This window comes from Quercus lobata, chromosome 12, assembly GCF_001633185.2.
Source record: "Quercus lobata isolate SW786 chromosome 12, ValleyOak3.0 Primary Assembly, whole genome shotgun sequence".
NCBI lineage: Eukaryota > Viridiplantae > Streptophyta > Magnoliopsida > Fagales > Fagaceae > Quercus > Quercus lobata.
The window spans coordinates 42220266-42282541 of NC_044915.1; the positions used below are offsets into that span (position 1 = coordinate 42220266).

At 33.0% G+C, this 62276-nt stretch overlaps 5 protein-coding genes across 18 annotated transcripts in view; 3 read left to right on the forward strand and 2 right to left on the reverse strand.

Annotated features, from left to right (window-relative positions):
- The window catches only part of LOC115970915, a 12992-nt gene extending 6170 nt beyond the window's left edge, over nucleotides 1-6822 (forward strand). For both annotated transcript variants that reach the window (XM_031090538.1, XM_031090539.1), the window contains exons 4-9: nucleotides 623-706; nucleotides 936-1070; nucleotides 1221-1454; nucleotides 1683-1844; nucleotides 4647-4966; nucleotides 5961-6822. In XM_031090538.1, coding sequence (XP_030946398.1) covers nucleotides 623-706; nucleotides 936-1070; nucleotides 1221-1454; nucleotides 1683-1844; nucleotides 4647-4966; nucleotides 5961-6575 — 1550 coding nt within the window. In that variant the 3' untranslated portion in view covers nucleotides 6576-6822. The remainder of the gene's footprint in view (nucleotides 1-622; nucleotides 707-935; nucleotides 1071-1220; nucleotides 1455-1682; nucleotides 1845-4646; nucleotides 4967-5960) is intronic.
- Nucleotides 6823-13091: 6269 nt separating this feature from the next.
- On the forward strand, nucleotides 13092-17940 carry LOC115972103 (heat stress transcription factor A-6b-like). Of its 11 annotated transcripts, none has more exons than XM_031092262.1 (5): nucleotides 13096-13959; nucleotides 14830-15966; nucleotides 16085-16486; nucleotides 16688-16720; nucleotides 17315-17940. In XM_031092262.1, exons 1-2 carry the CDS (start codon nucleotides 13660-13662, stop codon nucleotides 15580-15582), a joined length of 1053 nt encoding a protein of 350 aa, XP_030948122.1. In that variant the 5' UTR covers nucleotides 13096-13659; the 3' UTR covers nucleotides 15583-15966; nucleotides 16085-16486; nucleotides 16688-16720; nucleotides 17315-17940. The 11 variants fall into 11 exon arrangements, with proteins under 11 accessions (XP_030948116.1, XP_030948122.1, XP_030948125.1 ...); XM_031092265.1 differs by having other exon boundaries at nucleotides 17567-17940; XM_031092261.1 differs by having other exon boundaries at nucleotides 16085-16360; nucleotides 16440-16486; nucleotides 16688-17940.
- A 14592-nt stretch (nucleotides 17941-32532) lies between these two features.
- Nucleotides 32533-37441, forward strand: LOC115971508 (zinc finger protein GAI-ASSOCIATED FACTOR 1-like). The gene is made up of 3 exons (XM_031091472.1): nucleotides 32533-33763; nucleotides 33880-34276; nucleotides 36242-37441. Exons 1-3 carry the CDS (start codon nucleotides 33598-33600, stop codon nucleotides 37218-37220), a joined length of 1542 nt encoding a protein of 513 aa, XP_030947332.1. The 5' UTR covers nucleotides 32533-33597; the 3' UTR covers nucleotides 37221-37441.
- Nucleotides 37442-42495: 5054 nt separating this feature from the next.
- On the reverse strand, nucleotides 42496-51052 carry LOC115971742 (jmjC domain-containing protein C-like). Of its 2 annotated transcripts, XM_031091768.1 has the most exons (15): nucleotides 50920-51052; nucleotides 50740-50817; nucleotides 49512-49595; nucleotides 49253-49408; nucleotides 49046-49114; nucleotides 48812-48938; nucleotides 48228-48300; nucleotides 47939-48055; nucleotides 46832-46951; nucleotides 46693-46711; nucleotides 45970-46054; nucleotides 45470-45798; nucleotides 44632-44747; nucleotides 44438-44531; nucleotides 42496-42938 (listed from the first exon to the last, which is right to left on the reverse strand). In XM_031091768.1, the coding sequence occupies exons 1-15, from the start codon at nucleotides 51040-51042 to the stop codon at nucleotides 42873-42875; spliced, it is 1656 nt and encodes a 551-aa protein (XP_030947628.1). In that variant the 5' UTR covers nucleotides 51043-51052; the 3' UTR covers nucleotides 42496-42872. The 2 variants fall into 2 exon arrangements, with proteins under 2 accessions (XP_030947628.1, XP_030947629.1); XM_031091769.1 differs by lacking the exon at nucleotides 49512-49595 and having other exon boundaries at nucleotides 50920-51041.
- A 1941-nt stretch (nucleotides 51053-52993) lies between these two features.
- Nucleotides 52994-54769, reverse strand: LOC115970791 (E3 ubiquitin-protein ligase CIP8-like). Of its 2 annotated transcripts, none has more exons than XM_031090403.1 (2): nucleotides 54201-54769; nucleotides 52994-53693 (listed from the first exon to the last, which is right to left on the reverse strand). In XM_031090403.1, exons 1-2 carry the CDS (start codon nucleotides 54246-54248, stop codon nucleotides 53163-53165), a joined length of 579 nt encoding a protein of 192 aa, XP_030946263.1. In that variant the 5' UTR covers nucleotides 54249-54769; the 3' UTR covers nucleotides 52994-53162. The 2 variants fall into 2 exon arrangements, with proteins under 2 accessions (XP_030946263.1, XP_030946264.1); XM_031090404.1 differs by having other exon boundaries at nucleotides 52994-53751.
- Nucleotides 54770-62276: the final 7507 nt, after the last annotated feature.

Genomic DNA, 62276 nt, shown 5'->3' on the forward strand with positions numbered 1-62276 from the left:
TTTATGTGTTGCTTTAATCTTCTCAAACATCCTGCTTTTGAATTTCAATCGTGACATACACACTGATCTTGTTTTACTAGCACTACTAAAAGCGAACCCATGTGATTCTTCACTACTTTTGTCACTTAAATCTCTACTAAACAAGCTCTAATATTTTGGATTACTTTTGAACTAATTTTAATGTTCTTAATGTTTCTGTTGAAGGCTTTGTTCATAACCCACCTCTTATTTTATTTCACTTACTAATTACATTATTTTTCTATTTAAAGGGAAGCAAAATAGTAGTGGTTAACGGGTGAGACATTTGCATGAGTTCTGTACTAAACAAACCTCCAAAAAATTGATTCTAACGTATCAAAGCACGACACATGTTCAAGCAACAAAAAAACCTCCAAACATATATTCTTTGACGATAGGTTGAAATTCATTATTAGATTTTTTTTTTTTTATAATTTACACATGATTGTTGCCCAAGAAAAATACGTTGTACAGAATGATTATAACTTCAACATACACAGCAGAACCCAAAAACCATCAAAAAGCAGTGTTGATTTTTTTTTTTTTTTTTTTTAACCCTGGTCTCCTCTTTCCTTAGTTTCTATAACGTTACTTTTCTTTCTAGTGACTATGAGATGCAGGGACTTAAAAATGAAGATTAAAAGAGGCGGGGATGAGGATGTAGAGAGTGCCAAATCAGAACAAGAAGGTGAGAAATGCATAATGTATAAAGCGAATGTGAGTTGTAATTGTTAGAGAATCCCAAATCAGTTGGTTTGGGATTTAAGATGGGTTTAGTTCTTAGTTGGTCCTGTCCATCTATTAAATTCTTGGGTTTAACGGTTTTCAAAGTACTGCTAATGCGAAAACTTGTATGCGCCACTTCCCTTGTTATTTGCTCATTATAATCTATAAAGAAATAATTGTGTTTTGTACAGGACCCCATGCTCGTAGTGAAGCTCAGGATTTTCAGAGATGGTTTTTCAAGTACTCTGGCTCTAACATTCTCTTTGATTTAGGCAACAAAATATTATTCATTTCGGGCTATAAGTTCATTCATGATCTTCTAAAAGGTATTCACATTGCCAATATATCAGATAATCAAACTACCTACTTTCGTTTTTTCCCCCCTCTAACCTTATATATATATATAAACTAACATAGGCATATAATATATTTTCCTTTTTTTTTAATATAATTGTTATTTTTATGATTATAATAAGGCATAATGACGATAAAACGGAAGCACGTATATTCTGTTAAAATAATGGAAATATTAATCAAACATACAAAAGCGCAAAAGAGGAACCCTGGGCAAACATCCGTGGTGTGGAAGCACCAACAGGAACTATCCGCAGTCCAGGATACGGACGTCAGTGCCACGGCTTCCAAAACTGAGCAACAGCATAAGAGCAATGGAACGGAAACTGATTCAGAAAAGAAAGAGAATGAAAAAGGTAATTTACTAATCCCCATCTCCTCCATACATAGTACATGAACTAGCTTATTTAAAGAGAGACATGTAGTAGATCTATCTGAGTTAGTTATATATATATATATAAACCGCTATTAAAAATTTTAATTGTAATTAGTACTTTTTAGGGCCGGATAATAGTTAATACATATAAATAATATATGATATGATATGTGTTCAACATTTGATTCTACCCTTGTGTTATTTGCAGGAAAGGAGGAAATGCCTAAAATGGAAAAGATAGAGACAGCCATATTGCTTGCGGCACAAAATGGTATCACAGACACGGTCAACAAAATACTCAAAGAGATTCCAATGGCCATTAATGTCAAGAGCGAAGGAACAACATTATGTTTTTGGCTGAGAAGAACAGGCAAGTCAACCGCTATTGGCTTTACAAAGCGTTAACTTAAATTTTAACATAATACTCACAAGAAAGAGGAGAATGAAAATTTTATTACAGTAATTCAAACTTACAAACAAATATATCAAGCTATTGCCTTGAGAGCTCACTACAACTTTTTCTCTCACACACTTTCACGTCATACATCTATCCCATTTTATAGGATGAAATTACAAGAGCTGTCATTATTGTCATGACTCTTTGTTTCATAACAAAAAATTCTAGAATGTGGAAGATTCAAAGACACAAATGTTAAGGAATGATAATAGAAATAAACAGTCATGAAAAAACAAAAGATACAAACAGTTATGGAAAAAAAAAAAAAAAAAAAAAAGACACGAACTGTTATGAAATATCAAGAGACACCTTTTGGTTTACCACTTCCAACACTCCCCTTTAAACCAAAAGCATCTTCACACCAAGCATTATTATCAATCTTCTGAATCTATCAACTGGTAAGGTTTTGGTAAAAATGTCTAGTACTTGCTCTTCTGTATTGCAATACTGGAGCTTCACAACTTTCTATTTCACATAATCTCTCAAGAAATGATACTTCATGTCAATATGTTTGCTCCTTCCATGTTGAACTAGATTCTTAGAAAGTTCTATGGCAAACTTGTTATCCACATAAATAATCATGGATTCTTCTTGTGGATGATCAAATTCTTTTAATAAATTCTTCAACCATATTTCGTCACTAATAGAAGAGGATGCTGTCACATATTCAGCTTCACGTGTTGACAAAGCTACAATACTCTGCTTTTTGAACATCCAAGTGAAAGCTATTGATCCAAGATAGAAAACATATCTAGTAGTGTTTTTCCTTTCATCTTGATCACCTCCCTAATCAATATCTAAATTTCCATATAATGTGGCATCATTATTATATGAATAAAAAAGACCAAAATTCATGGTACCTTTTATATATCTTAGGATCCTCTTCCACAACCTTTGCCATGGTTGCTATTGGTATATCCTCCATAGGAGCCATTAGGCTTCTCCTCTCTTAGAGTCAATTTTGACTCTAATGCTTGCTCAATGACAACAGAGCTAGAATTCTTTTCCTTACGTTGCTCATGCACTTCAAGAGATCCTATTAATTCCTCAATTGAGAGAGTCTCCAAATCTTTGGACTCTTCAATGGCCACCACAACATGCTCAAATTTATTTGCAAGAGATCCTAATATTTTCTCCACCACATGAACATCTTCATACTCTCTCCATTACTTTTCAAACAATTAACAATTACAAGTAATCGTGAAAAATAATCAAAAATAGTCTCACCATCTTTCACGTGAGCAACTTCAAACTTGACACAGAGAGTTTGCAAACGAACTCTTTTCACACAATCAACACCCTTGAAGAAAATGCCAAGAATCTCCCATGCTTTTTTGCTCGACTTTTCTTTGGCAGTTTTCTCAAAAGTTGACTCATCCACCCCTTGATAGAGTAGAAACAATGCCTTCTTGTCTTTCTTCCTCTAATCCTTGAGCAAATTTATTTGGTTTGCGTTGTAGGTGACTTCTTGCTCACTTGTGGGTTAAGCTCTCATAGCTCTTGTGATCCAAACAATGCTTTCATTTGAATCTGCTAGCTCTTATAATTTTCTTTCTTCAATCTAGGAATTTATGGTTGCACCATGTTAGAAGACATCCTCACTAATGGTGTAGACAAAGACTTTAGGCTGTAAGAACTTGGCTCTAATACCACTTTGTTGGCTTTACAAAGTCTTGACTTAAATTTTAACAAAATACTCACAAGAAAGAGGGGAATGAAAATTTTATTATAGTACTTCAAACTCACAAACAAAGATATCAAGCTACTACCTTGAGAGTATACTACAACGTTTTCTCTCATACACTTTCACATCATACATCTATCTCATTTTATAAGATGAAGTTACAAGAGTTGTCATTACTCTTTCTTTCCGGTGCCGACTCAATAGGTGAGCCAAATAGGCAATTGCCTAAGGCCCCTAAAAAAAAAAGGCTCCTAAATTTTTACCAATAGAGATATTCTTGTACCAATAAAAGTATTAATTAAGCCCTAAATACTCATTAATAAATAAAAAGTTGTTTTTTTATCAAAGAAAAACCGGTTAAAGAAAAATGTTTTCGTTGGACAGTTCAATCATTTAATCTCTCACACATAAATGTTAAAAGAACTCATCAATCTTAGACTAGTAAATAAATTTATACTCAAATTTTATTTAGAGATATCAAATATATAACTTTATTAAAATTTTCAATCATAATATTTTAGTATTTGGTTACTTCATTCAATAAATAGTATTTATTTTAGTTGTATAGTTATTGAATAATGCGATGGGTTCATTTTAATTTGTAATTTTTTCCTAAAAAATAGATTTTAAATGAAAAAAAATTAAAAGTTAAATAAATATTCTATTAATATTCAAAATATAATAATAGAACTCACTTGAAATAGACGCCTTAAGCCTCACAATACCTTGAGCCGACCATATTTGTTTCATAACAGAAAATTATAGAATGTAGAAGACTCAAAGATACAAATGTTATAGAATGACAATAAACACAAAAAGTTATGGAAAAAAAAAATACACAAATAGTTATAGAAAAACAAAAAAACATGAACTATTATGAAATATCAAGAGGCACATTTTGGTTTACCACTTCCAACAACCGCGTGCGCGCGCGCGCGCGCACACACACACACACACACATATATATATATATATATATATATAATATGATTTGTGGCTAACATTTAATTCTACCCTTTTGTTATTTGTAGGAAAGGAGGAAAAGACAGAGACACCCATATTGCTTGCGGCCAAAAATGGTATCAAAGAAATGGTCGTGAAAATACTTAAAGACATTCCAATGGCCATTAATGACGAGAGCAACAATATTGTGCTTTTGGCAGCGAAGAACAGACAAACACATGTTTTAAGGGTACTATTCAAGCAAGATCTTGTGAAACGTAAACTAATTTATCAAGTGGATGCGAACAGTAACAACGCATTACATCTAGCGGCAGAGCTAGGAGAACAAGAGCCCTGGGTAATTCCTGGGGCAGCATTGCAAATGCAGTGGGAAATCAAGTGGTATGAGGTATGAACTCAAAACCAACTTTGACCTTGATTTTTATTATTAAGCAACTTAATTACCGAAATACCTGACCACCTATTCACGGAAGCACCTGATTGTGTAATTATAGCACATCATAGCAAATGCCACCACATCTTACATGAATATTTTTTTTACTCAAATTATTACAATGGGCGAGAATTTAAACCTTTTGAACAAAGGCAAAGCCAAAGGAGCCAATTGTCCCCGTCCATCCAAGAAATTCTTAATTAAGTAATACTTATGAGTAATTAGGATTTGAAGCAGCCCTCCATACTTTTTAATTTAAAATTTTGAAACCTGGACCCCCCATACTTAACCTAGAATATAATTGGACTTTCTTTTTGTTTTTATTTTGTAAAATTTAACTGTTTGTGTGGAATTGCATGTGGAATATACTTCATAACCAACCATAATAGATTTTCTCTGTTATTACAATTTGAAGATTCGAACATTTTATGAGTCAACACTAGCCAAAATTTTATGAGTAAACATTAATATTTATCTAACTACTAAAATCATTCCATTTATAACTTAAATTTTGACTTTGAAAACTATATTAAAAAAAAAAAAAAAAGATTATTCATGTGATAAAAACCCTAATTATTAACAATATAGGAGTAATAAATATTGTTACCAAACAAAAAATCAATGAATATGCTATCATTATGTGAGTTTTTTTTTTTTTTTTTTTTTACATTTAATATAAATATATTAGTGTTCAAATAAATAGCTTTTCATTCAAATTGGTCTCAAATGCTCTAAATATATATATATATATATATATATATATAAATGCATGTGCATAATTGCGTGTGTCATTTATAAATTCACCCCGAAGTCAAATATTGAGTGCTAGTTTAGTTATGAGGCTGTTGACATATCCTACAAAATTTTTTTTTTTTTTTTTTTTTGACTGAATATATCCTACAAGTTGATATAGAATTTTTCACCTTGGACATATGATCAATTAATGCAGTTCGTAAAAAACAACATGCCGGAACACTTTCGTTATCAACTCAACAAGGACAAAATGACCCCTGATGAAATCTTCAACCGCACCCATGTGGATTTAGTCAAACAAGGAAGCGAATGGCTAAACAAAACCTCTGAATCCTGCTCAGTTGTGGCTGCACTCATTGTCACTGTTGCCTTTGCGGCATCGACCACTATCCCGGGTAATATCGACGAGAAAATAGGGAAGCCGAACCTTGAAGACCGATCGGGGCTCTCCATCTTTGCCTACTCCTCGCTGATTGCCTTGTTCTTCTCCACCACTGCTTTGTTCTCGTTTCTCTCCATCCTTACTGAACGATACAAACTGAAAGATTTCCACTTCAAGTTGCCAACGAGACTTCTGTTTGGCTTATCTACGCTTTTCATATCCATTGTGTCGATGTTGGTTTCTTTTTCTGCTGGACATTCCTTTATGCTTGAGAATAAACTGAAAGACAAAACCTTTAACATATATGCAGGACTGACATGCCTGCCGATAATCTGCTTTTTCTTACATCAGCTTCCGCTCTACCTTGATTATGCAATGGCTAACTTGCACGAGGTGCCTCCGTCGAGCTACAAGGCGATTACTCTCTAAGGGTTTCTTCTATATTCTACAACTGTTTGTTTGAACTTTTTTACTTTTTTTTCCTATCCTACGGGATTGATGGTTTGCTCTAAGTTTCAAATAAGGTGTTTGCCATTTTAAATTAATTTGGGATGTATTGTATTTTTCGGTGTTTTGTGTGTATCGTGCACCTGTTGCTGTGTGTGTCTTCGTTGGAATTGAAATTTTAAACTTCCAAAATGTTTGAGTTATGAATGAGTTCGATAATTGAATAATTTTAAGTAGAATGGTTGTGACATGCCATTCTTCTTTTGCAGAGTTACACTGCCTCTTTTTTTTTTTTTTTCTTTTTTTTAATTCAATAGTTACAATTGAGGAATAAGGTATTTGAATCATAGACATCTCCATTAAAAACATTAAGAGTTGTACTACTTTTCAAACACTTTAGTTAGTTTCAAAATGATTGTCGTTTACACATTATCAATAATACAATGGAACAACTGCCGTTCGCTATCCATTCTGCTTGATTGTCATTCTATGGGCTGTGTGTCGTTTCGCTAGTGGCTAGTAGCATGTCCTAACTCCTATGAAGTTACTGCCTATTGCACTGCCAATTTTGTAGCCCATAATTTGGGCCATTGGGCCTATTCTTGTAACAGGACAAAGTCCGTTGTCGATTGTGAAGATGGAGATGGGTAAAGTCCTTTCTTTGTTATTGCTTGCAAATTCAATAAAGTTATTATTTAAGAACAAAACTACAAGGAAAAACAAAATGATATCAAATAAATCGAAGTTAAAAACATATATTCTTTATTGTTGGATAAAGTTAATTACCATCGGAATAACTATTGCATGACAAATGCAATGCTTGGACCTTCGAACTAAACAGTTCACATAACAAAAAAGGTACACACACATAAGAATTTAGTATATTTTCTGATCTGTTAGTTTTTATTAAGATCCCCAAAATATCGATTAACCAATTTTAAGACCAAATAATTAATTAAATTAATTATGAACAACACATGGTTAACAAAGACAACACCAATATAATGCAAAAATAAATAATAGCATAAATAAATACCACACAATATGGCAACACATAGAAAACCAATGAAACAACGGTTTTAAAGTAAAAGCCACTAGGTGAAACCTTCCTCAAAGAAAAATCCACTATATTGAGAAAAGTCTACAATCTAATATAAAACCTTTCAACCTAGACTCAGCAACTTGTGGATAACTTACAACAAAAACTTTCTACTGCTTCAAAATCTCTAAATTCTTCAATATTTGGAAGTTTTCATGGATGACACTATTCACTATCAAAACCTTCGACCGTCTCTAAGAAACTCTTAAAGGATATTGTCTTCAAATCTACTTTTTGAATACTGGTATGATGGTGAAATAGAGATAAATAGGTTTTGGACTTGTTTTTACGACAAAATTACTCTCTCTTGTTTTGGTCATCCCTAATGTGGTTTTATGTAGTCCAACAAGTAGGCCACAAATTAAGAATGAAACAAACAACATATTAGACTTGATCTTACAAAATTCATGATTTTCAATCAATTCAAAATAATTCTCAATCTATCCAACAACTTTGATGCCTTTCAATTGAGATTGAAAAGCTATCGAACAATAGTCAACAGCTTATAACTCACCTTGGCTCTTTAACTTGGACTCACTACAAAAAACACGGGCTATAATCACGTTTTTTTTAGCCAAATTTACAAAAAAAACATGGCTATAGCTAACCTATAGCCGCATTTGCTATAAACTTAACCTATAACTGCATTTTAAAAACACGGTTATAGGTTAAGTCTATATCCGCATTTATAAGTGGTTTTAGTGAACTTTTTTTGGATAGGGCCTATTGCCGCTGTGGCACCCAAACCCAAGAGTAATGCTTTTAGGGACAAAGGACTTGGGCTCCCAATTTACTTGTTGGTGGGTTTCCTTGCACTCCTACATAGTCACCTCAAATGCTGCCTTAACAACCCAACCTCTTTTACTTTTGTGATTCTAAGCCTAGTTCTCACCTACCCTTTGGTTTTTCTTCTTCCTTTCTTACTACATGCCATCACCTTCCCTTTGTCTTCCTCATTTTTTCCTTTTTAGAACCCCCCTCACTATTCGTCCTCCCCACCCTTTTATAGTCTCTCCTTAGTGGGGGTTCAAATAATTACTTTTTCATCATTTCCCACGTAATCCCACTTCTGCCTAGAATCCTAAGGGAAAATCATTCCTTCTGGAGATTCTCTTGAAACTTCTTCTAGATGCTAAATAGCATTCGGCAGCAAACTTCCCAAAGGCACTAATAGCACTCGAGGACCAACTTGAATTTTACCGTCCCCTCATCAACCTCCCCCTGGCTTGTTAGTCGGTATTGGGTCTAACTTGTCTCGGACACAATAAGACTCCCCCTAACATCAATCTTTGAACCCTTGCACACTTGTCATTAGGCTGGGCATATCCCTACAGTATCGAGCCAGTTTCTGTTTCCTGGGATAGCCCTTGTTACTCGGGCCAACCCTGGGCCTTGGTTACATGGGCCATTCCCAGTTATTCATGCCCAAGCCCCTACAGCTACATTCAAAAAACGAGGTTATAGCTAACCTAAAAACACGGCTATAGGTTATAGCCGCATTCAAAAACATGGCTATAGGTTCAACCAAATTTTTTTTTTTTTTTTTTTTTAAGGAGGACCCTATAGCTGCATTTGAAAAACACGGCTAAAACTAACCTATAGTGGCATTTTAAAAACGCGGCTATAGGTTAAGTCTATAGCTGCATTTTTTAAGTACTTAAAAATACACCTTGTAGCTCAACGAAACTTACAATTTGTAAGCATGGTTTCCCAACACTAAACCTATTAAAACTTCATTATATCATGTAAAATTGTTCATTCTTAGTTTTCATAATGTAGGTATATCATGTAAAATAAAATTTTAAATAAATATTAAATATTTGAAAGATTCTCCAACATATATATGACTCTTCATTGGTGTAATAGCAGAGGTGGAGTGTCGTGGTGGATGTGAAAATCCGAGTGGTATATATAATACACATTGGCATGTTATTATTGACACCAAAAAGAAAAAAAGATGTATTAGAGCATTCTCATCAAAGGTTTCATATGCTAAATATGCTATTTTTTTACATCTGATTTTAAAAAAGCACACTACATTAAGGGTGCTATACTTAAAAGTTGACATCTTAGCTACAGTAGAATGTCATCTTTGACATCTTACTGTAGCTGAAATCTTTAAAAAATATATTTTATTATCACTTCAACTAAGAGAGAGAGAGAGAGAGAGAGAATAAAAATGAATAAAAAATAATAATAAAAAGAATATTTAAATGAAGTGGTAAAAAAATAGAAATTTTGATGTTAGATATATTGTAAAGTAATGTGTTAAATGTTATAAAGTTACTTTTTTAATTGCTAAATGCTAAAATATTTAAATGAAGTGGTAAAAAAATAGAAATTTTGATGTTAGATATATTGTAAAGTAATGTGTTAAATGTTATAAAGTTACTTTTTTAATTGCTAAATGCTAAAATATTAGCCACTTAGTAATTGGATAGAGGAATACCTACGGTTTTTATTCATCAACCTCGAGACAATATTTCTTTTTTTTTTTTTTTTTTTTAGAAACTCGAGACAATATTTCTAAGCCACCATGCGCGTCATTTTTTTTTAATTCATTTTAAGACCAATGAATGGAATTGGATGAATATATATATATACACACTTACATACATATACTTACTTCTGTTTTTTTTTTTTATACAAAATATAAATTTTACTTTAATCTAATCTAAGTGTATATGTGTATGAAGCTCACTTCTGGAGACTTGAACCTTAATTCTTGCCCCCCACACTCTACAAGCACTTATACTTATAGAGTGATCATTGCGCCAAGAGTGTGCGATGGTTATAGTATACTAGTTACATTTTGGCATTGGTCTTACCCAAAAAAAAAAAAAAAAATGCGCATATTCATGGGTATAAGGTTTAACATATGGAAATGGTGACTCTAGGGTCATTGTAAATGACCAAGTCTAGTACCTTCCGGAACAATGTAGAAGATTTGCTTGGATAAATCATAAACTATTGCTGTATTGCATATCTTTAGTGGGTTTATAATTTAAAAAATAGATGTGGTCCTCTTGCCTGGGAAGTAGTGAGACTTTTTTTTTTTTTTTTTTTTGGTGTTATTCACTTATTCTTATCATTTTCATAGTTTGATGCAATAATATAAATTTTTTTACCTAATATTGAATTAAATAATTGCAACTTGTCGGAAAGAGAGAGGAAAAGAGAGAGAAAGAGCGACGAGTGTGTCTTGATTCTATAACAACATGGGGTCTTCTTTGCCCTACTTCACACCAATCGAAATTACCTAGTTTCATCTCTTTAGCACAACTTCAAAAATTACCCACTTTTTCTCACTTTGCGAGGAACTTACTAACGTGTCACCCAGAGTTTTCATCACGTATATATTTTATAAAATACCTCTTATAAAGTATATAATTTTTTAGTGTCTATAAACCTAGCACAATTTATTTTATATAATTAAGAAACAAGAAAGAGTAACATACCTAACTGTTGCTAACATTCAACACGTTTGGAAAATCAAATTATTATAAATTTTAAAAAATTACATTTTTTTTTCCACTTAACAACTAATGTGTCACTTAAAGTTTTCACCGCGTATATCTCTTAGGAATTATATAATTTTAATTTAGTGTCCCTAAAAAGCAGGTACAATTTATTTTATATGACTAGGAAACAAGAAAGAGTAACATACCTAACGATTCAACACGCTTGGAAAATCAAATTAGTATACATATGTCGGCTTATATGAATGCCACGACCTAAGAGTACTCTTATGATATTCTTCAAGATATTTTGGCATTTTAGATAAAGGAAAAAGTGCATGGGAAAAAACAAGTAAAATTAAAGGTAAAAATACTTTTGCCGCTAAGTGCATACGTGTCATTTTAGTTGGTTGCCACATGTCGCCCTTAAGATATTTTGCTGCAATTGATTACGGTGCCTTATTTGATTAGGAATGTGTGAAATGAAGCAGTACACGTGTTTATGTTACATTTCCCTTGGCTTATCTAATTAGCCTAATACCAAGCACTTTGTAATTTGTATATGTGTCTTCCTTTACCTAGACCGTTCTTTTCTTTTCTATATTAACGTGCGTTTGGATACAGTTTATTTTGCTGAAAACTGAAAACAATAAAAAAATTAAAAAAAATTAAATTACTGTTTATTATTGTTTGGCACTGTTCATTGGCCTAAATTAACTGTTCATGGCCAATGAACAGTGCATAACACTGGTTAAAAAAAAAAAAAAAAAAAAAAAAAAAAGCCCCACACGCAAACGTGGACGTGAATCCAATTTAGTGTCCTATAATTTAGTTACCACCCACCAATCAATCAAAATGCTCTTCACAGCTCCAAAACCCTCTATTATATTTGTGATTTCTGCTCAATCTAGTAGTGGTTTCCAAATGAGGTAACCCATTACCTACCTCTCTCTCTCTCTCTCTTCCAAATGGGGTCTCATTCTTTCTGTCAAAGGTCACCTAATTAATTACAAACAAGGTCTATCTTATTCTCTTTTCAATCAAGTTCATCCAATCAACAAATAATGTTAGGAAGTTTACATTTTTTTTATAGTTTTTTTCATAAATTTTGGCATGGTATTTTGTAAATGGAATGATATCATTTTCACCCACTTCATTCTATACTAATCACAATTTACTATGTCAACAATTTTAATTTTATTAAAAAAATATTTTGTTCTTAGACTGAAGTAGTAATATCTTATATAATAGTTGTATACAACACCCATTTCACATAGAAGTAATCCCACACTTATAAGGTTTAAGTTCCATATATAAGAGTGATGTTGCGTAAATCAATAAGGGTCATTTGTTATCATTGTTTAAACAACAGTTTTTAGTGTTTAAACAACATTACTCGTATTTTCACACTCTTTCACCCACACATATTTCCAAAAAATATAAATAACGTTAACAGAAATTTCTTACCAATCGAATCCTAAGTCCCCCGAAAACTATTACAAATGGGGTTTATCTTATTCTCTTTACCTAACAACGTCGCCCAATTACAATTGGGGTCTATATCTCTATTCTTCTCACACCAATGAAAGGTCACCCAATTACAAATGGGGTCTATCTTTCTATTGTCCCACCAATCAATTTCAATGAATCAAGTGTGCCGATCAAATCCATTCTTTTAATTGTGCAAGTCCCACACCATTTCTCCACCATCACTATTTCCTGCCAATATCCTTACCCCCCCTTGAACTTCCAGAACTTTCCCATGAGGTATGGACCACTCTCTTCCTCTCACTCATTCTCTGTCCCCCCAACTTGCCAAATGAAGAAAGGCCTACCCAAAATATAAAAAAATTGCAAGTTGCTACTCCTAGAGGTCTAGAACTTTCTAATAAATATTAACTTTTTTATTTTTATAATTAGCCTCATTAGCTCTATTTAAAGCCTTAAACACTTAATTCTTTAGCTTCTGGGTGACAATTAAATCGACTTCATGTCAACAGACTAAACTACCTCCCCAAGAAGAAAACAGAGTAAGTGTCTCTGCTCAAGAAGAAAAATCTGAAGGTTCACTTTGTCCTCCTCTTTTTATTCTTTACCATCACTTACTCTTTCAGATTTTCCAATTTATATCACTGATTCTCACTTGGGTTCTGCTTCAAAATCCCTTTTTTTTTTCCATTTCTTTATAACTTTTCTGGATTTGAGGCTATAGTTTTTATAGCTCTGTTTCTTCTGTATCAGCAACTTAACATTTCCATTTTATCTCTTTCATTCTTCTTGCTTTTTAACACAAACCCGATTCAAATTTCCATCTTTGGACTCTTTCTGAGCTTCTTATTTGCAATTTTCAAACCTATTGATTAAGATCCTTCTGGGATTTCAGGAATTTGATAATAAAAAATAAATAAAAAATCAATCTTGCATTTGCATTGGACTCTGTTTTGATTTTGAAATTTAAAAAGCAACAAAATTGCTATAACAATCAAAGGCAATCAACTTTTTTTTAGCAATGAATCCATTGTATCCGGTAAAAGAAGAGTACCTGGGATCAAGTTCATCGCATCCGCCGAGGTCGCCGATGATGCCGCCACCACAGCCAATGGAGGGCCTTAATGATACAGGTCCACCACCATTCCTGACCAAGACCTATGATATGGTGGATGACCCAACTACCAATCACATAGTCTCTTGGAACAGAGGAGGTACCAGCTTTGTTGTGCGGGATCCTCATTCATTCTCCACAAATCTCCTCCCAAGACACTTCAAGCACAACAATTTCTCAAGCTTTGTTAGGCAGCTCAACACTTATGTAAGTATTCTCTTCTCTTCATCATCAAATTTTCAATACTCCTCTTTTTTTTTTCTTGGTTCTGAGTTTAAAATGTTTACAGGACACAAAGCACTTCAATTAGGTAAAAAAGATAAGAACATTTTGATTTAATTTCTTTGTGAATTATCATTTATCATCCATATAGGTTATTTGAATGAAAGCTATAGCAATGTCCTTTTGGGTAGAATGTCTATTGAACTTGTTTTCAATTATTCCACCCTTTGGTTCCCCACAGTTTCGGGCTTTTTTTTTTTTTTTTTTTTTTCCTCTCTTTACTTATTATAAATGCTTGGTTATTTTATCTTGGTTCTTGAAAGTCACTTATCTTTAAGCATTTATGCTCATTGAACAATGAGAACTTGAGAAGTCCTATTGGTTGGATGTTCATTATTTATTAGTATTACTGTTTTCGGTATAAAACCTTGTTCTTAAAGGTTATAGAATCTCGATTAGTTATACTTTCATTTACCATAAAACAAATGGTATATTTATTACCTAGAATGTTCATTTTTATGCCCTTTTTTTTTTAAATAATCTCCCATTATAAGCTGCAATTTTACTCCCACTACTACTCTCAAATTTTTAAATCTATGGTTTTCTCTGGATGTGGGACCTTTCTCAATTTCTTCTTGGTTCCAAAAGTCAGAAAAATTATGTTCGGCTCATTGTTTCTACTCTCTTAGCATGTGCAGCACATAAAAATTTGATCTTGGCGACCAATAGAAAGTAATAGTCTGACTCAAAAGTTTGATGGGCTGAATCAGCAAGGAAAAAGAAATTTTCAATCTGATTGGGGTTTAATTTTCATATGTTTAGGGAAATTCTAAATGTGGAATTTAATTATTGCAGGGATTTAGGAAGATTGATCCAGATAGATGGGAGTTTGCCAATGAAGGTTTTCTAAGGGGCCAGAGACATCTTCTAAGAAACATTAAGAGAAGAAAAGCACCTCCTCAACCTTTTCCTCCACAACAAGCTCTTGGTCCAGGTGTTGACCTAGGCAGGTTTGGACTAGATGGAGAAATTGATCATTTGAGGCGTGACAAGCAGGTTCTAGTGATGGAATTAGTGAAGCTTAGACAGCAGCAACAGACTACTAGAGCATACCTTCAATTAATGGAACAAAGGCTACAAGGGACAGAAAAGAAGCAACAACAAATGATGTCCTTCTTAGCTAGAGCAATGCAAAACCCAACCTTTCTCCAGCAGCTTGTCCAACAGAAGGAGAAGAGGAAGGAGCTAGAAGAAGCCATGACTAAGAAAAGGAGGAGGCCTATTGATCAAGGACCTAGTGGTGGTAGTGGTGTCGGCCAATCAAGCTGGGGTGGTGAAGGATCAAACCAAATTAAACTTGAACCTCTTGAGTTTGGGGACTATGTTTTTGAAGAATCAGAGCTTGAAGCACTTGCAATGGAAATGCAAGGATTAGGTAGGGCAAGAAAGGTGCAAGAGGAAGGAAATGAAGAGCTAATGCCACCAGAGAGTGGAGATAAAGAACTTGATGAGGGATTTTGGGAAGAGCTATTCAATGAGAATTTTGAAGAAGAATTAGGCATACTAGATGCTGAAGGAGGTGAAGATGAAGATGTTAATGTCTTATAGCTGATCGCATAGGTTACTTAAGTTCAAGCCCAAAGTAGAGTAGCAGAACCTTTTTGTGCATTGCTATTCATCCTCTTCAGTTCATCGCCATAATGACCTTTTCCTAGGTAGCTTTAGATAGTAGTTGGTTAGTGTCTCATTTGGTGTAGTTTGGGTCTCTACAAACGTCAATTGGCCATAACATTGATCTGCATTTCTTACTATCAACAGGACAGGAGAAGTAACAAGCAGTGTAGCCATGGAAATTATTGGCGTTTCTAAACTCTATTAATTCCTGTTGTCTTTTTTGTTCTTGTACATCCCTACCTCTTATTTTGCTCTATCTTGGTTAGGTTGCAGGCATTGCTTGGACAGATCTTTGGTTCCTATCATGTTTGTCTCAAGGTTCTTGTCCTTATTTTTTCACCTTCTTAAAAACCCATAATTCAATGGGTGATGCATCAAATTTCATTTATTGTATCTGCATCTTGTAATATATATTCTTGGCCTCAAATTAATGTAGATTGTTCAGAAGCTGTTGAAATTGGACAAGGTGTACCTGCAAGCTTCAAGAACCACAACTGAATATTGCTTTTGAATCCAAATGGCAGTTGGTAGTTATCTTTGTCGGTTTGATATTTCTGTGTCTTTGGGTTGCCCTTTTTGTTTTAGAAAGATAGAGAGATTTGGTCGGTGATGAATATCTTGATGTTACATTTGTAGTTCCTTGTAGATTTTTCCAAATCATGGCAATTTGGTTCTCATCAGTCTTTTTCCAACAGCTATGGGCTCTCAAGTGGTAACCTATTGCTCTCTTTATGCCATAACCAAACAAATTTGTTCTTCATGGTTTTATTTATTTTGTTAATGTCCTCCAGATGAATACAGGAGTGAGTGCTAAAAGTTAAATGTGGGCTCTCAAGGGGTAACCTATTGCACTCTTTATGCCATAACCAAAGAAATTTGTTCTCATGATTTTATTCATTTATTGATATACTCCACATGAATACAAGAGTGAGAGCTAAAAGTAATATGTGGGCTCTCAAATGTTAACTTATTGTTATATATGTCATAACCAAACAAATTTGTTCCTGATGATTTTATTCATTTTGTTGATGTCCTCCAGATGAATACAGGAAGTGAGAGCTAAAAGTAAAATGTAAGCTCTCGAAGGGTAACTTATTGTTATATATATCATAACCAAACAAATTTGTTCCTCATGGTTTTATGCATTTTGTCGATGTCCTCTAGATGAATATAAGAAGTAAGAGCTAAAAGTAAAATGAGGGCTCTCAAAGGGTAACCTATTGTTATATATGTCATAATTAAACAAATTTGTTCCTCATGATTTTATTCATTTTGTTGATATCCTCCAAATGATCATACAGGATGTGAGAGCTAAAAGTAAAATGTGGGCTCTTAAAGGGTAACCTATTGTTATATATGTCATAACCAAACAAATTTGTTCCTTGTGGTTTTATTCATTTTGTTAATATCCTCCAGATAAATTCAAGAAGTGAGAGCTAAAAGTAAAATATGAGCTCTCAAAGGGTAACCTATTGTAATATATGTCATAACCAAACAAATTTGTTCCTCATGGTTTTATTCATTTTGTTGATGTCCTCCAGATAAATACAAGAAGTAAGAGCTAAAAGTAACAAGTGGGCTATTAAAGGGTAACCTATTGTTATATATGTCATCACCAAACAAATTTGTTTCTCATGGTTTTATTCATTTTGTTGATGTCCTCCAGATAAATACAAGAAGTAAGAGCTAAAAGTAAAATGTGGGCTCTCAAATGGTAACCTATCATTATATATGCCATAACCAAACAAATTTGTTCTTCATGATTTTATTCATTTTGTTTATGTCCTCTAGATGAATACAAGTGAAAGCTAAAAATAAAATATGGGCTTTCAAAATGTAACCTATTGTTATATATGTCATAACTAAAAAAATTTGTTCCTTATGATTCATTTTGTTGATTTCCTTCATATGAATACAGGAAAGAGTACTAAGTGTAGAATGACTTCGTTGAAGTGCAGATTATGATTCTTTCTACAATGCTGTTGCTGCCTCTAATACAAAATGCAATATATTTATCTGCAATATAGATTTCTTTAAGTAATGAGTGAGACTTTATGCAGTAGGTATTATAAGTTGAGATTTGTAACAAAAAGTGGTCCCATATCCTTGGTTTTCTGTACCTAACTCTATATGTGCTGCACGTGCAATTGATTTCGGGGTAGCAGTGTGAGCTAATATTTATATACCCCATTTGTTCATCAGAGGGCTGAATAAGGTCTAGAACAAGATTATGTTCAGCCTAATCCTGAACATATGGATTAGAAATCTAGGTACAATCATGTTATCTTTTTTTGTTTTCCGTGTCACGGATTCCACCTGCCTTTCTCCTCTCCAAAAAAAAAAAAAAACTTTGACCAATCACTGTGTAGAGAGACACGTGACATAACAAACACGTGGAAACTGTAAAATGTTCAGAAAAGTTGCTTTTAGTTGGATTCTATCCTTTGTGATGCAAGGTGAGATAATCATCATTAATCCAGAATAATATTGTTTTGAGACCAATATGCAGTATACATAACTGCTCCAGTATAAACCTGCATTTTTTTAGTAATATTTATTGGTCTCACAGTACTATTTTAATTAACTTTTACTTTTATCATATTTTTAATAAAATATTTTTAATTTTAATAAAATAAGCGAATTTCAAACAGACTAATAGAAATTTTTTTTAAAATTTAATTTAAATTATTATAAAGTGAAAATGGAAATGAGTGAATCCAGCTTAGTGGTCTTATTACCAACTTCCAAGCTTTACCTCAAAAGCAAATATAGTTTCTATGCATGTATGATAGGCAATAAGATTATAAGACTGACTACGAACAAATACAAATTTAGAGGGGTAGAGTTTCCTATAGAATTGTGTAGGAGCTGATTATTGTGTAAATTCATGGTAATTTGGCCCCTTCCCTATTAAAAGCTTGAGAAATAATGACTTTCGTCTCAGCTTGAGAATACAAAAGATCAAAAACTTGCAATTCACTCCAATAATCAGCCATTCTACAACTAACAAATCGTATACCAGCTTAAAATTGATAACTTTTTTTCTTTCTTTTTTTTGAGGAAAAAATTGATGACTTTTACAAGGATGAAAATTGTTATTTTTACATTGCCTGTTTCACATTATCCGTACACACCACACGTAATCTCACACTATCCGTGTGACTTTTCATAAAGTTTTCCTTCTCATAATTATATATATTTTTTCCTATAAAATTCCATAATCATGAAGATGTTCATTTCACAGACTCATTAAAAGTGCCCCAAACAGACAAGTTTATGGTGGTTCAAAATTTTGTTATATGAACCATTTTTTGACAAAACTTTATTTTCTTTTTTATTAGAAACAAACACACATGAGAGAGAGATAGAGAGAGAGGGGTTATATCGACCTTTTTTTGACACCACAACATACAACTTGCGCATTATAGATTTTTTTTTTAGGAGAAAGTTTAGTTACCAAATTGATTATAGTCTAAGACTAAAACCTTACTCAATATCTTTTTATTGGAGATAAATTTTAACAAATCCACTATTGGATTACATCTTCTTCTTATATCTTACATGCTTGTAAAATTTCTAGAAAATTAAAGATCAATAGCTATATCATCAATAAATTGTTTAAATTGTAAGTTTTTGTAGTTTAAAATTATGCATAAAATATAAGCTTGTAGATGATACAGTAAATGATATCCGATTGGCACAAAATTTGACATGCGTATTAAGAGTATAAAAAACATACAATTCAACAGTTAGATTTTCAAATTATGTAGTAATATTTATTTTATTGAGTCAACCAATTTTATAACTAAATTTTGTCTTTTTTTTTTTAACATACAAGCCAGTGATCTATTGAAGCGAAAAGACGGGCTTTCCTAATATTGGAAGTAGTCGGCCCAAGAGAGTTTTTGGTAACGATCCTTTCAGTTTCAGACTGGCTGCTTTCTACTTTGTAACAACAAGAGATCTTTTTCTATCAGTTTATTGGGCTGGAGAATGGCAAGTTAATCAAGTGAAGCCCAATATCGATCGTTTCTTTCAACGATATCATAAAGTAGAAATTCTTGATTTTATTAGGCATTTGATTCGAGGCCCAATACCATATAATGTTAACCACTTTTCTATGGGGCTTGGGGTTCAATACGTGTAATGCCATATAATATCTTTGGGCTTGAAGACCCAATGCTGTGTAGCACTATCTATTAATGTGATTGGGCCCAAAAACCTAGACCTGAACATATGGCACAAGATATCTTCTTCTCCTTCTCCTCCTTCTCATTATTATTTTTTAAATAATTTTGATCTTCATTAATCAAACCGAAGAGTCAACAACAATTCCATCAGTGTTACTTTTGAGCCTTCATGCTTATAAAAAATTCAAGTATCACATAAAAAGTCACAATTTTTACCAAAAATATCCACTTGACAGACTATAAACGATGGAGAAAAAGTAGTAAATTCATCTAAAAGAAATAGACAGTTAATCACAGTCTATCACGTAAAATAAGTGTGACAAACGTTGTAACTTTTTACGTGGTACTAGAATTACTCCATACTTATTACAACATCAATGGCTTTTAACCATACTTAGCAAATTTTGCAGCAATATGGGCTGCAAAATTTTAACTTCTCCTTATCCAACTAAACTTAAATTTGATAAAGGAGTTGCTAAATTCAAGGAAAAACACAAATAATTGTGCTAATAGACCAGTCAACTTATTCACCCATTAGATTGGCAATCAACACAAGCTTTAGCATTACCCTCTATGACAACCTGCGACCAGTTCTCCTTAATAGTAACTTATAAGTCCCATAGAAAGGTTGTTGCCTTGGTCTACAAAGGAGAGCACCTCTCATATAGCTTGGCCCAGACTTTTCGCACTTCACCAAAACTATCTCTTGGCACTTCACCAGAATTTTTTTAGACAAAAATGTGTGTGATAATGATTGGTTTAAGTTAAGATAGCTTAAGCATTAATGTAGATGTGAGATTTTGCAGGCTTTATCAAATATTAATAGCACATACAAGACAAGAGAGAGAATTTTACATTTTATAAAATCTAGAATATAAGCTTCTTCTTTTTTTTTTTTGGTCATATAAGAGTTTGAGATATTGACATTCACCCATTCAGATTCAAAAACTGTTGCATAAGAACAATTTCAAGTTTGCAATAAGAATCCGACATTGACCGTTCACCTATGAGAAGAGTTTCCTTTAAAACACTGGCAACTAATGCCAACAACAAGTCTCAACCGATAGTTTAGGCTGTTTTTTTCTGGCTGCCAATCTAGTACCTACGGCCTACCACAACCAAAGTCTGATTTTCGTAGCAATTTCAGTAAGCTTTTTTCTGCAACATCGTGTTTCAAATGTTGTTATAATATTCTCAACAGACTCCCTTAGAAATCCTTAATAATCATAAATTAAAATAACACACAATTCATAGACTATGTGGGCGTTTGGATTGCATTTATCTACCTCACGTTTGCATCTGCATTTACACCATAACTACAGTGCACACTTCTAATACCAATTTCAGCTGTTTTTGGATCTCACGGTACTGTTCACGGGATCAACAAACTCAGCAAAATACACATAACTTATGCATTTTTGAGTCCTACGGCACTATTCACATATTTAAAAATTATTTTACTACAGTATTTTCAATTTTCAGTAATAAACAATACCTAAACAGACCCTATATATATTTTATCATATACACAAATCAACAAGGTTGATTTGGTTTAATCAATATATGAACTAAAAGTGTGAGGGTATTTCCTTGCAAATAAGAACCGAACTCCATTGCAACAAGCATTAGAGGATGGTGCCCTAATTAAATGGCCATATTTTTAAAACCTTGAGATTGTGTTCAAAGAAAGAATGCAACATAGTGGTTTCTTTTCTTGTCGTGCTCACTCGTTTAATTAATCATTAAGCAGAACTATTCATTAATTAAAAAAAAATTGATATTGTGGAAAGAGTTTTAACTTGTAGTTTCCTCGTACGTGTATTTGTAATAACTTTTTCTAGTGAGACATCTCAGTGATGTGATAGAGTGATGACCCTTTGTCATATATATCTTGCAGTTTTCTTATACGTGTATTTTGGATTTTGGATATATAAGTGGGTTAAAATAATATTTTCCTTATCTAATACACGGCTTAAAAACCAACGATTAGATGAACATAGTTTTTGTACTTAATTACCTGGTTTCTCTAGGTATTTGAAATAATAATAAAATAAAACTTGCTTAGTTTAGGTGCCTAGCTATACGACACAAGTTTGGATGAAGGGTTTGGACATTAGATCCTTTTTCTAATAAAGAGAAAAAGATCTTAGAAGATTTGAGGGGACATCTTACCTTTTTAAAACATTTCCTTTTAATTCCCTTCAATTTGAGAAATTTGGAAAAAGATTGTTTCAAAAAAAAAATTTGGAAAAAGATAATAAATTCTTTAATAAATTTAATTTTCAGCATTTTGATTTTTATTCTAAAAATTTTACTAATACCTAAATAAACACTTATCTCTTTTGTTAAAAGTGTTACATCTATAACGTTCTCTAAGTAATCAATTGTTACTAGTTCTAATTTAAAATCAACTACCAAAATAAGAGGAAAATTCTTTTTAGTCTTCCTCTCATACTCTCTCTTAATTTAACTATCTCATGAACTTCTAAAATTAACCTAGTATTAGTAAGTTGCCTGTGCAATATACGGATAATATTGTAATATTTTATGTAAAATAGTTTTGGAAAATATTGTGTGTATATATATATATATTATAGTATAATTGTTATACAACTTTGTTAGTAATGTGTTTATCATAAGAAGTAACAATTATAAATTGCACACACACATCTATTACAATTATTTAATTAAAGTAATGAGGAAAAAAAAAACTTTGGGAGAATATTAATGTAGAAAAAGAATTGATATTGAACTTATCAAATAAAAAAGTTGATATAGAATGTGTCTTTCTCTTTCTCCTTAATTCTAAAACAAAATACACATTTCAAACAATCATAGTCTTTACAAAACTCACAAATTTACAATGTCTGAATTTAACATCTAAATCATAACATTAAATTCGTAATTGCCGCTATCACTCAATATGAAATACAAGTCCTCTTCCTTGGTTGTAGCCAACTCATATGGGTTAGGATTAGATGGGACAATAATGTTGAAGCTAGGCAAGTGCCATTAAAAGATTGAAGACAAATTATATCGTTTTTGGTCTGTGTATATTTGACATGGAATGACATAAAGGGCTAAGGATAAGCATATATAAAGGAGTAGAAGTGTAAGAGGTAAAAATAATGAATTGAAATGCAAAGAATTTTGTGTATATGTATGAGAAATGAAAAATCTTAAAACATTTAACCAAATGAAACAAAAAGCCAATATTTAATTTATTCTTATCTTTGATGTAGCACTTGAGAATATTCAAATTCTTTATGCAGAGAGAATATGTCAATTGGCGGAACCTTATGTATATATATTAATACTAATTAATTTGGGGACCATTGCCACTACATAATGATGTGATATATAGTAGATTCTAGAAGGAAAGATGGTCCACAGTGCAATTGCTTCATTGTTAAAAAAATAAATAAATTTGACTGCCGCTAATTGGAGCCACCAAAAAGAAAGAACAAGCATTCTCTTATGTTAGGGTTTAGGGACATATAGTCTGCTTTCAATTTTAATTTCCAGTGGAGTTGTTTGATGTCCTTCTTAACCTAGCCATCCTAACCATCGATCTGTACACTAGAGCCATGTTCTTGTTAACCAAATACCTACTATATATTCTATTCTTTACAAACGCATATTCCGTTAAATGTTTACTTGGTAAGAAATACAAATTCGATTTAGCAGGTGGATGATATGGCTGAATAGACCTTATTTATACTTTTCTTATTTTTACCAATGATTTATGAAGACTAAGTCTATTGGGATTGAAGTCAATAAGCCTAAGTGGGAACGTCTTTTATTTATAATCCCCCTAGCCCCCAAAAAAATCTAGAGTTGACGGTATTATTTTTTCCACTAGAGAGCTTTGCCAAAAACTTGGATATATTGTCAATTCTCTGTGATTTGGATTTATAGTATCAAAAATAAAGAAATACTTGGTTTTGTTTGGTTGGCAGAAAATTAGAACAACGTCCCATCCAGGCTGAAATATTTTTTTTAAAATCACGGGCTAAATACATGTACTTTAGAAACGTCTTTGAATCTTCTTAATCAAAACTTGTACAGCCGACTAAACAGTGATAAACAAAGGTGGCAACTAACCAAAAAGAGCCAAAAATAGGCTAATCATGTCATCATCATTATTACTATATACTCTCTCAACCCTAAATTCTGGTCCTACTCTCTCCAGCTATAGCCAGCCTTCCCATCCGTGACCTTCAGTCATCAAAAGGGACAAGTCAGAGAATAATTAATCTAATTTAGCCAGCCATGAATTTGATATTATAAAAAAGGATCATAATGCCTATTTATATATAGGAATAAAAAATTCTATAAGATTGATTAAGCTTTTACTATATAGTTAACGCGCAAACTTATTTATAAATTTACTGTTTAGTTGTCCTTCAAATTTGACTCACCTAGGTTTGGATTGTGTTGAAATGAAATTTTAGTGCGTTTGCGTCTCTGTCAGTGGGTTCTGTGCACTATTCAAGAAACACACAAGTTGTCTAATTCAACAAAATTTTCATTAAAATTAGATCTCACAGCACTATTCATATATTTAAAAATTATTTTGCTACAGTATTTTCAGTTTTTAAAAATAAACGATATCCAAATAGACCCTAAGTCTCTAGCAAATAAATTTATCAATTTTGAATGGATTGTTTAAAAAACTACATGTCATTTTCATAAAAGACGGATAGAATCATTTATAGAAGTTTTTTTTTTTTTTTTTTAATAGAGTAGTTACATTTCTCAAACTGCCTAATTAATAGTTATAAATATTTTTCTTAGATTTATAATTTTTTTTTTTTTTTTTTGCCAACAGCCAAAGTCATTTTCAATCTCCAATAAAAATATATACAAGAAATCCTGTTCTCAAGCTATAATATTTATATGTGTAAACAATGATCATTTTACATGCTTCACAGTGATGGTTTTACTTTAACTTAGAAGGGGATGAAACTCCAATCCTATCTATGTATGAATATATCTTAATCTTATATCATTGTCCTCTTAACTCGGACTGAAATAACAAATTCTACTATGGATCAGTTTTAAGTTAGCTTTCAGGTTCTTAAAATAATACCTGAAAACCTAAAGAAATTAAGAGAATATATAATGCATGAAATTTTCTTCTTTGTCTGGTATATCAGTGACAGAGTCAGGAATTTATCTTTGGGGATATATATAAAAAAAAAAATTATGTGTATGAAATCTAAAATAATAATGTACAATACTTCATAACTCAATATGTGCTATAAACAACAACAAAATACATGTTAATATAGTAGTATATACTGTATATTTAATCAAACTAATCAAGTACATTTATAAATTATAATGCCATACGGTATATAATATATTGATTATTATAATAAAAAATAATATATTATAAGGAAAATAAAAAAGTAAGAAAATGAAACGTAAAGTATAAAAATCAAAACAAATCAAAAGAAAAATAAAGTAACACAGGAGCACTGTATAGGGGTGAGGAGCCTACGAAAGCTTCAAGCTTGTTTTTCACTCTTTCTTGTCTAGTCTAGTCACATAGAACTTTTATTTTTTATATTGCAAACACAAAACTGCAGCAGCAGTTGGAAAAGGAAAAAGAACTAAAAAGAAAAAAGAAGAAGGCAAACGCCAACGGAGAGAGAGAGAGAGAGAGAGAGAGCACTACGAGCAAAATGTTGTGCAACTGTATGGGGGATTTGGTGGTGCGGCGAATCAACAAAACTTTTGACCTTTCAATTTTTCTATTGTTGTGGTACAAGTAAGCTCTACATGTGTTGGGATAAAAATTAGAATTTTTTTCCCTTTTATTTGCTGAGGTAATTGTTAAAATACCTATATGTTCATTTTAAAGATGCTAAGGCCCTGTTTGGTAATGTTGTTCTAGTAATGTTGTTAGTATTTTTTGGAAATACGTATGAGTGAAAAAATGTGTGAAAATACATGTAATGTTATTTAAACATTAAAAACTGTTATTTAAACAACGGTAACAAACAGACCCTAAATGTTTAATTATTGTAATTTTTTGACATATATATTTATGGTTGTATTCTATTTAAATGAAAGTTATGTTTATTTTTAGACTTTCTTTTATATATATATATATATATATATATGTATGTATGTATGTATATTATCGGATATGGGGGGACCAAAATGATAAGGTTCATTTAAAAATTTTCAAATTATATAGGATAATTTCAAAAAAAAAAAAATTCTTTAGTTTTTTTCAAAAATTTGGGGGGGAAGGGGGGTCAAGGCCCCCTCAGTCCTGTTGATCATTCGCCACTGCGGTAGATAACATTATATGAAGGGCTAAATAATATATATATATATATATATATATATAAGTACATTATTTGACCTAAAAGTTTAAGCTTATAAGTTTAAATTTAGTTATGTTATAGTAAGTAGTAATTAACCACGCAATATTGTCATTAATATCCAATATAGAACCTCTCTACTTAGTTATTTACAATTTCACACCACTCACACACGTTAATATTCCAACCCTTCTTTTTTATTTTCTTTTTTCACCCGTCTATGATAGCATTCCTCAAGTTACCTTGAATCAAGAATTTATAGATGCTACAATTTCAAGTTTGGTAAATTGAAGTATTGAACTAGTACCCTCACTCTAAACTTTTATGTTGTTACGTTAAGACCCCTTAAACTTTCATGTTTTTAAGCTAAGATCCTTTAAACTTTTTCTCTTTTTTTTGTTAATTTGGTACTAGAACTTTGACATTATATAAAATAAGCCCCTCATATGACTATTCAATCGTGTTTGTGGTTTGTGTTAAACATTAGCACACCTACTATCAAGGATTGGTGCTACCAGATAAGGCAAGGACTGGTGCTAGCTAGCTACCAGCTACCTTAAAGAACCATTTCTACATTTTCAAGTGCATGCATTATGATTCAACTTGATATGCTTTAAGTAATTGGTGGATGTCTCTGGTCTCTAAACACTATATAAGAATTTACAATATTTATGCAATTGTAGAAATGATACTACCCAATCATGCATGTATGGTTGCTTTTCATTTTAGTTCTTGTACAAGTTTGGGCTACGCGTGTCTATCTGTCTGTCTTGGAAGCACGTGAGTCAGACACGTGGATCGAGGCTGTGGGTCCAATTCTTCAGCTCAACGCTCGTGACTAGCTCAAACTTGATAAAAAGCCTAACTTCCTTGCCTTCTCGTTAGGTCATGATGGTCCTAGAGTGGGGTCTTGGTCTTGGATATATATGGTCCTAAATGATTTCAGTACACGAGGTCTGTGTTTTGTTTGGGCTCGTTGGCTTATTCGTAGCAATTTTGGGCCCTATAATCGGGCACAAGCCGCACAACTCTACACTAAGCTTCCCGACATCGTGAACTTGAAGGTATATTTTGTACTCGCTGGGTACTCTAAATGAACCCCACACAACGATAAGGCCGACATGTTATGAGAAATCTACTGCATGCAATAAATAAATAATATACCTTCTCTATTATATCTCATATATATGAAATATTGGTTTATATTATAGGGTAAATTTCATTTATACTTTCTAAGGTTTTGGCTAATATTAATCAGATTTAAGACTTTTCAAAACTAACTAATTTAGTTCTTAGAACCAATTTAGTCTTTAAAACAATTAAGAAAAAATAACTAAATGTTTATAGACTAAGTTGGATTTAGGGATTAAATTTACTAGTTTTGAAAAGTTTTGAATTTTATTGGCATTAGTCCAAACTTTAGGATATATTAGTGGAATTTACCCTATATTATATAATTTTTTCTTCATAAACCCAGCTAATAACCACTTAATTACATACCAAATTTATGATTAATCCGAGTTTTCCTCTCTTGACCCATGTCCCGAAGAAAGATTATAGGGTAAGCAAGAAGCCAAGGAGAATTTGGACAAACTAAATTGACAAGAAATGAAGCCCAATCCTTTTGTTTCTGACTTCCACTAATGCCCAAGTTTAAGCATTATGTTATATGGACATTGCAACACGCTGAACACAATAATTAATAATTGACAAATTAAACTCATAACTTAATTTTATGGGATCTATATATAGCTGTCCACCTTTCTCACTCATGATAACGTTGTAGTGGAATGCTATTAGTTTATATATATATTAGAATCCGAGCAAGATATGCACGGCAATATTTTTATTTTTTTCAACTGCTACACGTACGTTCCAGATAATTTTAATTATCATACTCTATTATTTTACCTAGAACAGAAGTAACACGAGATAGGCATTTCTCTGTATATTTTACGTAGTCTTTTGTAATCAAATACAAGACTAAAACATCATATATTTTTGTTGTAAAATATAGGTAAACGTAACAGTATAACACAAGAAATTAAAAGAGGTGATTTTGGTTAGAACTAATTACAAGTTTGGGAGTACAGTTCAAAACTGCATTTGTTGAATGACATAATTATTAATTTTTCATCATTTTGAAATTTTACAAAGCATAAAATGTATTTAAAAATATATATATAATTTAATGGTGAATTTTTCAAAATTACTATCTAATAAAAAATATATTAAATAATGTAACATTACTTAACTTGATATAACTTCAACCTAAATCTTTTTTTTTTTTTTTTTTTTTTGAGAAGCAACCTAACTGATTTTAAATTGATTGTTTTCAAAGTTTTGAAAAAAGAACTATACCAAACATTGCACTAAATTTGAAAAAGAGATTTTTTTTTTTTAATTTATATATAAGATAGAATTTCTACTCTAGTCTAATCTAAGTGTATATGTGTGTGAAACTCCCTCCTGGAGACTTTAACACCGTCTCTTGCCCCTCACACCCTACAAGCATTTATACTTGTGAAGTGACCACCACACCCAGGATGCGCAGTGGTAAAAAGGGATTTATTAAGCATGGCAAAAGACGGTAAATATTTGATACCAGCATTTATTCCCAACCTCACAAATTTAATAAAAAAAAATTTATTGAAGGTTTATTGGACGTGTGAATTTTTTTTTCCTTAATTTGTCTTATTTAGGTACCGTTTGGGTACCAATTATTGCATCCACGTTTTCAGCAAAACGCGTTTCAAGCTTTTTTTTTTTTTTTAACCAGCGCTTATTGCACTGTTCATGGGACATGAAAAATGCAAATAGGCATATCTACAGTAACCCTTTGATGAACAGTAAATTTTTTATTATTTTTTTTATTGTTTTCAGTTTTTAATTTTCAGCAAAATAAGCAATATCAAAACACACTCTTAGTGTAAGTATAATTCAATCTCAGGTTTCTCATTTTCCTCAACCACACAATTCTCAGATTTCTCATGCAACAACAACAAAAAACTTTTGTACAACACTTATAAGAAGTTTATTGCATCATCAGTTTGCTAGACACAGACAAATACACGGGTGAAATTATGGTTTATATGAGACTTTCTTTTTATATAAAAAACAAACTGAGATTCTGGTCCAAACACGTGTGCCATTCCACACCAATCATATAGATCATGTCCCAAGAATCAACGGTTTGAAATGCCTTAGTGTAAAGTGGCAAAAACTAAAAACTTAAGGAGTGATAGTAATATTTTATAAATAGGCATACTCTTTATATAGAAAAGTTTGCAATTATTCAGCAAAAAGTGAAAAAGAAAAGGCCGGATGGGTTAATAAAGTGGGTAGGAATTCAAACTCAGCTGGTTCAATCCTAGTTAGTGTCAATGAACTGTTATTCAATGCATAAATTCTATTATCTGGGATGGGAATCCCTGTAATGTCTAGAGGCTCCGATCGATAGTGCAAGCATTTAATTCCAAGCTCCAAGCATTAACTTCGACTAAACAACTTGTACAAACAAATTTTAGTTTCTATTTGTTTATGAATATTTTGGTTCTTCACCTTGTTAGAGCAAGTTTACTAAGGCATTTCTTGGTCTTCACCTTGTTAATAGATCAAGTTCATACAAAAGCATTTCTGAAATCCATTTTCTCCACACAAAAAAAAAAAAAAAAAAAAAATACCTCCAAACTTTTGAGTTTGATGCACCTAACCTAATTCATTGGAGATGAGTGGGTATAACATATATTTAGACAACGTAGGATAGAAAATACAATGATCTTGAATAAGTTCTTAAGCAAGACAGATATAGAAAAAGTTAAAAATATTGGTGCACTAGTACAATAATGCCTTTGGTTGTGGGCTTGGGAGGTAAGAAAGCCAAAACCTGCATGCGAGAATCTAGTAATAGAAGAACCCGTGAATAAGGTATGGCCCGCATGGGCTATTCTTTCTCATTCATCAATGTGCCTCTCTGCATGCAGAACAGAGAGTAATAATAGGAAAAATCAAAAATTAGAAGACCAAGTATAAGAGGCACACTTTTATGAGATGGCTATCATAACAGCATATGTGTACTTCAGTCACTTGAAAAGGTCAAATATATCCATCCTAGCTAGCTGGATTGATCAACATGAGGAAATTGGGTGTTCAAGAAGAGCAATCTCACTTCTTCTTTCTTTTTCTTTTTCTTTTTTTTTTTTTCCTTTTTTTTTTTTGTCTTATCTCTTAACACCAACTACCAACGCTATAAAAGGTGCTGAGCCTTGGTAAATCTTATTGGTGATTGTACCAAACACTTGGAATTGATTCTTGTCTTTGCAAGGGTTGGCTGTTTATGAATATGGAAAAGGATTGCATCCTTACATTGGTCTTTCCTAAATTCTATATAAAAAGGTAAAAATACTAATGGTTATCCTAACATGACAAAGGGTGGGGCTTGAATTCTTCACCTCTCTAGTAAGTCGAAAACTCTCTCAATATTCTCTGACTAGTTATCAATTATCTTTGACATTTAGCAACACCTTATTACTCTCTCTCTCTCTCTCTCTCTCTCTCTCTCTCTACCATATGTTCAACATGAATTGAAATTCTTAACATATATGAATAAGAAGAATAAGCAACTCCAAGTTAGCCAAATGACCAACTATAATTAATATGGGTTACCTTGTCCAACTAAATTCTTACTCCAACTAAAATTATCATTCCAGGTGAAGTTTAGAAATTTACTACATTGAACATTGGTCTTTCATAAACAATTAAGAGTGAGAAACCACATCATATGCTATATGGTGCAAAAGGCTTGGTACAATAACAGTGCAATATATATAATGAGTAGTGTCTATTACGCCCACTTTAGTATACACATAGTACGTTTAAAGTAACAAATTCCTTTATAAAATGTAGTTGTGTGTATTATATATATACTTAACTGTATGTACTGGTCATTTCTCATATGTAATACTGGGTTATTTCAATTTTTTTTTTTAAACTAATTATCTTGGGGCTCTTGTAGCGCTAATTAACTGCAATACAGATCACTAAACAATACTTCCATCTTTCTGTGGTCGTGAGGGTTTTGTTAATTTGAGACAATATACCTTGCATTCTTTTCTTTAAAGGTGAATCAATAATGAAGCATAAATCTCATCTTATCCCAAAAGAAAAGAAACATGAATCTCACTCAAAAAGCTCTGCCTGCATATTCAAAAGATTTAGATCAAAAGTACCCACATTGGATTCCAAAAAGATTTATAAGAGTGGCATTAGACTGCAATGTATTTGTACCAGAAGGTCTATATGCAGATGAGTCCTTTTTCCTACACCCCTAAAACTTATGGACTTGCTTGATTAGTTTATCCATGTTTAGGCCAGGCATATGGCTTTTTAAAGATAGGGAATTTTCTGGTAGCTAGTCTCATATAAATATTTAAAGCAGATGTAGTTGTCCATTCAAGATAATATTTTACATAATATTATTGGAAACGTAAATATTTTTAGAGAAGTTGGCTGATTTTAGGGCTATAGGGAAATAACCCATTTCTTAATTCTAATACTCATATTCGGGTTTCAAACTTTCCAAATAATTTTAATAGAATATTTTTATGGAGACATTTGCGATAGAGCCTATTAATATATACTGCTAAAAAGATAGGGAATCCCTTATATTCTAAAAAAGACCATTCTAGACATCAACATTGTGTAACTTCTAGTTAATTTTGGTAAGTGAAGGGATAAAATGGGCAAATTGTGTTCTGACTCCATGGCTTTAGATTTGGGTTTGGAATAAAGAAAGTATAGAAAGAGAGAAAAGAAAAGAAGTGACCTTCCAAATTCTCCCCTTGGTGGGGTTTCCTTGAGCACTTTCACTATACACAAGGATGTAAGAGAACAATAACAAAAGAGAGACAGAAAGGGGAGGAAAATCCTCAATGAAATAATGGAAAGCAAGAATTTGATCATGATCCCTTGAACAAAATAATAATTTCAAGGAAACTTTGTGAAATAATTTCAAAGAATAATTAAAATTTATAGAGATTCAAATGATAATTTAGAAAAAAAAAATCATTTTTCAAAAATAATAATACTAATAACAATAATAAGAAGAAGAAGGTAGAAGAAGGTAATGGTATTTTTTTTTTTAAATTGTATTTATTGCACAAAATTTCCACTTTTACGAGATTTGAGAAGCTTGATTAAAAGGCATTCTTATCTCTATTTTTTTTTTTTTCTAGGAAAGGCTAAAAAATGACATTCTAATTGGTCAAATTCATTTCTTAAGGGAATTTGGAGGTGAAGATACACAGGTGGCTAGTTTGAAAATATATCAATAAGCTCATAAAAATTTTATAGTTTAAGCACAGTGTGTAGCTGAGAGTCAATCAATGAATCAATCATGTTAGTGTGGGGTTATATAAAAGGTTGAGAAGCCCTATCTCTAACACTTTGCCTTTACCACCTCCCATGCTTTTTAAGCTTCTCAATCTCCTTAGCCTTCTGGTAAGCAATCCCTCCTTTTAAAATCATTCCATTCAAATCAAGGGCCTTTTAGGATTTGGGTGTTTTATTACAGGAACAAAAGAAAAGACAGAAAGTGCCAACATCAGTCTCAACTCAAAGGAAAAGAAAAAAATTTAAAAAAAAAATAAAGAGAAAAAATTTGCTGCATCAAGTGGGTTTGGATTCTTCTCTAGTCTTTGCAGTATTCCAAGCTTTTTTTTTTTGGCTTTCTAGCCTTTTCCCATCTTGGTTTCTTTTAAATTTTTTATTTTCAATTTTTTCATTTACAATTTGCCACCCCTCCTTCCTTTGTCTGCCATTGTAATCATCACCCTCTGTACACACTATCATCTACAACACCCTGCTACTGATTTTTTCTGTTTATCTCTCTCTCTCTCTCTCTGTACACATATGTACAGAAAAGGTAAGAGTTATTGGGTTGTGAAGAAGTTTTGAGGAAAACCCATCTTATTGTCTGCTCTTTCCATGTTGGACTGCATGGTGAAAGCTCTTGATGTGTTTTAGAGAGAGAGAGACTAGAGAGAGATATATCTGAATTGGTTCTGCAGAGTTGCTCAGACAAGCAATCCATGGCCTAAGATAGTGACTTGGAGAATAACCTATCATCATCATCACCATCATCATCTCTTCACGAGATTAATTTTGCTTTTGCAAAACCAATGAATGATGCCTTTCTGTGTCTATGTCACTGCCACCTGTTCTTCAACAAGGCCAGCTCTGCAGCTTATTAGTTGTGTCCAAAGCTGGGATTCTCTATTTCTGAACTGCCCTTCTTAGTTTGTTCAAAGGTGCAAAGGTGGGTACTTGAAGAAAGTTATAAACTGGGAGAAGAATTTAATACAAAGAGATCAGATATTTGGGGTTTTCTTGTTTTTCTCTGAGGGAGTTTCCAGTCAAAAGCAATGTTTCCTGCAGCTATGTCCAATTCAACTTCTTTGTCTGAAGAAGCCAGTGTTTCTTCTGGTACTAGAGTTCAAGACTTTGGTGGCTTAAATCCAATGGTTTCAACTATTTCTCCACCACAAACACAGAAGATCAAGAAAAAGAGAAGCCTACCTGGAAACCCAGGTAAGATTATGTTTTGGGTCAATCTCTTCAAAATTTTGTCAGATTTGTCTTGTCTTTGTTTTTATGTTCTTCTCAAAAAAAAAATTTGTTTCTATGTATATATGATGGTGTTTCAGACCCAGATGCTGAAGTGATTGCATTATCCCCAAAGACCTTACTAGCCACCAACAGATTTGTATGTGAGATCTGCAACAAGGGGTTTCAAAGGGATCAAAACCTTCAACTTCACAGGAGAGGCCATAACCTTCCTTGGAAGCTAAAGCAAAGAAACAGCAAAGAGATAAGAAAAAGAGCCTATGTTTGTCCTGAGCCTTCATGCGTTCACCACCATCCTTCAAGGGCTCTTGGTGATCTTACAGGAATTAAGAAACACTATTGTAGGAAACACGGAGAGAAGAAGTGGAAGTGTGAGAAATGCTCAAAGATCTATGCAGTTCAATCAGATTGGAAGGCTCACTCTAAAACCTGTGGGACAAGAGAATATAGATGTGACTGTGGAACCCTCTTCTCCAGGTTCTTCTTTTTATAATCAATTTTCTTACACTTCTTTTGTTTTGGTCTTTATAAACAAACACACACACACACACACACACATATATATATATATATGTGCGCGCGCGCGTCTCAAAGCTCCAAACTTTCCCTAGTTTTGGTGTTTTCTTAGCTATCATTCATCACTTTGGACTAGAAATATGATTCATATAAAAATTGGTCTTTTGTTTAGAGAGGGAAGTCTTTAGGATGGTCTTTGTTTTTGTTTTTGAGTGGGTTTTGTTTTGTGGTTGTTCTTACACAAGAGTGGTAAGCCCTCTGCATGAATTATATCTGGAGCTTAGATGCAGTGGCAGCTTGCATGAAAGTGGAGACTATTAAGACGAGTGTCTGTTGCTGGTGACATTTAAAGTGAAACTGATAGCAATATCTCTGAAATCTGAACCATATAGCTAAGTTCATATATAAACAACAAAAAAGATAACTGAATAGGAACAATCAATGTAAAATTTTGTTTTATATACTGTTTTGTCTGTGATTCAATAGCAAACTTAATCTTTTCTCTTATGCTTAGACTGGACATATATGCATGAGTTCTTTTATTCTTTTATTTTTTTTTTTTTTTTTTTCTGTGGCCTAGGGATTTGTATTTTGAGACCATTTTGTTCGTCCTTATACTTGATAAACATGATATTTCATGACATCCTCAAAAAAAATATATATTAATTTAAAATGCTCAAATTATTGATTTCCTTCAAGGGTTTACTTTTGCCTCTTTTTCCTGTGTATATCCTCTTGGTACTTTGTAATGGAGTGACTGCAGTCTCAAAAAGAATGAGTGGATCTGCTCTTGTCTAGATAAAAGTTAAAGAATATGTTAATTGCTTTTGGTGTTTCATGGCTGGAAAATCCGTGACATTTTTATTTTATTTTATGAAGCATGCAATTAATTACTAGCTGAACAATGAATCTCTGAACAATTTCATCATTGTGAAAACTGATAAATCTGCAAAAATATCTGATATAGTGATTTGCTTTTCTTTCTTCTTCATTATCAATAGATACGTCGGGCTTCAATTGCATATCATTGTTTCATGCCTATGCTCTACTTTCAACAATTCCATATCTTCGTTCATGCATGTGCTCTATCTAGTTTCAAAAGACTTCTGCCATTGTAATTTCTCCAATTCCTTGACATTGTCAATGCCCTTTTTGCATGTACAAACATCAACCAATTGCTCTCTCTCTCTCTCTCTCAACTTTAATTTTGACCTCAAAGATAATCTCTCTTTTATGCTCTGTAGCTTTTTTGACCTTTGTGTCTCAATGCAATCCGCATGCATGAGTTCTTAGCCTCTCACCGTCTTTTCTCTCTTTTAAGTTTTATCCACAAGATAAACTAAGGAAAAGACATATTTGCATCATCAATCTTAAATGCATGGTGCCATTCTTAAATTCAACAAAACAAATTACTTGCCAAAAAAAAAAAATTCCCTTAATTCTCAAATTGTGCTTGATGATCACACCTAAAATTATCTGGAAACCAAAAACCGTGGATATATTTGACACTCATTTGGCATTGCTAAACTCTTTCACGTGAAAAGCACAAAACATTTGCACGATAGAGATTCACAACCATCTTCACCCCACATTTGGTAACCCCACATTGAAAGTACCAAAAGGAATTTATAAGACAAAGTGAAACATGTCAATTTTTTTTTTTTCCAATCTGTTAGTACCTAGTAGTACTAGTCCATTTGGATTAGCTTTTTTTCCATTAATTTACTAATTTATTTATGTATATATAGTTTTTTAAAATCTCTCTCTCTACAATTGTATATACATTAATTTTCAGCAAATAAATTTTTCAGCAAAAAAATAATAATAATAATCCTACACACTAACTAGCATTCACAAACATAATTATTTTCTTCTTTTTTTGAATATTTTTTTTTTCTCTCTCTAATTTTCATGTAAAATTGACAGGAAAGACAGCTTCATAACCCATAGAGCATTCTGTGATGCATTGGCGGAAGAGAGTGCAAGACTATCAGCAAACCAATTGGCCACAGGCAGCACAAACCCATCAATAATCCAAACTTTTTTTCCCTTTCAAACCCAACAACAGTTCACAAACCCACCACAAACCCACATGTCCCTCCATCCCTGGGACCCACCACTACCCCAACAAAACCCTAACCCTAATAGTATTAATACTAATAGTAATAATAATAATAATAATCCCTCACAAAACCCACTACTACTTCATCAAATCAAGCCTGAAGAACAACTTGAACCTCACCATTTCCACATCCCACAAACTTACTTCCACAACCACAACCACAACCACAACCACCACCACCACAAGGCTTTGATAAACTCACCCTTCCAAACCCTCTCAAACCCTGCCACATCAGCGCACCTCTCAGCCACTGCACTTCTCCAAAAGGCTGCAACCGTTGGTTTAGCCTCAACAGCCAATGCAGCCCAACAGGGTCAGTCAGTGGGTCACATGATATCTTCAGCTGAGTTCGGAACACCGAGTCACCATCATCATCATCATCATCAAATTCAAATGGACCCAGTAGTGAGTCACATGATACCTTCCTCTTCCAACGATCAGTACAATATCGCTGATCAGTTCACGTCACGAAACCTCGCCACGTGGCACAAGACTGACCGTTTGACCAGGGATTTTCTGGGTCTCACAGATATTGCTGGCAATGGCAATGTTACTACAGCTACAAATACAACAAGTACTGGACATGGACATGGACATGGACACGTTAACGTTAGCATTAACGTGAAAAATATGCTATCGTACACGGATGGCGTAGGGTTCCCACACCAACAACAACAACAACAACAACATTATAATGAGCGTGACCACACGTCGATGTTGAACATGAAGTCCCAAGGTTTTGGATTGGCTGACCCTTCCTCGGAAACGTGGAGGGACTGTTAGAGAGGTAAAAACATTGAAAGGGAAAGGCTATAAGAGTAATTTCACACAAATTACTAGGCTCTTCTGTGAAATGACAGAAGTATCCTTCTACTTCTACTTCTACTTCTACTTCTAGCTAGAGGAAGTCTATCAAGCATATGTCCAAGTTCTATGCTTTTCATTTGATTATTATATGGCTACTTTTTTTTGATGAACAATTATATAACTCCTTTGTTTTTGTTTCCTTTTGGGTTTTCATTTACTAAATGCTTTGTTGTTTACATTTTTCTTTTTTTATTATAAAGATCGAGTTATGTTACCAGTTTAATTACCTTTTGTCTATAATGTGTTTATTTTAGTTTTAAATGGAAGTAAGCTTTTCTCTCATGGGGAAATTTCCCTTCATGTTGGAAGTTTTATTTGGCCTGTATTTTTCCTTTCATTTTTTTCTCACTAGCTCCCATGTCTTTTTCTTCTTTTCTTGTTATCCTTTTTTCACCTCCTCTCTGATGCAATGATTAATGGTAGATGAGGGTGGCATTCTAGTAATTCAGAAGAAAAAGAGATTATCTAATAGCTATAGAACAAATCGGGGGGAAGCTTGAGTTAAAACAATGCCTTGTCTTCTTATTTTATAGGTTAGATTTTATCGTTTTCATTTGAAACACAACAGGTATATGGAGCTACAAATTTTCCACATTTCTTTTTTCAGAATTGTTAAGGTGAAATGTCATAAATGGCGTTCATAAAAATGATTTGAAATGATGTTGTGAAAAAAAAAAAAATATATATGTCCTACAACTCTCTCTCCTTCTAAGAAAAAGTTGAAACCCTACCTCTCTCTCTTTTTTTTTTCCTGTTCCTCATCGATGAGGTTTTAGTGCCTTGTTCATACATATGCCAAAGTCATTTAAAGAATATACCTAGCTAGAGGTATTAGGGTGGCCACCGCCCAATGTTTACTGTTATCATGATATGTATAGCTTTTTAAGGCTCAACTGCAAAATCGAATAGCTAACTTACCCAGTATATATACTTATAAGCCTTAATTAACAATGTAATAGGGCCTAGGACAATATTGCCAATTAATCTGAATGATAGTAGATTGAACCCAATTTCCCATCAATTTGAAGTTGAAGAAAGGTGTCATGCATTGTTCCCTTTGATGGAATTCACTCTAATGCTACGCATCTATTCCAAGTCCTGTCAGTTGTCACAATATATATGGAGTTAAAACTTCGATTCATTAGAAGGATAAGCAATGCACGAGACGAGAAAAAAGTCGATCAAGGGCTAATTGGTGATAGTTCATGGAAACACATATTACAATGCTATTGAGGATTTTGCATTGATCCTATTCAGTGTAAAGAAGGTGCAGTTTGAGCATAAATTTTTGTGTGCAATTAATTAAGATGTTCTCAATCCTCTTTTCCTTTGAAAAAGGACGTTGTTGTACATGCTTGTTAAAGCCACTCCACTGTCTTAGCATGCCTCTAGTGTCTAGACTCTAGTGAGTATCTTTACATGGCACACTTCCTTTTGCAAACTGAAACAAAAACTGCAATAATATTTTTAAAACTTAACTGATTAATCAAAGTCTTATAGCTTAATATTATTTAATAATATTGTTCGGAACTCTTACGAAGAAGGATTTAAATTTGAATCCTCTTCTTCTAAGTAGGTGGTATAATTAACTTATTAGCAGTTTCCTATTCCTCTTCGTACTAATTTTTTAAGCTTGATTTTTTTTCTCTATTCATTGGATTTAATGATGGAAAATTAAGAAAGTGAGAAAGAATCCGATGTATGTAGCATTTTCCACGTGATGTTAGCCATACACGTATAATAAAACGAGAAACTTGCATGCAACAGAATTACGATTACACCCACAATTTCCAAGAAAATTACCAAGAAGAATGGTACTTCTGCATGATTAAGAAAACTATAATTAATATGTGTTGGACTATTTGTAGGCGAAGAAAATACTACAAGCAAAGACCAATGAGACTGATGACCAAGTACGAGATGAGGTAAGCATGGGCCCACACTTCATATTCCATCGATTTTACGAATATGCCCTTCAACCAACCCAAACCTGACCAACCTTGCTGACATTAGTGCATTTGATTATTGGACCTTCAAGCAATCCAGTCAGATAAACCATAAGAAAATTCGAGGTGCCGGTGATATGAAAGTTAATTATAATAAGCATGAAAAATCCACTGTATTTTTTTATTATATCTTTATCTTTCTCACTGTATGGCTCTAAGATTTTTCTAAATGTTACGTCCAAAAGATCATATAATATAATGCCCATTTAGTCAATTCCAGTTAACTCTCCTATTGTATTCAATTCGAAAGTATAGACTTTTTCAGTTCTTAGGGCAAAGTTTGAAACTACATAGACGGTAAATAATAGGTTTAAACTCTCCCATTAATTGGTCTCTCTAGGTAGAAGAACAGAAGCTTTTGGTAAAACCAAAGAAAAAAGGGATGGAAAGTACTAGAATTGATTAAGAATTAATTAAGTAGGCTTTGAGTCAGAAAAGGTCAAAAAAGGGATACAAATGAGAGCAATTTCGGTTTCTCAACTAGGCATATATATATATATATATATATATATATGGTCAAAAAATTCCCCTAAAAGCAACCATGTTTTAGTAAGTCACAAATTTAGTATATGATTGCATGATTAGAAAATAATGACCATCCTCTAGAACACATAAATAAATAAAAATGCAAGTTGTTTACATGGGTCCAGTAGAGTTGCCAGAAAAGAATCACCCAAAAAAATAAAAATAAAAAAAAAGTTTCAAAGATATATATTGACATGAAACCTGAACAGACCAAACAAGAGGGGTAGAAAATGAGTCAAAAAAAATGTTTTTGAAGGAGTCATCATAAATTTTTGTTTGTTTACATGAACCATGTTGGAATTTAATAGATGAAGTCCTTCATTTCCAATTTGAATTGGATAACTAGAAGAAATTGCAATTGGGAAATTTCGTGCAACTTTCTTTTTTCTTCTCACGTCAAATACCATTGAATCTTTAAATAATAATAACCTACCAAAAAGATTTAAAAGTATAATCAAATTCCGAGAAATTCTTTTCCCCATTACTTTCTTTTGATAATTCCGAAGAAGTGTAGCCTTTTCTAAAGAGAAGGTAGGAAGGGTGTAAAACCTACTGTAAGCGTGAGTGAAAAGGCAAACTAAGTTGATACTATATGTCTATTTGGGTGTGATGGTGGTCCGGCACATATAAGTGGTACTAAAAAAAAGGAAAAAAAGAAAAGGAAAAGAAAGGAAAAGAAGAGAAAATAATAGAGAAGAAAAATGTCAACGGTCACGAAAAGATGCTCGATAGAACTTTGAATTACAGTTCTGATCAGTCTTCTTCTTTCCTTGATGACCCTTTATCAATTTCTGTGCACGTCCCCATTTCGCAGCCTTTGGTTGGCAGCTTAATTAGCAAAAACCATCACATATTCCAAGTGTTTCTTCATGCTTAGTTCACATGGCCTACCTATGATCAAATCTTAAACCCTTCAATTGGTGAGAAAGTTTAGGAAAACCACGCTCTAAAGATTATAAAACTTGAATCTTAATGATTTTACAACCAATTATACGGATTTAAATACATTGTCAACGATATCTTATGAGGTTTAGGCCTCAATAATTAAACTTAGGGGTCCCATTTAGAGGTTCAATTAATTTAGAGGGTATGGTGATCAACAAACAAATAGTCATTCCTCAAATAATTAGTGTTACATGTTAAAGAGCAGAGTAACATGCTTAATAAGCAAACGCAAGATTTTTTTTTTTACAAGATTTAAAGGTGACAAGTACTATTCTCGACATTCTTAGCCAAATAAAGTAAGAGGCAAAGTTCCTTGCCACTACAACCAAGTATATTCACCAAAAGAGAGAGAGAGAGAGAGAGAGAGGTAGAGAAAGGACCTTGGGATTAATGAAAGGAAGGTTGGGTGTTATGGTATATCCAAGCTTTTAGAAAGTATATTTGAGTGGCAGGGTTTAGGTACAATACATGCCATTTGCCTATTAAAAAAGACTGCCTCTTTTTATCTCTCTCTCTCTCTCTCTCACTGCTCCACAACCAGACAAAACCAAAAGCTTCTCTTCTAGTCTTCTATTCTCTTCCCCTTTCCTCCTCTCTCTCAAGCACTCTTGCACATGTCATCTTCCATCATCAAGGAATCTCATCTCATCAAACCCTGCTTTTACCTCTCTCTTGCTTCCAATCTTAATAATTACCAAACCTTTCTTTTTCATGCTTTTTCTCTCTTTTTCTCTTCTGCAGAAATCCCCATACAGCATCCTGTCTTCTCCACAAACTTCATCAGAATTACCATTACCCTATAATTAATAACAAATAAGGAAAGTTTTAAGGACATTTTTACAAAGTCATTATTGATAACGTTTTTGTTTAGTTTAGTTTTTTTTTTTTTTTTTTTGGTAGATTTTTTAGTTTAGTTAGTTAGTCTGAATATTCATTATCATTCATATTATTCACATCTTGGCAACTTTGTATAATTGTAATTACAGCAACTGATAGGGATACAATATTATTTTCACAACTTTTTTTTTCACCTATTATTGCCTTAATTTGTTGTGATCGAAGTAGCATAATTTTTACATAGGTCCAACACTGACAATACCTTTTTTATGAATCAATCATAATAAATCATGTCAGCCGTTATAAAAAATGTTATGTTTAGAGACTTATTATGACTAATAGACAATCAAATGTGATAACCATGAGGCAGATAATCGTGGTCGAGGCCCATGGTGATGTGAAAGGGCACCCATTGTTTCTAATCAAAATCTCCGCAAGCCCATTGTTTGCGGCAAATCTCAGACCTCGGGTCAATTGGAGCGTATTGCAAACGTTGGGATTTTCGGTAACTATAGATTTTTGTATAAACTATACAGCAATAAAAATAAGTGAATTTTTTTCTCAAAAAAAAAAAATAAAATAAGTGAATTTTGGTTAGACTTAAAAGGCATTAATATATTATATATACCATTTTCTTAATGATTTTATGCAACTTGCACTTACACGAGGATCTGTCTTTTTTGATAATCTACACGTGGATATGTCAGATCAAGTTACTTTCATACTTTGACATTGACCTTATCATTAAATTCATTGACACATTCAGTAGAAGTTTATAATGAACACTAAATGTAAAGAAGAAAAAGAAATGTCACAGACCTAACTAAAATAATTAGAAGCCTGTTCACCAAGTATACAATTTCGCTGTACAGTCTTAATTAATGGACCATGTTAGATCTTAAATAAGGAAACAATTCAGAGTTGCATTGCAAGTCAAATAACACAGATCAGCCAGCATGTACAAAGCTGAGATACACAAGAAATTATGGTAACATGTATATGTAATGGTCCTCTTATGAATGGGACCTACATCCATGAGTCTCATTATCTGTGAAAGGGGCATTGCATAGAACTGTTGCATGAAATAGTGATAGTGATATACACAACAAAACTGTTCAAAGTAATTATTCCTAATATACAAAATTGTGGATGGCTGACATGAAAGCACCAACTGGGGAAAAAGTTTCTGCTGTGAACATGAATGTGTACTTTTCTCTCTAGAGATACTGCAGGGACCAGTTGTTCCAAAGTGTCATTAAAACCCCGGTTTAGGTCCGTCCAAGTTTACTCCCACGTATTTATTCAAAACATTATTGAATGCCTGCAACATAAAACAACAAAAACGAAAATTTACCAAGAATGCACTGCAGTTAGGTTTCAAATTTTTGGATAAAAGTTAACCTATTCAAGGGTAAAGTTGAATGACATTCTAGGCAATTTGCAACTTCTGTATTGGTGCACACTGCTCAACATATGGAACTAGAATTATAGTTATATGTTTGCAGGTAAGCCAATATACAAGCATGTCTACGAAGATGATGATATGGTAATTGAGAAAATGTAAAAGAGAAAAAAATGAAGAAAGGACACGGTGATAGATTGAGACTTATTTTGGGGAAAAAGACAATGCTGTCGAAGTTTAATTGATCACAAAACTACAAGGAGTACTGGCTGTACAAGAGTAAGTTAATGCGGAAATGTATATATTCCAAAATTTTACAGATAAAATATTAAATGCCATGACAGAATCAACCAAATCCACCAGGCAAAATTCTGATTAAAAAAAATTGATATTGAATTCTTCACAGGATACCATACAATGAACTCTTTTTTTTTGCCTCTATTCATGGAACTAATGATAGACAAGCATTAGCCAGTACTTTTCATGACTAGATGACCTCAATAAAGTAAGGGGCCTCTGTTCCAGGGAAACCAGCCACCAAAACTATAAACATTTTAACCTTCATTTATTCTGTGCACTGGCTAATGCAAGTGAACCCTGACTACCACCAGATTCCCACCACGATACAGCTTTGTCATTTGTTGGGACAAGCTACTGTAAGAAACATAGTATGATGTTCATGGTGCAAGGGCATTTCATATTTTAAAACAATGAAAAACCACAATGACAACATTATCAAATGGAAGGATCCTAATCCACAAAAGCATTCCATGGCATCTCTGTAAATTAAATTTAATTATAAAATTTTCCAAAGAGAAGTTCAGGTGAGATCTTGCTCAGTAACTATTCCTTGCAAAACAGGCAAATCAGGGGAATGAAATCCAATGAATGAATATGATCAACATTGAAGACCGTTTTTTCATTGTTTCATGCAACTCTAAAAGGCATATCATAGCAATTCGTAATGATGGCTGATCTGCTAGTTTTTTCTTTTTAAAACACACTATTCAAACTGAAGAGATTATTATTTTTTTGATAGATAAGTAAAATTTTATTGATCAAATCAAAGAGATTATTTATAGTCTTGACATGGAAGAAGAGCCACATTATTTTTTCTTTCTTTTTCGACTAGTAATTACACATGCACTGGGTGGGTCTTGAATCCTCAATCCCTTCTACCACCTTGCAGTTACAAGGGAGGGAGTGACATATGAACTAGAGCTCATTGGTGAAGATGAGCCACACTATATCCTATTTCTTCACTCAACCCCCACCCAACACAGCAAAAATGGATGTTGCGTACATCCAAAGACAACCTATCCAGTACATATACATTTTGCAGATGAGTAGATGATACTAGAAGATATGACAAACATTGAGTTCCAAAAAAAACACATTTGACAAGAGCACAGCATTACCTGGAGTGCAAATGACTCTTTTCCATTCAGAATTGCATCCATTGCACTAAATTGATCATCAAATGCACCATAGAAAACCTGGTAGAACTTGTTCCTGACACATAGTGATGAATGACAAAATTAAAAACCATAAAGTAAATGCATTATTCTTTCACAAAACTTATGTAAAGAATGATTGTGAAATTAGCAAGTACCTATCTTCCTCAGTGATCTGTTGATCCATCTCATCAAATTTCCGTGTAAGGACTTCTGCCCCCACTGGTGAAAGCAAATGAAGGATCAAAGCCTCCAAAGTTCTTGGGAAATTGTACTGAAAGAAAAAAGGGTAATTAGTTTTACATGCTTGAAGATAAGATAACTAAAATTTAATCAATAAATAATCCTCAAATGGCCGAACATACAACGGGCTAATTAGGATATACAAAACAATTGGAAACGAAGACGAAGTACAAGACATGACACCTAAGCCACATTCCCCCCAACAAGTGGGGCTTCTTTTACCACGTGAAAAGAAAACAAAGGAAGATATTCCTGTGACAAGACCACCTTTGGCAAGGTGGTAAAAATTCCTTCTAAAGTTTGATCATGCAAGTACTAATCAATGTGAGGCAATGGGGTTGGAGCTCATAATTATTCATTAGCTAATAGAAAATGGATAGGTACATAAAATAAAATTTAAAGAATTTCAAATTATTTCCAAAAATGAATAAGAATAAAGTATGAAGATATTAGTAATTGGAGACCCTTCAAATCTCGTAAGTCCTTTTACTTTCTTATCACTTCAGTCAACACTTTGTTTGCCACGTAGAATATTAAAGGGAAAAGAGATCACACTCACCACATTCCTTCTTTTAATATCAGTTAAGCAACAACTTACATAAAAGGTGCCATTTAGATTAAACAAGACTTTACCATCTCATAATATGTATTGAATAAAATTATTTACCATACCCTTTATGTACCAAACAAGTATTAACACAAAACTCAGTAACCTTTTTGAAGTGTAAGCTTCATTGGAGCATACAAACTCACCGCCATAGCTAAAAATACATGTTGCAGGGTACTTGGTTGAAGGCTCCAAAGAATTTTAGCAACTGGATCATCTTCCAAGTGAAATAAATTAGCTGGCACAAATTTCTTGCATTCACCTTTCACTCTAGCAGCAGAATCATCTATCAAAGTCGATTGCAGTAGTTGACTGTGATCAGAAATGTTAATATAGTCATGAACCAGAGAAACGATTTCATGAAGCACCTGGAGAGCAATGGGTTCCAGGTCCTGCAACAGATTCTTCTGCTGCACTTCTTTTTCTTTTGAATCTGCTTCCTCACAAGCCTGATCCAAATCATTGCCACGATGATCTGGTTATCAAATATCAAATTATGATGTAAGAAAAAGTATATAGCCACTGGCTTGGAAATGAGCAGTGAATTTCCTTCTTTTTACTCTGATATATAAAAATAATAATAAAAAAAATAGAACAAATAATCCTGATATATGACAGAGATTTCACGGGCTTATAAGAAAATGACCTGCTTTTCCATTACTAGGCAGCTCACATATATGCCTCTTCATGTCCCCCATTATAGTAGAAGAGGTCTTATGTAGCACTTGGTCCTGCCCTAATTGTACATCACCAAATATAACAACACTCACTAATAAACTTCTTATTATATATTTAAAAAAATAAAAAAAATAAATGAAGGTCTTAAATATGACTCCACCACAGAATTAAGACTGAAACAGATGAATGAAATCAAAGATTTCATCAGTATATCACATTTAACTAGCTATGAGTCTGTCTGAAATTCATATTAAATTAGTTCCATAATCAACTTTTACAAATTTGTAGAAAAATTTGTAAGAGACCTGAGATCCTAAACTTCTGCAGGCTAAGAAAAAAATGTTATAGAAATTAAGCATTAAAGGCCAAAAATAATAGGGGAAAAGAAAAAGAAGATTTCAGTAAAAGTTTTAGAAAAATTATGCAGACATATGAAATCATCTTTAATTTCATGACTGCTGGTAATTCTGAAGCTCTAGGACATTTCAATGAGTATCTTTCCCAAAATACTTTCCATACCCATGGAAGTAAGAATGAAAAAGACAACTCAAACAATAGAAAATACATTCTAAAGTGGAAATCATAAATATAAAAAGGATTGTTTCTGTCACTCCCCACCCCCCACCCCATAAAACTGGCTGTTTGCCAACATTATTTGGCATCAAATGACATATGTAAGAGAGATACATACCATTTCTTTATCTGTCAATCTTTTATATAAAATGTTGATTCGATGAGTGAATGACACATGAAATTGACACAGAACTAATGTTAGCTTTTCACACTAGCTGGCTTAACCAACATATTTAAAGAATCTATACTACAAGTACCTTTTCAATATTCTGCGCAAATAATATGCATCCATGTGCTCTTCCATGGAAGACATCATGTTGGATCGCCACCAAAAGTTAATAGCAATGGTCAAATCATCACTGTCTACTTGGTGGAACCTGTAACAAACAGAAAAAAATAATCACCTAACCTGAAGATACATATAGAAGAAGGTTAAGTCCACAAAGAGAAATTATTAAATAATGAGTAAACACTGTAATGATATGACACTCTTTACTTAAAAATAATAATAATAATAGAAAGAAATAAGTCAACTACGCTAATAATGTCACAAACACTGCCATCCATCCAGATAACAACCAGCTAAGCTTTAGTTATTGTTGTTGTTATATTACTAGTAAAATGGTAATAAAAATTATTGTGAGTGATTTAAGAATGCCACATGAATAATGATAGCAGAGGGAACTACAGGCACAGAGATAGGTACTGTCAAGGAAAAAATTCTATCATGTGCAATGAAAACCACTGACAGCGATAGTTGAGAGTGCACCATCACATGTGGAATGATTGAGGATCATAAATTTGCAAGGTTAAGGTAAAGAAAACAAAGTCATGCATTTTAACAGATGGAGTAGCCCACAATAAAATGGAATGACAGGAGAATATGCACAACTGACTGAAGTAAAGAAGTTAAGCATGAATCAGATTTTGTTATGCAGTACTGCCCAAGGATGCATTAACAGGTATCCTAGTCAAAATCAAATTTTTAGTTTTCAACAACCATGCATATATTGCACATTAGAATTTTCACAGAAAATGAATAACCATATTGTCTCTAGTTCCATTTCAGAGATCAAACATGAGTCTAGACAAGAAGCAAAGAAAATAACTAGCACACAGCTAATAAGTTGGAGTTGAAGGCTAAGCTTAGTATGATAAGAATGTAATCATAAGTAGACAAAGTAATCATCACCAAAAAGAAGCAGATCACAATAAAGAGGGGATAGAGAGATGGTGAGACCATACACTACTAAACTTGAAGAGAGGGACATATCATAAAACTAGAAAATGGTCAACAATATATATAATTGTAAAGGGATCTAACAAATGCAACATTGGTATAAATAGACAGAATTAGACCTTACCAGCCTTCAGGAATGAAAAGTGCATCACCTGCATGAAGAACAACCTTCTGCGAGTGCTCGATTGCGCATTTTGCTCTTGGATAAGTTGAAAAATCAGGGTTTTCTAAAGCAACAGAACTGCCAAATGCACAAAAGATTTTTTTTTTAAATGCAGGCCACACAAAAATTGAAATCTGAAAATTATTTATGTCATTGAGCAAATATTAGAAGTATCAGCATTTCAAAAATCTTATGGGTAGAGAAGAAGCAAATAATTAATTTCCTGTTGCCAGTATTGAAAGTAGCATACCTATGGTTTGAGGCCTCACCATATATTGGCAATGGGTATAACACTGGAGTAGCAGAAGGAGGCCATAAGACAACTGCATAGCATGGAAGCTCTTATGTTGAGTGCCCATACAAAAGAAAACTATTTTATGCAAACCCCCCCTCCCCACCAACAAAAAAAGACTTATGTTGAGTTATTTAATATTCAAGGCTGAAGGTGTTGGGTGCGCATTATACACCAATGTTATTGATAGACCAAAATCTCAGTATCTCAGCTCATGATGACATCCCCTGAAAACTAGCCATGAAATGCCAACCATCTCGGTGAAACAAATCAGTAGTCAACATTTTGTGGATATAATGATTCATAAGGTATATATAAATGTTACTTCCACTTAATTGATTGTGTCCTCATATACATATAAGCCAATGTGAACTTGTGCTTTGCAAAAAGAAATGCCTAACATGGTTTTGCAACAACTGATAAAGTTTTAAAAGTTGCAAGACCCCAACCCCCCCTTGTCATTTGATAAGGTAATTAGGTCATCCACTCTTGGCATGCATATGGGCCATCCATTGCAAAGGAAACCAAAATAATGACTTCACCTTGTTTGCAGCCAGCAACTACACACAAAAGGTTATGGTGTGGATCATAGTGAGTACTTGATCTAGCTTGAGCATTGTTCATCCACAAGTTGATAGATGCTAGTGCTTTCCTCTCCAAAAATGCAGGCTGCAGAAGTAACCAAGCTTGATTAGAAAAATAAAATCTGTGAAAGAACACTTTTGCAGAGAGCAATGGACTAGACAATGGTAGATAGTGAAAAGAAATATACTTACCGTTTCAATATCTTCCCTCAAAGTTTCCAACTGAACCTTCTCTTCATGATCAGCACTCATAATTGGTGTCTAGATAATAAAATACTCAAAGTTGTTAAACCATAACCCTCTCAAAGGCAAAGTGCAACCTAAAAACCGAAAATTGATACATCCAAATCAAAATAAATACAAATTTATGAATGATACAAAAGCCCATGAAGTTGGAACCTGTGCTAAATAGATTTGTTCAGGAGCATCTTCTGCATGCTCTACATCACTCCCAATTAGGCCATGACTTTCCAATTCAGAATTGGCACAACCAAAATCTCTGTTTTGCATTCGTTGCTTACAATAACCAATGAAGGTAGAAAATGGTAATGGAACCTACAAAAAGAAAGGGAATTAAAGTAATTGGGTTTATTGACTTCCATGAGAGAGAGCAATTCAAAGTTCCATAATGTTTTAAAAAACTATACAAAAAAATTACCCTCTCATGACTTCTAAGGTCACCATAAAAGACAGGCGCTGATTTTGAGAGCATGGCCTCCACAATACCAGACCCTACTCGTTCCTAAATTTCCATTAAGTTAAAGAAATCAAAAATTCATCTAATGACTTTATAAATAGAAAATTAATAACTGCAAAAGCAATAGGTAGAACAATCTTTGTAGCTATGCTACTCAAGCATGCAAATAAAATTTAAGCGTATGTGCATTAAGGCTTATTCTTTAAGGCCAAAATCAAATATATTAGTCACAGTGTCAAGAAGATCATGCATCATGCACACACACATTTGAACAAGAATTTTAGGCTAAAACACACTTTTGATTCTTAGAATTTATTCCAAATTTCATTTTCATTCCTCAATGCCATGTCAGCACTTTGTCACATATCGTAATTGAGTTCTTGAAAAAATTTGAAACATATCCCATTACAAAAATTTCATGCATGGCAGATGAAGTGCTGACATGGCACATTAAAAAAATTAATGTGGCATGGAATAAATTTACCATAAAAAGAAGAAGGGGAAAAATTAATACCTTTTTAAATATTTTAGGGTCGTAATTGCAACTTTTAAATTTTAAAGTACAACAAACTTGAGCCAAATTTTGAGAACTGAAAAGCATATCTCAGCCATAATTTCAAGGAAAATGCCAAAGCTCCTAACAATTTCACTACATAAAGTACCAATGAGCTCTAGCTCAATTGGCATTTCCTCCCCTAATAAGTGCTAGGTGAAGAGTGAAATCATAGGTTTAAGACCCATCATATGCGTATGTAACTTACCAATCAATTTTTACAAATGGCATGAACTCCACATCTAATTTCATCCACCATAACAATATCATTTGCAAAAGACATACACCCAAGGTACTTTCTGTTGAATCGATTTTGTGAGCTCATTCATCTATCACCACTAGTGCAAAGATATTTGGACAAAATAACGCGACAATGAATAAATATCTAAGTTAATTTTTTGTATTGTGTATAATAGTTAGCACATCAATTTCTAAGACTAATGAAGTAAAATTTATTGGTAACACTAACATCACTCTAATTTCAATTATTGTATTTGATCAAATTTCAAGGGATAGTACTACACAATTTGGCATCAAATTTCTTAATGCAATTCCAGTTCTCCTGAAAGGCCAACAAAAAATCAAAGAGCACCAAAGCAAAACTGGAATTTCTTTTACAGAGTTTGAAAAGAAAACCTGCAAATAGTCAAGGCCGCCATTAGATGGATTCCACTTGGAAAAAGCTTTCCAGTCCTTAACGCATCCAGTAAACACCTGTAAATGAATAATAAGAGAAAAAAGTAGAAAGTTCTGAGTTACATTTTATTTTCCAGAGAAACAAACAGAAAATAGAGAGAGAGTGAGTGTGAATTTTACAGCGGGAACGTTTGTGGATTGGATCAGAGACTCGAACTCTAACGACGAAGGAATTTGTTCGAATCTTTGGATTCGAAGGGACTCGTCCATGTTTTCTCCGGTGCTATCTAGCTGTACGGACATTGCTCCGATTAGTTTTGTTTTTTGTTTTAAGAGAAAGAGATATATTGAGCGTTTTGGGCTGGGCCTATAGTTGAAGCCCGAATGTTTTAGGTCCAGATTAAGGGTTTTGGCATTTTGGGCTGGACCGAACTGGCTCACACAGTCAGGTCACCCAATTCGTTTAGTGAGATCAGGATAAGAAAGACTTGATGAATAAAAAAAATATTTTTTTGGAGAAAGATAAGGAGAGATATTGTTATCAATGATTTATGATTTTGGGTCGTGTCCATCATGAATCTTGCTCCATTACTGAGTAGATACCCAAAATTAATTCTTACTTCAATTATCCAAAATTAATATTAAAAATTAGGGTCAAAGGCTTTGTAGCTGAATTGGCACCTCTCCATGCACAAAATGCTTAGGGGTTTAGGGGGAAAGAATTTGAGTTGCGGAGTTAGAAACATATTGTAATTATTTCTAAAAAAAAAATATTAAAAATCAGCCCCAAGTTACTGTTTGGTATATCATATTTATAAAAGCATAAACCCCTATATTGATATTTAAATTTTGAAGAGCCTGGCCAGCTCTTACGCCTTTTAATCTTTCAAACAAGTCATTGTATCCTTGAAAGATTTGATTTATAGTACTTCAAATATTTCAAGCACCTTACCCTACTATGTTCTTATTTAATTTTGATAATTCAATTGTTACAAGTTACAACAAGTGGGAAAGGGAATTCAAATCTTGTGTTCGCTTTGTATTTTTTATTTTTTATTTTTCATTTTTCAAATGTATATTATTTTATTATGTAACATACTTAAAACCATCCTTAAATTTTGATTTTATAACATTCACTCTTAAGTCTTAACTTAAGAAGTATGCATACTTTATTTGGGATGTTGTATCCATGTTGTACCTATGTCGGACACTTAACATGCTTGGGACACTTCTGCATGTGTGTTACAACCGTGTCATTTAAAAAAAAAAAAAAAAAAATGCAAGACACGGCTGAGATGTACACAATAACAAGAGGAAAAAAATACTCTTTCACAAAATAAAGAGAACATGAATGAATAATAATAGTGCTTTTGAAAATTAATAAATATCTTTATTCTAGGTTGGTATTTTAATTTTTAAACATCCTTTTATAGTCATGTATTTGCTTTATTATCCATTAATAGTTATGGTATTTATTTTAATCTTCTATGCTTTATTCTTGGTTCGTAGTAAAAAACACCACTTTCATCATCATCATCATCATCATCATCTTCCATGGCGATCATGGGTGGAGGAGCCAAGTTGAAATTGCCACTGCCAACCTCAATATCGACGTTAATCATCAACACCTCCAGTAGAGTGATTTCTTGCTCTGCAACTAAGAATGGAGGAGCCGAGTTGGTCGTATTCTTCATTGGGATTCCCGGAGTAATTCTTAATTAGTTACTCCCAAAGCACGATGAATGGTATTCCCTCTTTTCACATTTATGGTGAAATTTACTCATTAAATTCATATAGTAGGATTCATCAATAACGTGAGAGAATGGAGCTCAATTTCACTATACTCCGATAGTGCCTAAGTGTTTTCCAAATATTTGTACCCAATGACATCAACATTGAAAATAGTTTGAAAGCAATGTAATATAAACAAGGAATTAAAAAAAACAAAACTAGCATCACATCTTTAGGGGCTGCTTTTCCATAGGCATTAGGCACTAGTGTGCGGAGGCATTGCATTATTTCTAATCTGTCACTTGTGCAAAATCCACAGTAAAACTTTAGATGAACTATGATCTAATATTTTCAATAAGAAAAAAGCAGTCTTAGATGTCAATATACAATGCTTTCAGTGAGACTAATTGTAGTCATAATTTTCTACTTTCTTTCAATTCACTTTAACAACATTAAGAGGAAAAGAAAAACTTTTTATATCTGTAAAACAAAACAAATATAAGAAAGATACTTATTGCTCAGAAAAGATGAATCTAATTAATCAGAGGTTAAGCAGAAATTGTCCTCCTACACAACTAAAGCCTTAAAGGCATACAAATTGATCCATAATTGGATAAAACAATAGAAGACAACATAAATGAACTAACTAAAAACACAATTAGTTTCTGATAAAAAAATCAACAACTAACTGACTAAGGCAACCTATAGCGACACATTGGACACAAATTACTCGTCCCTAACCACAGAACAATGCAGTCTTGATGATAGATATGAGAGCATGGCATACGCCTAGCTTCTGAACCAATAGAAAACTCATCCAAACACACAGCACAATCCTCACCAGCCAAACCCACCGACCCTTCTTCAATCCTCACCATCTCCAGTCCCATTATTGATTCTTCACTCGCTGGCCTCACTGCCTCTTCATCACCCTCCTCCTCCTCTTCATCATCATCATATTCTTCTTCTTCCATGTTATTATCACCATCATCATAATCTTCATCATCCATGTAATCCAACCAATCGACATCACCATATTCTTGTTCTTGTTTTTGACCTTGTTCTTCCCCGACAGCATTGTCTGACATGGTTTCAATGAGTGTTATTGTTGTCTCTGTCTCTGTCTCTGTCATGGTGTGTGACTCTTCTGTAGTAATGTGAAACACATAGTCAGAGAGCCTTGAAGACGAGGATACAAGAGCTTCAAAAACAACCTCTTCTCCCTGTGAATTTAGACCAATGAACGGCATGTAAACTTGCAAATCTGCTGCTTCAGTAGTACTACCAGACATGTTGTTGAAGAATAATAATAAACTGATCAACTTGAAAAACTAGAAAACTAGAAAAGTGAAACTGTGAAATAACAACAACGACGGAGTTTTAGACTTAGGAGTGTGATTGTGAGAGAAAGTGGGGTTATGGCGAGAGATATATATAGCGAGAGGGATAAGAAATTGCTGCAGGGTTTTCCGACATCAACACGGTAGTTCTATCCTAGTCCTAGTAGTAGTAGGAGGGTTTGTGTAAAAACCCAAATTCAAAAAACCCAGCAAACCCTCACTTTTTTTTGTTGAGAGCGGAGGCCCTTCAATGTCCAATGCCTCCATCTCCTTAACCTCTCAAGCCTCACCACATATCAACCCCTCTCTCTCTCTCCCTAAATAAAAATTGATCAAAAAAAAAAAAAACAGAGCAAGAGAAAGAGAGAAAAAAAATGAAGCAGAGTTCACCTGAGGCGGTCTCATCGTCATCCTCTGCACCCGTCCAATCATCCTCATCCTCTGCCATAACCACCACCTCAGCCAACCACAACCACCACCTCAGCAACAAAACCCAAATCCAAAAAAACCCAACCAACCCATCACGGCACCACCATATCTTAACCCACAACCACCACTGGCCACAAAACTCAGCCAAATCCACAGCAACAAAACCCAAATCCAAAAAACTTGTAGTAAACCCACCACTCCATCGGAACCCACAACCACCCCCACTGCAAATCGAACTCAGCCCACAGATCCATTACTTGAGACCACAACCACCACCTCACCACTATCGCTACAAAGCCCACAACCCCAAACCAAAACCATAAACCACCGTAGACCCACGCTCTGTGGATACCATCGCCGACCATCGCCAATCATCGCCAACCATCGCCTTCAAGAACGTCGCTACGGTGTTAGGCTCGGTGGAGAGTGGTGTGGAGGACCTAACTTGGCTGAACAAATTTGGAAAATTTTTTAAGGGACGGCGGGTAAGAGAGGAGAAGTTGAACGAGAGAAACAGAGAAACAGACGGATGAGAGGGAGAAAGAAAAATAAGTAACAGAAGTTAACTCCGTTAGGATAAAATTGTCCTTAGGGACCAAAGTGGACAATTTTGAAATCTCATGGAGCTGGTTGGATATTAGTCCAAACATCGGGGGTGTTAGTGGAATTTAGCCTATATTATATTATATTTTTATAGCCCTTTTAAATTACAAAAATCTTTATATATTAATTTTTTTTTATTGCTTGAAAAATGGTTTTTTTTTAAGCCAAAACAAATCTTATTATTAAGAATTTGGTGTTTATTCCACACATTGCCCAATTGCACTAAACTCGTGATTTTATGTCATCACTTGAAATCGAGGTTTAGAATCACAAGTTAAGTCTAAATTGAACAATGTGTGTAAATTCACATATGTGTGCAACAAAGTTTTTCCTGTTAAGAAAGGGTGTCATTGATTCAGGTGAGTTTTCTTAAGTATGTGCCAAATTCTAAAATTCATATCTTTTGTGGTAAAAGAGAATTTCTGGCCTCCACATCAATTAGGATTAAACATCTAGGTTCTTGTAGAAATGGCTATTTACTTAAGAAAAACTAACCATGCCTGCACTCGTCCACGCTATATCTATGAAAGCCATCTTGATCCAATGTGTCATGGATATCCCCTCTAGAGATGCATAGCAAGCTAAAGAAGACATTTTTCAATCTTCATTTACTTCATGCAACTTTCCAGTTTCCTCCAATTTTTGGGACCAAGAATTTATCAGCTAAATCTCAAATAGTCTAAGGAAACTTTAGGCAGTACTTTAAATTATAGATTCCAGAAAGTTATAATAGAAATGAAACAGAAGATATAACATTAATAATTAAAGAAGGGAATAATATTATAAAAGTTGTTAGTCAAAAATATTGGATTTTGTGCTTATAATTTAAAGAGAGACTACCACTGCACACTCTTAGTGCGAGAGTCACTCCACAAGTATAAATGCTTATGGGGTATGGGGGTAAGGGCCAAGATTCAAGTTTTCAAGAGGGAGATTCACATACATATACACTTAGATTAAGCTAGAGTGGAATTTCTATTTTGTAAAAATAAAAAAAAAATAAAAAAAGAAGAGAATAAAGAACATGTTTCTTCCTTTAAAAAAAAAAAAAAAATCAGGAGCATGATGGTTGAATATAGCAGATCTTATACTTTCTAAATCTGTAAACCCATAATAAAAAATAAGTCTCTCGGTGCAATCAACAGGGATGGAGCCAGGACTTGCAATTTGAGGGGGCAACTTTTCTACTGGCTGCATGTAAAAATTTGTCTTTTGGCTTTGTTGCTTAACTGCTAAAGGGATTTATTTATTTTATTTTTGTGTGTTTTTTATATGTGTCTTGCTTCTAGGTAAGGACAAAATTATTTCATTTAAAAAATTTTAAAGGATCGAGCTGTTTGTTTTGGGTAAAATTAGTCGATTAAGCTTAATTGTTTTTAGCTTTACTATTGGTAATTTTGTGTTGGGCTTGTATATTTTGTTTTAGATTTTATATCAAGTTTTTTTTATGGCCTTTAAAAAGAGGAAAATGCTAAGGCTACAAATTTTTTTTTTTACAAATTACTAATGTGGTGAGTGGTTATTGGTAAGTTAAAAAGTGATGTAAGTGGTAGGTCTAGATGCAAACCAATAAGAATTTACTACCCCAGTAGTTTGTAAAAATGTTGTAGAAAGTTTTGAGGCTATAGCATTACTCGTAAAAGAATCAATGATATTGTTAAAGGGGGTAAAGTGTAATTTTATAGAATAAAATTGCTAAAACTAGTGCCTATATAATACTATTATTTAAAAAAAAAAAAAAATTGGGGGGGGGGGGGTGGTGTGGGTTCATTGCCCCTTTTGGTCCAACTATGCCTCCATCCCTGGCAATTAACACTTAGACATACCACAAACTTATGGTAAAATAAGACCTATGCAATTAGCACCTTATTAGTGACTTGGTATAGAATAAACAAACAAACAAAAAAGAGAGCAGAGAGACAATGATCTTTGATTGATTTACGCTTTTACACTTGCCATTTGATTTGAACTTAGACGAAGAATACACGGCTATTTATATTATAGAAAACCTACACTTTATACTCTTAATTTCAAGATAAATTTTACAACTAATCTGTGTACAACTTCCTTACCCAAAACAAATTTTTAGGGTAGATAAATCATTTTTATCCTAATGACATAAGAGTTAAGACCCAACATATAGCCAAACACAGTGTCAAGTTTTACAAGTTTTTCACTACTAAATCTATTATCATTGTCAAGTTTTTCACCATGATAAATTATAGTTCTAATTTGTTTTTTTTATTTACTTTATGGTTTTTATTGACTTGAGTCATTAATTTTAAGGTACATATGTGTAATTTGATTCTTTCTTTTCCTTTTATATGATTCATTAACTTCATTGTTATCATTGTTATTGTATGTTTACTAAAATAAGATTTATGTTGTAAATTTGTAATTTCAGTTGCCATCATTATGGAAAGCATGTCTGCAACATTTGCAAAAATTGAACAGAGAAAAAATAAGAATTGAGAAGCTATAAAGAAAGCACAAAATAAAAAAGATCAGTATATGAAAGACTTGATGAATCAAAAATCTTTTTTGGAGAACGATATCAAGAGAAAACATAAAGAGTGCGCTGTGATTAAATAAAATCAAAAGGCATACAACTTAAAGAAGACATATTTAAGGGCTAAAACGGCCATATTTGACCAATATGAGAACCTTTTATCAAAGGACTATACTATGAGGCATGGCATGTGATACTGTGATCAATGCTTTTGCGTCGCGTCCATTATGGTTCTTGCTCCATTACTTAGTATGCTCTATATTTAGATTACATAATAGTAGAAAATAATAATATCCAGTAGTATTAGTTTTTTTTTTTAGTTGAGTTCAATATCAGTCATGATGTTCTTCACTCTATATCTAAGATGTAGATCATCATGTAATATATATAAAAAAAATAAAAATAAAAATAAAATATCAAGTTTTTATAGATTCTTCCCCGATAACTTGAGATATATTTGGTTTAATTTTCAATGTTAATTTTCTCTTGGCCTAAATTAATGTTACAAGCCCAAAATTTTTTTTTAAGACGTTGTGAATTGTGACAATAAATTGATGATTTAACTAGTTGGCACTTCTTTATGTTTCCAATTGAGACATTTAAGGTTCAAATCCTCCCTCTCATGCCCCAACTATTGAATTATTTTTTATAAAAAAAAAAAAAAATGGAGCTTTAGTGAACCAAAAGAGAGAGAAAATTTGTAATCTTATTTATACATCTTAAATTTTTGGATTATTGCGAGAATTTTAATTAACTCAATTAGTAAAATTCATTTTACTTGAATAATTAAAGTATCTATCAAGTCAAAACTGCTAAAAAATTGAAACCATATAACCATAAAAATAAAGATATAGGTGGTTAGAGTGTTTAGTCATTAACAGCAAACATAAAAGTGTTACCTCATTGATTTGGATAGGTTAAAAATTGTAAATTTATGTTGGTAACCAAAAATGTTCTATTGAAGGTCATGCACACGCGAATTATAGAGTTCGAATGATTCACGCCCACAATGTGATTAGAATTCAGCTCCTCTACCTCATTTATTTGCATTATAGTAATAATTTTTCAAAAATATATCAATATTTTTTATATTTCTAATGTATATACAAGTTTATCAATATTTTTTTTTTTTTTTTTTTTTGAGAATCAATAATATTCTTTGAAATTAAAATGAGTAAAAAATGATCATTAAATTTTATTAGATGATTCCAAACTATCTGAGTTAGACCTGAATCAAATCTAACAAAACCCAACCAAATCTAGTAACTATTTTTTATACTGTAGTACTAATGCTAGATTCTAAAAGAGGCACATAATGTCTAATGAAGGTGATTTCAGCTCTTAGCCCATGCCTTGGTGCTAGTTTATAGTATATTCATTTTAAAACCCTCTGCCTTTACAAATACTTTCACTAGTAAGATAAAGGGAGAAAATGGGCTTTTGCCCTTATTTTTTAAAATATCTAGCACAACATCCCTGTTTTGAAACTATATATCGAAATATCCCTATTTTAAAACTTGATTTTCTCAAAATCGAGTTTCAATCGAGTTCCATGAACTCGAGTTCTACATTGAAACTCGATTTCCTTGAAAATTTTCAAGTGGAACTCAAGTTCCTTGATTAGTACTCGAGTTCCATAAATTTTTTTTTTTTTTTAAGTTTGATTGCCTATAACTCGATTTTTTACAAATCGAGTTTCAAAACAGGGACATGCTCCTATATAGTTTCAAAACATAGACATATCACTAGATATTTTAAAAAATAAGGGCAAAAGCCCATTTTCTCCTAAGATAAAGTACCAATGATGTGGACCTAAAGAACTATCACTTGTATAGCATTTGATAACAAAATAATCATGAATTAGTAAAAATGAACTAAACAATTAATTAATTAATTTTATATTTAGGTATATTTTTAGACAACTTATGTTCAATATAGAATTTAAATTAAGTAAAAACAGAAAAGAAGAACAATAAAACAAAGAAGAGTAATAGACATTAAAAGTAATATATAATACATAGTAGACATATTTTTAGTTTAAAGTTTTTAAAATAATATAAACATTAAAATAATAATAATATACAAAATAGTTTTTTTATGAAAAAAAAAACTATTCACGTGACATCCTTCAAAGCGGTGACGCCATGGTGGAGACAGCGGCAAGATGCTAACAACGACAAAGACATTAACGACCTTAAGCTATAGTAGGTTCCTGACATTGACACCCCCCCTCTCTCTCTCTCTCTTTCACAAAATATTGCCCTTGATTGATATTCCACAAGTTTCATGAAATTGAAATAAAAATCTTTTTTGCTTGCATGGGTTCATGTTTTACAAATCAGAGGAGGAATAGGATAGGACTATAGTGTTGGGCATTACGCAATTATATTATCTTCAAATAGAATTCTTTTAAATTTTTATCAGTTTAAAGTCGGTAAAAATTAAGTAGAAACTTGGCTTAATTTATTTGTTGTAAAACCAACATTATTATTTTTAGATAAAAAACTAATTTGCATGACACATTAAAAAAAAAAAAAAAAAAAAAAGAGGCAATAGGCAATGATTGTCCCACCCTCTCCTACATAAATTAATTGCAGTCCTCAGCCTTCCTATTCCAACACAAACCGAAACCGAAGCAAAAGTATAGTAGTATATTTTATCCTATATTTATATTTCTTTCTTAAGTTGTCGAGAATTAATAATGATGAATGAGAGCAAAATTCCTGGCTCCTTATGGTCTTCTTATTCTCCCAGTAATGACAACTTGCATCAAAGCGAATCCATGTTGAATTTGTTGTTGCTTATCCAACAGTCACCGTCTTCTGATTCTGCTGTGCAAGATGTTGATTTCGAGGTCGAGGAGGAAGAGGAGGATGCTGTTACCGGAACCAATTTCAACTCCGAGCTTCGAAGTGACTCTTATTTGGAGTTTATGGCTGAACAGTTACCGCCTTGGATTCCGCTCTGGAACATGAGATTACTAAGTCAAAGGCACCAATGTATGCCGCTGTCGATTCCTCCAAAGTTGCTAGTTGTAGCAATTCAAACAACTTGGTTCCTCTGCCATTGAATTCTGCATCATCCTTCTCGGTTCCTCTATAGATGCCTCCTCCTGCTGCTGCTGTTGATTTTGTTAGTGAGCGCACTTGTTACAAGAGCAAGCCGGACCTTGCTTGTGCTGCACTTAATCAAGTTAATCAACAATTCAATGTAGTGAACAATACTTAATTTCAGCCTCCAATTGCTAATGTTAACGGTACTACTTCTTATCATAATTTTGCAAATGAGTTTGTTTCTCTACAATTGAATTCTGCAGTGAATGGTGTGGTGTCATCGGTGGAATCATATTCGCCAGTTCCTCTACCCATGGCTACTTCTCCTCCTCCTCTTACTGCTGCTGTTGATTTCAATAATGAGTGTGCTTATTACAAGAGCAAGCCGGACCTTGCTTGCGCTGCACTCAATCAAGTTAATCCGCAATTCAATGTAGTGAACAATACTCAATTTCAGCCTCCAGTTGCTAATGCTAATGGTATTACTTCTTATTATAATTTTGCAGGCGAGTTTGTTCCTTTATCATTGAATTCTGCGACTGGCGTGGTTTCATCACCTATACCGATGGCTCCTCCTCATCCTCATGCTGTTGATTTCAATAGTGAGCGCACTTATTACAAAAGCAAGCCTAAAATCTCTTGCGCTGCTACCAATCAAGTTAATCAACAATTCAATGTAGGGAACAATACTCAATCGCAACCTCCAATTGCTAATACTAATGGTATTACTTCTTTATCTTAATTTTGCCTTTAATGAGTTTATATTGTATTTTTATATGTATGTACTGCTTACAGAATTTCAAAAATGCTATTATTTATATCACTCTTTGCCACAAATGGATTCTCATAAAAGAATTTTTTTTTTTTTTTTTGTACATTGGTTAGCTGTGTATTAGCTTGAGTTTTATTGCTCTTTGTTTTGTATTGTTTAGATCTCTGTTTAATTGTAACTTGGAACTAGCCTTGTTTCTTCTAATGAATAAATCTTTCTGATTTATCAAACTAATAAATAAATAAAACAATTCTATTACATCTATAATATATTAATATATGTTTATTTGCTATGAGAGTAGAGGCTTTTTTTCTTTTCCATTTTGCATGTTGTGTTGAACAGTTATTTGATGATTGAATAGTTACATCAATTTGTGTTGTGGTTGTGGATTTCTGCAATTAGTTGCCTCTACATCACATGTTGAATTTGCTTTCTTGACCATGTACAATTTTTCAATTTATGGCAAAGATCATTGAAAATTCTGATGAGCCAAAGCGTCAAAGGAGGTTGGTAACAAGAAATGTTATGTTTTTTCAAATATTGTATAATGCTTCTCAATTTGTTTTTATATTTAAAATGGACTACATACCAATTTGATTATTTTCCATATTAGGAAGCAAGCAAATCTAAAATCAACTAGACAATCTAGAAAAAGAAGACAAGACGTGATGAAAAACACTGAGAAAGAGGGAATGTTTTGTGTCTTTTGTTAACAATAAACACTCTCACCAACAATATCCTTATATGAATGATAATTTAAGTTTTCATGGTTTTATATAGGTTGAAGATCTTAAGAAGATAGCCTCGGAATTATCACTGGCTTGCTCTGAGCGTAAAGAAAATTGTGACATATCTCATTATTGGAATAAAGTTGCAATAATTGATCGTGTGACAATTATTGCACGGGTAAGTCTGAGAAACAAATCATGGAAGTGCAAGGGTGTAAAATTACTTTCAGTTTCTTTCTTTCTTCCCTTTGTAGTTTTTGCATTCATATAGAATATGTTGTTTATATATCATATGGATTTATTCAAGTCTATACATCAGAGAAACAACTTATGAGAGTGACAGGGTTCCATCCACTCAATGACCTAGTTTTT

Excerpts from the sequence above, each read along its gene's own strand:
- LOC115972103 (XM_031092256.1), top strand. The coding sequence starts at position 13,660 with ATGAATCCATTGTATCCGGTAAAAGAAGAGTACCTGGGATCAAGTTCA. Across the intron at positions 13,960-14,829 it reads TTAGGCAGCTCAACACTTAT|GGATTTAGGAAGATTGATCC; the intron begins GTAAGTATTCTC and ends TAATTATTGCAG.
- LOC115971508 (XM_031091472.1), top strand. The coding sequence starts at position 33,598 with ATGTTTCCTGCAGCTATGTCCAATTCAACTTCTTTGTCTGAAGAAGCC. Across the intron at positions 33,764-33,879 it reads AAGCCTACCTGGAAACCCAG|ACCCAGATGCTGAAGTGATT; the intron begins GTAAGATTATGT and ends ATGGTGTTTCAG. Across the intron at positions 34,277-36,241 it reads TGTGGAACCCTCTTCTCCAG|GAAAGACAGCTTCATAACCC; the intron begins GTTCTTCTTTTT and ends TAAAATTGACAG.
- LOC115971742 (XM_031091768.1), bottom strand. The coding sequence starts at position 51,042 with ATGTCCGTACAGCTAGATAGCACCGGAGAAAACATGGACGAGTCCCTT. Across the intron at positions 49,596-50,739 it reads GCGGCCTTGACTATTTGCAG|GAACGAGTAGGGTCTGGTAT; the intron begins GTTTTCTTTTCA and ends ATGGAAATTTAG. Across the intron at positions 49,409-49,511 it reads ACCTTAGAAGTCATGAGAGG|GTTCCATTACCATTTTCTAC; the intron begins GTAATTTTTTTG and ends TTCTTTTTGTAG.
- LOC115970791 (XM_031090403.1), bottom strand. The coding sequence starts at position 54,248 with ATGAGGATGATTGGACGGGTGCAGAGGATGACGATGAGACCGCCTCAG. Across the intron at positions 53,694-54,200 it reads TGACGATGAGACCGCCTCAG|GGAGAAGAGGTTGTTTTTGA; the intron begins GTGAACTCTGCT and ends CTAAATTCACAG.